The sequence below is a fragment of the Ochotona curzoniae genome, unplaced genomic scaffold (genome assembly GCF_017591425.1).
Source record: "Ochotona curzoniae isolate NIBS_2020 unplaced genomic scaffold, NIBS_Ocur_1.0 contig_4064, whole genome shotgun sequence".
NCBI lineage: Eukaryota > Metazoa > Chordata > Mammalia > Lagomorpha > Ochotonidae > Ochotona > Ochotona curzoniae.
In genome coordinates this window covers 3,021,986-3,093,526 of record NW_024466107.1, presented here as the reverse complement: position 1 = coordinate 3,093,526, position 71,541 = coordinate 3,021,986, and the positions used below count along the sequence as shown (strand labels likewise).

General features: G+C 49.7%; 1 protein-coding gene and 1 pseudogene across 1 annotated transcript; one reads left to right on the top strand and one right to left on the bottom strand.

The window, feature by feature from the left end:
• The first annotated feature begins 18,292 nt into the window (after nt 1-18,292).
• On the top strand, nt 18,293-28,274 carry FAM50B (family with sequence similarity 50 member B). Its single transcript, XM_040983974.1, has 2 exons — nt 18,293-18,359; nt 27,056-28,274. Exon 2 carries the CDS (start codon nt 27,123-27,125, stop codon nt 28,143-28,145), a length of 1,023 nt encoding a protein of 340 aa, XP_040839908.1. The 5' UTR covers nt 18,293-18,359; nt 27,056-27,122; the 3' UTR covers nt 28,146-28,274.
• A 38,795-nt stretch (nt 28,275-67,069) lies between these two features.
• LOC121158969 lies at nt 67,070-68,605 on the bottom strand (annotated as a pseudogene).
• Nucleotides 68,606-71,541: the final 2,936 nt, after the last annotated feature.

Below are 71,541 nucleotides of genomic sequence, written 5' to 3'. Positions count from 1 at the left end.
CCAGCTCCTTGCTTATGGCCTGGATAAGCAGAGGAAAAAGACTCAAGTTCTTGGGATGTGACACTCACATTTGAAATCTCAAGGAAGCTATTGGCTCCTAGCTTCAGAACAGCTCAGCTCCGGCCATTGAAGACATTTTGGGGCGTGAACCAGGTGATGGAAGATCTCTGTCTGTGTCTCTCTCCTCCCTGTAAAATTTGCCTTTCAAATAAAAATAACTGAAACTTAGAAAAAAAAGAAGAAGAAGAACTGATCACGGTGTTTAGGACAGAATGAGCATGAATGACTTGTTCAGGGACATGAAGGATCATGAAACCTGAGTAGAGTTTCAGGAAGTGCTATCCCAGAAACCCACAGAACTTCAGAAATGGTACACAGTATTTCAAGGGGCAGTAACTGGTTTCCAGGGGAACTGACAGTACCCAAGAAGAGAGTGGGCTTGGTGACAATGTCTGGGTGTTTGGACAGTCCTCGGTCTTCCAACCTGTGACAGGAGCTTAAATCGTGCCTGGTTCATGGAGTCTGAGGAAGATCAGGAGGCACTGCTGTCCCTCTGGGCTGATGAGGGGATTTCAAAGCAAAGCCCCTCGTGTTCCTTGGAAGGTTGGAGGGACCTTGATGCCAACCCAGTGTCCACGGCCTTCCAGATCCTCCATCTGTGTGCAGGTGCCGCAGTGGCAGACTTTGGGGGTATCACTTTCCTTTAAGACTATGGGTGCTATGGGCCCGGCACGGTGGCGCAAGTGGTTAAAGGTCCTCGCCTAGCACGCCCGGGATCCCATATGGGCGCCGGTTCTAATCCAGGTAGCCCCGCTTCCCATCCAGCTCCCTGCCTGTGGCCCGGGAAGGCAGTCGTGGACGGCCCAAAGCTTTGGGAACCTGCACCCGCGTGGGAGACCCGGAAGAGGCTCCTGGCTTCGGATCAGCATAGCATCGACCGTTGCACTCACTTGGGGAGTGAATCATCGGACGGAAGATCTTCCTCTCTGTCTCTCCTCTCTGTATATCCGCCTTTCCAATCAAAAAATAATAAAAATAAATCTTAAAAAAAATAAAATAAAAGATTATGGGTCTAATGTAGCAGAATAAGACTGACAATCAGGGGGGAAAAAAAACTAATAAATTCCCCGTAAAGAACGACTGGCTTAACAACTACTGCTGGCACGTCTACATGGTGGAATACCCCTAAGTCATTCAAACTTAATTTTTAGATATCCAAACATAAGCAGTGTAATTCCAAAGGAATTCCAAAAGTGTAATTCCAAAAGGACATGACTCAACATCATTCCAGTATTCTTGGGGAAACTTGTATTTTCATTTTTTGTTTCATTTTTTTTTCCTTTACAGTGAATATACATTCTTTTAAAATTTTAATTTTAGGATATTTTTAAAGTTTATATAATAAGAAAAATGATGAGGTTGTGCTCAGTGTTCCAACATACCCCTTACCCAGCTTCTGTTCTTATTAGCACCTCAAGTGCGTATAATATGATATCATAGCGTCAACAGAAATTAAACAGGCTTTGGTTAAAAAAAGATCAAGGGCAGAAAATGAGTGACGTGACCTGAGAGATCCGAGCCCAGCCACCTCTCACAAATCTGGGCAAGCGTTCCAAAGTGGTTGGCGTCTAATTGGAGCCTCCGTATTCCACGGCCATTACGTTTTCCTTTTTTGTTGCACTGGGATCCGACCATGGCTTGGCCTGAGAAGGCAGGCTTCATGGAAGTTCTGTTTTGAGGGTGAAATTGGCTGCATCTTTTGAGACAGGATGTGCTGACAACCGACTTGGTTTTCAGAAGGACATTTCTGGGAATGGGTAAGAAGTGTGTAGAAAAACAACAAACGTTTGCTCAAGGTTGCTCCTGCGAGCTTGGATGGAGTAGACCCCGTGTGCATGGCACCCAAGTCAGGCTCACCCCGTGGCTGAGTTTCACAGCTCTGCTCAGGCACTCCTCAGCCTCGCCTCAGCAGGTGCTCTTCCTGAAGACTTGGAGCCCTCACAGGGGCAGACTGTTCTCAGCAGGTGGCCCCAAAATGTTCCTGAAGAGGTGGGTTCTGTGAAGACATAAGCTCCTCTAGGACTGCTGACGCAGCCGAGCATCACGTTCTTGGGTTCTCCTCGCTGAAGGGAGAGTTCTCGGAAGGCGCAGTTGTCCCTGCGGAATTAGCGAGTCAGGCATGACATGTCATGCAAGTTCTGCAGCCAGACACCATGCGTCTGCCCCCGGGGTTTCTGAAGGCCGTTTCTGAAAGGGAGGCCTCCAAGGTCCTCTGAGCACACCACAGACCAAACGCACAACTCCGCAAGGCGCTGAGGTCCCTGGGACCCAGGACTGAAGAGTGGTGCTCGTGTTGCTAGAGCAGCGCCACCTGTTTGCTCCTACACAGGAGGAAAATGATTTCACACCACCTTGCAAAAGATTCCCCACAGAGAAAGGCAAATTATTAATCAGAAATGAGGCAACGTATCAAACATCAATTGTTTACAAGAGGTTCAATCAACCCATGGAGCACTTTCACAAATATCTTGCGTGTTCGCTTGCACAGAAGGGACAATGCCAGCTGGATTTTAAAAAACAAAAAATAAAAAAAAAAACATGTGATTAGTATTTTATTAAAAATAAATTCTAATCAGATAAAAAAAAAACACAAACTTTTTAGCTTGTAGACCTCCACTTGTTCATTCCCCGAATGCTGTGACAGCCAGAGCTGGACCAGAATGACGCCAGGATTTAGGGGCTCCACATGGGCTCCCCACTGGCCCAAACACCTGGACCACTTTCTGCTGCTTTCCAGGCCATCAGCAGGGAGCTGGGTCAGAAGTATTGCAGCCAGGACTCGAACTGCCACCAGTGTGGGATGCTTCGGTGGCTGCTATTCTACAATGCTGGCCCCTCCTCTTTCTCGGTGAGGAGAAGGAGACACACTGACTGGAGGCTTCCGTTCTGCGTGTGCGTTTCACTTACAAATAGGGCAGCCTCCACTCTGTCAGAGCTCCTCCAATCTCGACGGTTGCTCGAACTAACCCTGTGCACAGAGCCAAATGGGGGCGGGGGAGGGGATACTCAGGGGAGCTTTTACTTTATGCATTTATTTATTTCTTTAATCTCACGCAGTCGTATTTTGGGACGACACGTTCCGGTCTGCCCTAACTCCTTTACTCAAGCACCTGTAGGTTTTCTGTGTACTTGTCTGGACCAGGGTTACTTGCTTACTTGTATAACTGCTTCAACCCTTGTCCTCAGTGTGGTGGGGAAGGAGACACAGAGCCGCCATGTCATCGTGACTCAGTCCCCCTGCAGGATCTGCTCATCCCAGCTTGCGCCGTCACTGCCAAGGGTGAGTCACCCAGGAGCACTGAAACCCCAGGTGTCAGCTGTATGAGTGTGTGTTGCTGTTGTTTAAGATTTATTTCATTGAAAAGCAGTTACAGAGAAGGACAGATCTTGTGTCCATTGGTTCATTTCCAAACTGGCCACAACAGCCAGGTTGAAGCCAGGAGCCAGGAGCTCCAGCCTGATCTCCTATGGGAAGGAAAAGCCCCCGTGCCTAGATCATCCAGTACTTCCTTCCCAGGCACACTGGCAGGGAGCTGAATGGGAAGAGGAGCAGCCTGGACTTAAACTGGTGCTCCAATACGGGATGTCCATATTGCAAGCTGGGCTAACTTCCCAGGTGTGAGAATACTTCGTGCAGGTGCCATAGCAAATTCCTACAAACTGGAGTGCTTTTAAACAACACGAATACACTCTCTCTTCCAGATGTCAGCTGGGGCCAGGCTCCCTCCAGGAGGGGGTCTGTGCCATGCCTGTCCCCTGGCTTGGAAGGGGCTGCTTTAGTCTCCTACACTCCCCGCTGCTGTGCTGGAACCTGCCCAGGCACAACTCTGCCCCTCAGACACCTGCTGTTTGGAGGGAGCCCCATGTCCTGAGGGCATCTGATGTTCCTTTATACGCAGCATAGCTGTGGGACAGAGGGAAACAGCACGCTATGGCACTGCTACAGAGAGCTGTAATCACAATGATGGATTTTGTCTACTTCCATCTGTGTCATCCTTCCGATCACCACCTCTCTTCTACAGATGGGGAGGCCGAAGCAGACACCAACCGGCTAGAGCCTTCCTGGACACAGGTGGGGGCAGTGAGTCAGGAGTGCCCAGCCTGGAGTCCTCTAGTGAGGACCAGGACGGATCTGAGAGTGTGTTTGGATACAGGTGTGCCTGTGCAGGTGGGCACACATACGCGCCCACAGTCTCTCCCTGCGGTGCTGGTTTTGCTCAGATCCTTGGCTGAGCCATAATGACCTGCAGGTGATTTTCCGTGTGCCACGGTGGGGGCTGGTGAGCAAGCCAGATGCGGCTTCAGGAGAGTTGTGGAGATACACACATGGGCTCTGCAGAGATCACTAACTCACCTGGTAGGCACAGTGAGTGAGGCCTGCCCTGCTGGCGTCTGCACTGTTTACAGTGCATGCTTCCTATCAACCATTTACATAGCGTTTGCTTAGCATCTAGCATTTGCTAAAGTAACACAGAGACGGTTCAAATTCAGGGGAGACTGTGCACAAGCCACATGCAAATACGGCACCGTTCAATAGAAAGGACTTGAGCAGGGGCTGACATTGTGCTGTAACAGGCTCAACTGCCACCTGCACCCCTTATGGGCACTAGTTCATGTCCCAGCTCTGCCGTTTCCAATCCAGTCCTTTGCTAACAGCACCTGGGAAAGCAGCAGAAGATGGCCGAAGTGCATGGGTCTCTGAGAGACCTAAATGAAATGCCTGACTCCTGGTTTCCCAACACTGGCCATTGAACCATCAGCGGAGTGAACCAGCAGTGGAAAATCTCTCTATTACACTCTGTGTCACTCTGAGTGTCAAATAAACAAATCTTTAAAAACAACTATTTGAGGCGAAGAAGTGAGCCTGGCATAATAACTGACTTGACTAATCCTCCCCCTTGAAGCACCAGGTCCCATATGGACACCAGTTCATGTCCTGGTTGCTCCACTTACCATCCAGCTCCCTGCATGTGGCCTGGGAAGACAATGCAGGATGGCCCAAGTCCTTGTGACCCTGTACCTGCATGAAAGACTCAGATGCTCCTGACTCCTGGCTTCGGATTGGCTCAGCTCTAGCCATTGCTGCTATCTGGAGTGTGAACCAGTGGTGGAAAATCTTTCTGTCTCTACTTTCTTTCTGTAGGTCTGCCTTTCCAATAATAATAAATCAGTCTTTAGAAAAAATAGAAAAAGAAGGGACTTGACCATCCTTGGCCTTGGGTATGGAAACAGTCCTTGAACCAATGCTCCAAAGATACTGAGTAATAACTGTACATTTTTAAGCAAATGAGGAAGGAGACAGGGTTACTGAACACGGGATGCTACATCTGAGTACACACTGGGGGCAGGGAGCAGGCCATATCTTGTATTTGCTCATGCTTTGGGTGGAAGGGTAGACCAGCAGCTCACAGCAGCCACTTCCCGCAAGGAACCAGAGGTGGCGGGGAGAAGTGCTTGGGAGAAAACACTTCTCAAATTTAACTAAGATTTTTGGGTTTTGAATCATGTGACCATCTGGCTATCTGAAAATGCTAAATGGCAGTAGGATTTACTCAGTCCCAACATCCACCAGGTAGGGGAAAGAGGCCCAAAGGTGCCGGCAGCATTTTATAGGTGGTCAAAGTGGCTAGAGCATCCTACAGCTTAGCCAAGTCCCACGACTGGGCAGGACTCCAAGCCAGGGGCATGGATCCCTAACCCTACCGCATGGGGTCATCTCCCCATCACACCCTTCCTGTGGGTTAAGAGGTGAGTTAAGGGGATCAACATCCCCTCACATGAGGCAAAGCTCAAGCAGTCCCTTGTTCTTCTCACGTGATCTGGCTGCTGTCCAGAAACCATGCAGGTGCGAATATGAACAGGGGAAAAATGTAAATTCCTTCCTGTCTAGTAGATTCAACCACAAGGTTGCCAGAATGGTCACTGCACCTTTGGGTAGGGATGCCATGGAGAGCAGGGCTTCACACACTTGCTGCAGAGCCACCTGCCTCCTGGGCTCCATCAGGTCCATGGGAAACAGGTGTTTCCTCCCACCCAGCTTCCTCTGCTGATTCAGCGGAGACACAGCTCCAGAGACAGAAGCCCAGAAGTGAAGAGGCACCCTGCAACCCCGGCCACTGAGGGAGAGGCGTCTTGTCACTAACCCCAAGCTAGTGTCCTGCTTCCAGCCGGTCAGGGACCTTGACTCCCGGCGTTTACACAGGGAGTTGCCCTGGGAGCAAGCCCAAGGGGCCCTCATGACCAGCGTGCACAGGACCTGGGTCTCTGTATTTTGGTCACTCCACCCACATCCCTCCTGTGTAACTCACTTTGTGAGTCCTGTTCAACTTTTGGATGCAAGAAAGGAGGTCTGAAGAAACAGAGGCTCCAGCAAGGGCCTCACACCCCCAGCGCTCCCCGCTGTGTCAACAGAACATTTTGCCCCTGTGCCAGTGAGTCTGAAACTTGTGTAACACAGAGATGCCTCCGAAAGGCAAATCGTCCTGCTTGTTCGTCCCCAAGAAGGTGGCCTTGCTCCCAGGGTTTGTGGACTGTAACTCGTGGCCTGCTCAGAAATGCGCTCCACCAGCTGACTAACCACTCCAAGGGGACACCATCTCTTTAAAAACATGACAAGTACTTTTATTGTCATCAGAACAAAAGCCTAACATGTAAAATCCTTGTAGGAGAATGCTGTATACCCTCGGCATACACAGAAACTTTTCCAAAATGCCTTTTTACCGGACAAAGTAAATATAGAAAAATATACGGTTCTATTTACCTTTTTAAAAATTCATACACTTCACTATAAAGGAGCACGAACCAGAGATCAAGGGGAGACTTCGATCATGGTGGACAGAATTGCCAGGTGCTGATCCTTGCCGTCAGCCCTTGTGCCTCTTCTCCTGGCTGTCACCCTGGCCCTGTTTACCCACATTGCGTTGGGTCATAAAGGCAGGGAATTTGACCCTTGAGGTCACGAGCTCCGGATCAGAAGCCACCCCTTTGCAGGAGTCTCACCCAGACACGGTCCTACTGCCCTCTGGCTGCTTCGGCCTCTGTCGCCGAGCACACCAGGCAACCTACAGTGACATCATAAGTCCCCTCCCCCACAGACATCTCACGTGGCATTGGGTGCCAAGGGTAAAACACAGTTGTAACAAGTCTCCTTTCCAGGGCCTTCTGAGCCCTCTACAGGCATGATCTGATCAGGACAAAGACAACTAGAATTGCTCATGGATTTGCTAAGGATCCTAAGCGATTCTCTTGATTCCAAGAATCAGGGAAGAAGGGGTCTGACAGAGCAGCTGGGCTGAGATGTTGCACTTCTAAGAGGCACTCAGGTGATGCTGTTGCTATGGCCCCAACAAGGACTAAAGCAAGAACTGGCAGGTTCAGCCACAGCTACATGAAAGAATCCCCTGCAAAGCTTCGCTGCATGCTGCCTCGTTGGCCGGGGCTTATAGTCTGACGCCACCTTTTTTTTTTTTTAACATTTATTTATTTTTATTGAAAAAGCAGATTTACAGAAAGGGCAGACAGACGAAGAAAGTTCTTCCACCTGCTGGTTCACTCTTCAAATGGCTGCAATGGCTGGAGCTGGCCAATCCTGAGCCAGAGCCAGGAGGAGCTCATCAGAAAACACACACAGGCCCTGGCGTTGTGGCACAGTAGTTGAAGCTGCCATCTGTGCCACCTGTGATAATGCCACCTGCACTACCTGTGATAACGATATCCATTATCCGAGCACAGGTTCGAGTCCTGGCTGCTCCACTTCCAATCCTGAGTAAAGCAACAGCAGATGGCCCAAGTGCTTGAAGCTCCGCCACTCACAAAGACCAAGACAGACTTCCTGGATGCTCAGCGAGATCTGGCCCAGCCCTACCCTTGCAGCAACTGGAGAAGTAAGCCAGCATAAGGAAGATCTCTCCCGCCCCACTCTCTATCCCTCTGCTTTCAGATAAACACATGAATGAATTCATCTTTAACAAGCAGATAAGATCTCAAGCCCTCGCGATTCAATGGAGAGCATAACAAGTCCACATCATAACATCTGGGAGGCACGACGACGGTGTATTTATTTGCTCATGTTAGCAGGACAGCTTGGCAAACATGTCTGGCAAACTCTGGCTTTACTCCACCACTTATGAAACATACAATGTCTGTCTCCCAGACAAGGCAAGCAACCCCAGTGCCCTGGGCTTCCCATCATTACTCTGAGGATTCTGGGGCAGAGCAGGCGTGGAAGGGAGGGGCAATGTGGTGGCTTCATGGTGGTGGCAAGAAGAAGCCAAACCAATGGGACAAGGAAACAGGATTTAAACACAAGCTGGAACTCATTGTTTTCACTACACTCTGTCTTTTTAACAACTTATTTACTGATGTACTTGAAAGCTAAGAGAAGGAGAGAGAGGTGTTCCCCCTGCTGATTCACTTCCCGGTTGGCTGCAGTGGCAGCTAGCGGGGAGCTGGATCATGAACCCATGCCCACATGGGATGCCAGCCTCATAGGCAAAGAATTTACTGCTGTGCCACCATGTTGTTCTCCTACACCGCCTCTGTTTTCTGCTCTTCTTTGATTCCTGTTTTTTTTTTTTTTCTCTCTCTCTCCCTAAATTATGCAAGTACCAAATATTGCACATGTCCTGAAGGGAGCAATCTTCTTTCTCTCCTAATCCTTAAATGGCGGTTCTCACATGCAAGAACCATGTGGAGAACCTGCTAATGACCAGACAAAATGGTGTGATTGGCAGGCCTAGGGGAGGGGCACTGAGTGCCCACCCCAGAGACCCTGTGCCAGGGGTCTTTGTTAGCAGGCCTGGGGGAGGGGCGCTGAGTGCCCACCCCAGAGACCCTGTGCCAGGGGTCTTTGTTAGCAGGCCTGGGGGAGGGGCGCTGAGTGCCCACCCCAGGGACCCTGTGCCAAGGCACACCTTGCTGAACTGGATGGTATTGATGGTCTCCTAGAGGTTCATGTGGTCCTTCTGCCCTATGCCATGTCTGCACGTTACATGACGTGGAACACACACACGGGACTGCATTACAATAGTTTATTATTTTCCTAGTCTGCCTACAGACCCAGCTGTAGGCCAGGGCCCACAGCTGTCATAAAACCAACACTTCACAGACAAATCAAGAGGATATGAACACGCCAGCATATGGCCTGGTGCCTATGTACTCGCTCACTCTCTTTCTCCCTCTCTCTTCAACCCCACTCTCTCAGAGTAAGACAGAGCCAGCCCTTATTGCTGGGAACATGTTGGAAGTTCCAGCTGGTTCTTATCTGACATAGCAATCGATTAGCCTTCCTGTTGCTTTATAAATAACCTTAACCTCTTCCTCTTGGTAATCGATGTTGTGGTGAGTGGACATTGTGGTGAGCGGACATTGTGGTGAGCACTGCCTGTGCCTTGCTGGTCAGATCACGTGACTAGTTCCCTAGTAGGACCATGAAGAGTTGGACAAAGAGAGAAGGTCTTGGGATCAGAGAGACTTGAACTCAATCCAGGGCTCTCTCTTATCAGCTATGGAAGAAAGTTCATGAAAAAATACAAATATAAGGTGCATTAGGAGCTGATGTTTTGGCGTAGCAAGTGAGGCTGCTGTCTGAAATGCCAGAATCCCATCTGTGTGCTGGGTTGAGTCCCACCTGCTCAGCTTTCCAAACAGCTCCCAGTTCATGTGCCTGGAAAAGCAGAGGCTAGCCCAATTGCTTGGGCCCCTGCCATTCTTGTTGGGAGACCTAGATGGAATTCATGGCTCCTCCTGGGCTGTGGCAGACATCTGGGAAGTGAACCAGCAGGCAGAAGATCTCTCCCTCTCTCTCTCTCTCTTTCCTTCCCTTTCCCCATCTTTCTGTAATTCTGATTTTTTTTAACTAAATAAATGAAGTCCTTTTTTAGAAAAAAAATAAATACTGCTGCAACAATTTTTTTTTGAAATCCATTCAGTTTTCCCATAATACATAATTTCATGACCCTCTTGAGTGCCCCCTTCACAGGTATGAATATTTGAGCAAATCCACTAACCTGAGAATTTTCATTTTCTCACTTGTTAATAGGACAAGGCTTCAACCCATTGTCATGTCACTGAGGGGATGGAACGACATGGAAGGAAGCATATCCACGGTGTACCCAGCAGGTGCTCACCGGCAGAGCGGAGATGGGCACTTTCCCTGCGTCCCCTACTTCCTGGACCACCACATGTGCCACTTGTCACTGGCTACCCACCATGCCATCAGAGGTTAGACCCACAGGGCCACCCACGTGCCCTTGCTTCCTCCAAACAGTGAGGCAGAACAAAGTTCCTTTAAGGAACTTCTTCTTGAGTGATAGTGAAAATGGAGCCAGTGGTCTTCAAAGTTTATGGAAAATGTGTATTTTGAAAAAAAAAAATATTTGTAGAGTTCAAACCTTTTGGGGAAGGGAAGGGAGATTTATTTATTTATTTATTTGAAAGTCAGAGTTAAAGAGAGAGAGATTCCATCTACTGATTCACAGCCCAGATGAGCACAATAGCCTGGTCCGGGCAATGGTAAAGCAAGAAGCCGAGAGCTCCCTCCCACGCGTGTGCCAAGGGGCTCAAGGACTCAGGTCACCCTCTGTTGCCTTCCCAGACCATAACAGGGAGCGGGGTTCAAGTAGGGCCACCAGGACATGCATGTCATCACAGGCTATGATTTTACCAGCTACATTGTTTAAACCAAAATAAGCTTATCTTTTAATTCCATTTCCATGAACTTTTTGAAACATCCTTGTATGTCTCTGAGAAGTCTCTGTTCAGAGAAGTGTGAAAAACAAACAAAAAAACTCACAAAGATTCTAGAAAACAAAATGTATTGAACGTAGAGAAAATCGAAAAACATATTGATTTTAAAAACACATTTTGGATAGGATTTCATTTATTTCAGTTATCCCTCTGTGTGTGCATGTGTATGAATTATAATTGCAACACAGTCGTAAGAGATGAAAAAGTTGTGAAATGAAAACCCAACCCCAAATACTGTACATTCAGATATTGTGTGATATTCAATGCACCTGATAAAGCCCTTGATGGGAAAAAAAGATTCCTACAGGGTTTTCCAAAAGAAAATTGTCTTCCCACTGCACAGTCACGGAACAAATACAGAAAGCGCATCGGCTTGAAATGCACTAAGTGCTCAGAAGCCCTCGCTGGTGGGTCCGGCCCTGGGTTTAAGTTCCAGGTGATGTGCCATGGGGTGAGTGAGGTCATGGTACATGACGCTGCGACCCTCCACCCTCGGCTCCTTAACCATTCTGAAAATGCGGTGCAGCGGTGGTCTCTTGCTGACTGCTTCAACTCACACTGCCTGAGTGCCTCTTCTGTGGTATGTGTTAGGGATGCAAAAGCAAGTTGCCCTCACCCTGCACCCACAGGAGCCTGTGCACAGAGGACCCATTAAAGCCCAGCCCGGCAGGGGGACCCAGTCAGGACAGCAGGGAGAAGGAGAAAGGTGGCTGCTGTGCAAGCCCCACTTTCTGCCAAGGTGAGGAGTCAGCTAGGCGGGGCCACACGCCGTGGCTGGTGGTTGAGCAAGATGCAGAATCTGAGACCCCTCTCCTGCACGTTTTGTTCCTGAGCGGTGGACCATCAGCATCTTCCATGAAGAGTCATGGTGTATATGTGTGGGCTATGGTGTGCCGAGGTCCTGGAAGGTCATGGCTGTGTTCCAGCAGGGACAGAGTTGGCAGCGGCCAGCCTAGCCCTCAGGCAAAGTGGAGCCAAGTTCACCTCAAAGCTTTCCCATCCCCTGCTTCAGGCCTTTTTCACCTGTCGACATGAACTTGGTCGGGGTGCACCAGCATTCTTCCACCTGTTCCCAGTGACATGCTTGGCACGTGGCTTCCAATCGGACTAGGTCCTTTGCTAGGCTGCAGGGCTTCGGGCAAGACAGGAATGCCTCGAAGCCTTGTTTGTCATCTGGACAGTGGAATTTAAAAAAAAAAAAAAACCATTTCCTCTTGGAAAAAGTCAGCACTGCCCTTGCCCTCCTCCACACTACGAGAAGCTGTCTGGGCAATGGTCGTTCTGGGCTTGGAGATCAAAGCCCCAGGTGCTCTTGACTCAGGCGACACTTTAGAAGATTATTTTCCCAGACCCGTGATTTCTTTTTAAGCCCAGGCTTATATAAGAAAAGCTCCATGTGCAGCTGGGAGTTTGTTTGAAAGAAGCATTTCGGCCCCGAGGGGTTTCGCTTCTGCTTTCATTTCTCCCCACACATTCTTGGCACTGGACTCTATAGACAGAAACCTCAGCCTTTCCTTGCGCCTCACCGGTGTGGCTAGGAGTTCCACGCTCAAGTTCGCTGTGTGTGGGAGTTGGCCCAGCACCCACATGGCTTCTGTCTCCTGCAGATCCTCCAGCCACAGCCAGCTGCATTTTTTTTTCCAGGACAGGACAGCATGCCTCAGCGCTGATGTCACGGCCAGCACTTCCTGTTTCTCTCCTTTAGCAGACAAGGAATTGGACGGGCTCCATCGTTGGACTTGGAGCACACTTCCCTGTTCCACAAGCGTCAGGGACCCTGGAGCCGGTGTAAACAGAACACCAAGTCCCGAGGCGCTTTTTCCTTGGGGGGAGGGGAAACCAAAAAAAAAAAGGACATGCGTTTCTCCTGTCTTGCAGGAAAGCATAGCATCTGGCTTCGTTTCCAGTTCTTTGTCCAGGGGAGCCTTTGGTTCCCTGGGTCGGATGGCGGTGACATCACTTGAAATGCTAGACACTTCCTGTGCTCAGGGTGGGACCAGACCAGCAGGTCCCAGTCACACACACACACACACACACACACACACACACACACACACACACGCAGAGGGAGAGGACAGAGAGCTCCAGTGAGGCAAGCAGTTTTTAAAGACTTTGCAGCAATGCAGTCAGCTGTCTGGGGTCTCACATCTGTCTCTTTAGTTCTCATCATCCAAGTTCCCAGGAGAGACATGTCGCTAGAGGGCTAATCTTGCGCCTGTGGCACTGGTATCCCATTGGGCACTAGTTCATGTCCTGGCTGTTCCTCTTCTGATCCAGCTCCCTATTAATGACCCTGGGAAAGCAGTGGAGAATGACCCAAGTGCCTGAGATGTTGTACTCATGTGGAAGACCTGGAAGAAGCACCTGGTCCCTGGTGTCAGATCAGCTCAGCTCCAGCCACTGGGGCCACTTGGGGTGTGGACCAGCAGTTGGTAGATCTCTCCCTCCTTTAATCTGGCTTTCAAGTAAAATAAAATAAAAGTAAAGTAAAAGAAAATAATTTTAAGGCAATTCTAACCAAGATTCTGGGCACAGGCCAGAGGCTAAGCTCCAATGACTTGTAAATGTGAGGAAGGCAGTGGGCAGGTCCTAGGCAGCAGTGCCCGGATGTTCAGGTACTGGAAGGCACCCTCGGGTGTTCCCTAACACAGGTATCCATCGCATAACTGAGTGAACGCTTCCGATGTGACACGCCCAACCCCAGCAGTTTTCACTTGTTGCATTTTGCGACAGGGCCAACACAATCAGACTTGAGGAAGTGGAGGCATCAGAAGGCACCTTGCCTGAGATCACTCAGCTGGCAGTGTCAGAGCCTGCGCACATGATGATGAGTCCCTGGGTGGCCGGACTCTGTGACATGTGAGTAATATAGAAGGGATAGTGGTTACTAGCATGCATGCCCGTATTTCAGAAACACCCCCCATGTTAGCAGAGCAAAATGAGGGCTCACACCGAAGTGATATGAAAATGTATCGTCCATGGTACATACAGCCTGCATATGCACGCACCCAAACGGCATTACTACCCAACACGGCAGGTACCTCCTGGGTTGGGGGATGCATCCCTGAGCACTTCTGTATCAATCCAGAGGTTATCATTCCACACAACAAGTCCAGATGTGATGGCTCCACACTGGATCTGCCGTGATACACTGGCCACGCAATGCTAACTGTTCTCTTAAAACGTTGGTGAGCCCAGGCTTGCCTGCATTTAACCGCCTCCTCTGCCTCTTGTGAAGGGGACAGTTATTTCAGAACAGGCTGTGATCATTGAATTCTGATTCTGTCAGCACTTGTCTGACACAGGCCTATAGAGGTCAGGAGTGGCTTACTTTCATCAAAGGATAATGGGTTCCCGCTCAATTGGCCAATTAGCCTCGTGACCCCAAATTGTTCCCCCTCCCCACCCCATTCCATCTGCCTCTCTCACAGCTGTTCTCCAGCCCTCGGGGAAGCAAACTGGGTTTGCTTTGGACTGTTCATAGGAAGCTGTGGATCATGAAGGTAGCTGTTGTATTCACTTTTCAATTGTAAAATACGAGTAACAAGAAATGGACCATTTTAAGTCCATTCAAATTGTTGGACAGCCAGTGTCATCACCCATCTCCAGAACTTTGTCTCCTTCCCAAAATGACATTCTTCACCCATTAAATGCTCGCCCCCACTCCCCTTCCCTACCCCATGCCTGGCGACCTCGTTCCTGCCTCTGTATGGATCTGAGTCCTGTAGGCTCTCACCTAAGTGCAAACATTGTCCTCTGTGGCTGGTCCGTCTCTGTCACTTAGCACGGTGCCCTAAAGGTTCGTGCAGGTTGTAGCATGGGTCAGAGTTGCCCTTCTTTTGAAGGTTGTTTAGCATCTCATTGCATGGACCCACTGCCTCTTGTTCACCCCAGTCACCTGTCCATAGACAACAAGGTTATTTTCAGTCTTTGGCTATTGTGAAAAACACAGCCAAGAATTGCTTATACACGTCGTAACTATTTGAGACCCTGCATTCAATTCTTTAGAGGCATAAACTCAGAAGTGGGATTGTTGGGTTATACAGTGGTGATTCTATTCTTTCTTAGTTTTATTTTTTTTTGAGGAATCACCATATGATTGCATCTTTTAAAAGAACTATAAGGACAGGTGGGTGCATTTCGAATTCCTAAAGATGATAATAAACTTGGGTTTCGTGAAGAATCTGAGGGTTGTGGTTTTGACTCTTCTCATTTATCCAATGATTTAAGACATTTGGGGGCTGACGGAGAGCAGTGGCCCAAGCCGCCATTTGCAATGCCAGCATCACATACTGGAGGGTCTGTTTGTACCTCTGCTGCTCTGCTTGAGTTCTGGTTAAGGAGAGAGAAATCCACTGGTTCTCTCCCCAAACATCATAGTGGCTAAGGCTGATGTTCGGATGTGAGAATTCAATCCTGGTGTCTTGTGCAGGTGTCAGAAACCCCATTGCCTGAGCTGTCACCACTCAAGACCCTCACAGCGTCTGTATTAGCTGGAAGCTGGCGACAGGAGCTGGAGCCGGGTTCTGAGCTGAGGACTCTGATGTGAAATGTAGGTTTCTCAGCTGTAAGCACTACGCAAGATAACTGTCCCAGAGCTCTGGTTTTTTATGTGAACCACCTTGTTGTTGTTTTTAATGTATTTCTTTTTAAAACAAACATTTATTTGCTTCTTAATTAATAAATTATTTGAAAGGCAAGGTTTCAGAGAAAGGGAGAATTTTCCATCTACTAGTTAGTTCACTGTCGAAATGCAATAGCCAGGTGGGCCAGACCAAATCCAGGAGCCTGGACCTCCATCCGGATCTCCCATTTGGGTGGGAGATGCCCGGACACTTAGGCCGTCCTCTACTGTTTTCCCAGGCGCATGAGCAGGGGGCTAGATCAGAAGTGGAGCAGCCAGGACTCAGGTTGGCATCCACATGGAATGCTGGCCTTGCAAGTGGTTGTTAATCTACTGCACCTCAACGCCAGTCCCCAACAGTTAGAAAATTTAGAAAGCAACTTTAGGGCATTGCACAGGCCAAGAGAAAGAACATTTGGCAGTTCATGCAGCCCAAGGGCTGTGCCCCCTCCCTGGGGGAACCCAAGGGCGCAATTGATGAGCATCCTGCTTGCCCTGTCAATCAGGAGGGAATGAATGAATGGAAACATGGACCTAAGGATGAGCATGAGGAAGCTACTGCAGCTGCTGCTCCTTGTCCCTTGCCTGCCTACCCTCCCCTTCCCTGGGAACATTCAATCTATAATATTTTCCAAAGTGAAAAACTTGAATCACAGTTGTTGAGGACTGCTGATTCTTTCCATTCTGATTTGTCCACATCTTGGGAACAGGGAGTGGCAAAGAACTAGCAATGACCATTCCTGGGAAACTGTAGAGACTGAGTTGAAGAAACACGGAGTCAGGAGGGGTTAGTACACTTTGTATCTTGAACCAGCTACTCCTGCCCTGTTCTCACCATTGCCTGTTATTCCATGTTAGGTTCTTGGGGCCAAGTAATTTGACCCATCCAGCGCATAAGTCCCGGGTACTACACCATACCTGGGATCCTTGAATGTCCTAACTTGCACCATGGTCTTGCCATGGCCTCCTTCTCAGGTCTACCCTCCTGAAAAGAACAAATGGTTCCAACAGATGGCCAAGAGGTGACTGTTTACAGCAAATCTGCATGTGACCTTGGCATGCATATATGTGGGGTGCAGGGGCAAGGTACAGGATGGCTTTGGGGTGGGTGAAAGAGGTGAGGCCAACCTCCTTTGGGGATTGTAAATTCAGGTATTTTGAAGGCATAATTTTCATGGAAGAGTGAGAAACCATATTTGTTTAACAGTCCATTGGCGCAATTATAGTATTTAGCTGACAAAGCTTTCACCTATTGAGGCATGTTTGTGAATCATTTGTCCCCAAGTGCAGGCCTTACGAATACAAGAGTGCACCTGGGTCACCCTTATTTTTGCCTGTAGTTGTTTTGGCAGCGACTACTGCTGTGTAACTATTGCAGGCAAAGGCAGTGACATGGAACGACCGTTTTCTCACCCGTCTTGCTCAGCAAAGGTTGGGACCACAGCTGGATCGACGCGGTGGTGGGGGTGAGACAACGCCTGTCGCCAGCTGGAGGCACCCCCACTCACACATCTGAGCATGGGTGCTGGCATCTAAGCTGGGGCGGCAGGTGTAGCGATGGAACACAGCCTAGGCTTCCTTAGAGAACGGCAGGTGAAGATGTAGACACTTCATGGAGAAAGGGATGGGGTTAGGACTCCCAGGAGCAGGCAGCTGACACTGAGGCATTGTGTGAGTGACAGTCCAGTCACAGACCTGCCCAGATGCAAGCTGAGCACACCGTAAAGCCAACGGGAAGAGCTCCAGAGAGAATCTGGGAGCTGTGCTTTTAAAAGCATCCTGGCTCAGTAACAGCTTCTAGGAATACAGCTCATAGCAATGCAGAAAGCTCATCAGGGAAATAGTGTAAGGGTCATGCTTGGAGGAGGCTATGTAGAGGGCTTTCCCATGTTTGACAAATTCTGAGAAATAAAATGGGGGTCCACTGGCCACTGAGGGTGTGAGCTCTTGCATAAATTCTTCTCTCATTCACTTGGCTATAAATAAAGTTCTAGAATGCGTGTCATTATCAGTGATAAATTTGGGGAACTGAAAAGTCTTTTCTCAAATAACAACCATAAAATATGATTTGGATGATTCATGCCAAAATGAAAGTGAATATTTTTTTAAATTCTCTAGAAAGGAAATATCATGGAAGTGTTGCTGTGTGGAGAGAGGAGAAAGGCATTTGCAGGGGCGGGCTTTGAGTCCAGCAATGAAGGTGACAATTCCTGAGCCCTGCTTCCTGCTAACATGCCCTGAGAGGTGACAGTCATGATTTGAGTAACTGGAGCCCTATCACCCGCATGGGAGACCCCTTCGGAGCTGCTGACCCCCTCCCTTCACCGGGTCCTAGGACCCGCAGAGGACTACAGGAGATGAGCGTTGGTAACGCTTGTTTGGGTGACCTTTCCCCTTGCCTGCGGCATCCCAGGTGCCACTCCAGCCTAGAGCCTTGGGGAGCATTTAGGACGTGAATCAGGGGAGGGCAAAGTTCTCTTCACTGTTTCTGTATCTCTGTATCATATCTCTATTTCCCTATCTGCTATCTTAATCTTTATTCTCGAACTCTCTGCCACTCAAATCAATAAAATATTACCCCGAATGTACAGGTATCCTAAGTGTTACTCATCACATGAATTCTAGTAATGATATTGTAACACAGAATCATAATTAGTCTCGGAGAAGGAAAGACCGTTGCGAGTCCCAACAAAACTTTATGAAGCATAAGGAAAAGACAGAACAAAGGAAGGCTGGGGGCAGGGTGGAGGCAACTGGTCTACCCAGATTGGCAGTTACACTTGCCTCCAGTGGAACGGCTCAGGCTTGGTGTTGATTGGTTGGTGGCCGGCCATAGCAGTTGGTGCTTTGTGTATCAACTCCTGTCAGAGCGAACACTGTTAGGGAAGACTCTTCGAAGAAGAAATAATCTTGACCCATTTATCTAACGGTAAGAAAAACATGACTGGCTGCCGTCTAGCTGGGGCAGTTAACGAAGGTCAAGCAGTATGATTAAAAGTAAAATTCGTTGGGGAGGACGCTGAAGGTCGAGCCAAGGATTGGGGCACACGGTCGGGCAGGCAGTGTGGGAGAATGGCCCTGTCTTTAGGTTGTGGCGAAAGCCTCACTGCACCACGGGGCTCTGGACGTGCTCGGATGAGGAGATGCTGGGAGGACGGGTTTGAGGGTTGTGGTTGCGACCCTGCACATGTGAGCCATCGGGTGTGAACCAGGCAAACTGGCATTTGGACTTGCAGTGTGTCAGTAGTTTAATAGAGTTTTTACATAATTATCTCAACATGGATTGTGTATTGCCTAAATCTCCCCTTAACATCTTCTGATCCCAGGCCAGACATTCACCCCTGGCAGTTGGTCTACCTGAATTCCGTGTTAAGGACTTGGCTCTGAGTCTTAGCTCCACTTCTCCATCAAGCTTCCTCCTAAGGAGTGCCCTGGGAGGCAGCAGTGATGGCCTGAGGACTCGGGGCCTGGCTGCTCACTGGCAATGCCAGTGAGGTTGGGTGCTGGACCCCTACCTTATGTCTGGCTCAACTCCAGCTGCTGGGCTTTTGTGGGTGTCTGGGGAGAGCCCCCTGTCTTTAGAGGCTCTCCAGCTCTCTGTCTCTAGTTGCATCCTCTGGTCCTATCTCTCTCCTGCCAGGATCATGGTGGACAGTTCTATCTAACCACCTTCACCCTGGAGTCCCCTCCCTGAATCTCCTCACTTGCTGTCTCTGCTACCCTGATACGGTGGCTGATCCGGTTGTCTGAGGCAACCCACTGAACTCTCACTGGTGTGGCTGATTAAATTAGCATCCTGTGGGGCGACCATCAACCCCTGGGTGGTTAGCTCTTAGATAACCCACATTCCAGAATAAACTGTCCAGTCACAAGCCTTGGTCCTGCACTCTGACTGCAGTGGCCAGGCTGTGCAGAGACAGACCTTCACTTTCACTTTCCGAAGCCCCTCTGGGGTACTCCATCATTAAGTTCTGCCCCTGCAGGAGCCTGACACACACACACACACACCGGCAAAAACCTGGCATCTCCTGACTACCTAGGTCCTAAACGTGAGCTAGTTAAGATGTTCTCTGTCCTGTACTCTGCCAGTGACAGGTGTCCTAGTTAAGATGTCCTAGTTAGGACGCACCAAGCCGGACCAGACCCCAACACCGTCTGGTTCATTTAGATGAGTTCAGAAGGTGTTCTCCTATTGGTCAGACATCAACCCTGCCAAGCGCCAAGGGGGATTTGCAAATTTTCAGATAAAAAAAAAATACAACCTTGCAGTTTAGAAACTAGTTATGTGACTCTGTCTAAAGTCATGACATGTTTGTGCCAATAACTAACACAGAAACCCAGTCCTCCTGGAACTAGCACCATCGCCCACAACAGAGGGTGGACCAGGTCCTTGGGACCCTGCACTCACATGGGAGACCTGCAAGAAGCTCCCGTCTCCAGGCTTCGGATCTGGTGAAGGTGCTCTGGCCGTTGCGGCCACTTGGGCAGTGAGCCAGAGGACAGAAGATCTTTCTGTCTCTCTGTAAGTCTAGCTTTCAAATGAAAATAAATCTTTAAAAATACAAACACACAGCAGTAGCAATGGGCCATGACAACCCAGTGGTCATCTTAAACAGCATTTCCTTATCCAGACTGCCTCTCCTGACCACAAGTTTGAGTCCCACCAGTATGAGTCCCAGCTGCTCCACTTTGAGTCTAGCGCCCTGCTAACGGCCTGGGAAAAATCAGAGGATGATGGCCAGGAGTGTCCGGACCCCCGCTGCCTTTGTGAGAGACCCTGATGTCACCCATGGCTCCTTCTGCCTGGGTTTGGCCGAGCCCTTGCTGTTGTGACCATGTGGGGGAGTGAACCAGAAGATGGAAAATCTATTTCTCTGTATGTCCTCTGTCATTCTGCTTTTCAAATAAAGAAATCAAGCATGCCTGGAAATTGACTCTCAATCCAGCACATCTTCTAGCCTGTGCTAGAATGGCCACCTGGGAGTGCCTTGAGAATTCTTAGGGGAAGCCCCTGGTGGGCTGGCCTTGGTCTCATGACTGTTGTCACTGAGGGTGACCAGTGACATCACCTGTGTCCCAGCACAGGCCAGGGAGACTGCACCTTGAAGGGAACGTCAAGCAGACATCGGAGCTACGTCTCCCATCTCTTTCTTCTTCCGTCCTTGAGTCACCTTCACCTGCCAGAGGACAAAAGCCCTGTCTCCGCCGAAGACTTGCACTGTATTAAGAATTGGGAATGCAGGTGACAGACCAGACAAACACCGAGAACACTGCCCAAAGAGCAACATGTCCACGGAAGGGAAACAACGTCACACCTCACCCATAGAGCAAAACGAAAAGTGGAAGGCTCTGTAAACCTTTCAGGAAAAGCAGTGACAAAACACTGCTGTGGTCTCTCGGGTTAGGTGAAGAACAGCTTTATGAGGCACCATGTGATTCATAACCAAACGACTAACAAGGAGAAGTTTCATCAAGAAATTTCAGTGTTATTTTTTTTCCTCTGCTTGAAGAGAATGAAGTCAAGCGGTAATAGCGATGACAAACCACATAGCTGATGCGAGGTATACTCACAGCTTGATGACAGCTAAGCAATCCAGTTAAAAAGGGGCCAAAGACTGGAATAGCTGCTTTGCTAAGGAAGCAGGTCAGCCCAGGAAAACACGCCCTGCATCATTTGCACCTTGGTGAAGTGCAAGTTAAGACCACAGCGTGCTAGCACTGTGCACGAAGCAGAGTAGCAGGATGCTAAGCAGAAAACCTGCGATTTCAAAAAGGAAAGAAAAAAGTTGCAAGTGCCAGTGAGAGTGCCAGGCATGACTCATGCCTGACACCATGGGTGCCAAGCGAGGCGGTCTCTGCAGAGCTCACGTTGCGGATTGATTTCCTTAAGTGAAACAAAGATGGCAGTCCTATTTGTAAAGGAAGAAATGACCTCATGTCCACCTGAGGACCTGTGTGTGAACGTGAACAGCCGCTCCACTGACAAAGCTGGGCAACAACCCAAGAGTCCTTACAGGGGAAAGAACCCAATGTGGAGGGACAGAGCTCAATGGAGAGAAGATGCACCCCCGTTAAGTGGCACCACGGAGCCTACCCTGAGTGACGTTAACTCCGATGGAAGCAGGCGTGGTAGAGCCCCCACTTGCGAAGCCCCAGCCCATACCCTGGAGTGCATGGTTGAGTTCCAGCTCCTCTGACTTTGATCCATCTGCTGCTAGTGGGCTTGGCAAGGCCGTGTGAGATACCTTATGGACTTGGGCCCACTTGGGAGACCTGGGCAGAACTTCTGGCGTCTAGCTTGGGCTTGGTCCAGCCAACAGCGATGAGAGTAAGCTAGAAGGTGGCAGATATTTCTCTGTCACTGTGCCTTTCAAATCTATAAATGAAAGAGAAGAAGAAAAGGGAGGAGGAGGAGAGCTAGGAAGGAAGGAACCATCGATCAAGACACTGGGCAGGTGTTGGCCAGGCAGAAACTGGCCGAGTCTGTCACGAATACATGGTGACACAATGGCAAAGGATGGCATTGGGGCTGGAGTTACTGGTCACAGCACGTGAAGGCCACAGAGTCCTCCGGGACATCACCTGTTCCTAAGGAGCACCTGCTTCCACCCCCAGTGCTAAGCCCCACGAGTGCTGCAGCTTGTTCTACTGCCCCAGACCAGGTAATCAGGAAACTGGTCACACCGCCCAGGGAGAGCTCAGTCACCTGGACTTCCCACTCCACGTGACCCCCTTCCTGTGCCTCTGAAAACCCACAACAGAGACTTTGCCCAAAAACGACCACATGTAAGGCATTTGTCCACACTTACGTAAGCGTACACCTCAAGAGAGAACTTAACAACGTGGAGGCCAAAGGTCATCTCTTTATCTGTCTGGCCTCAGATGATGGGGCAGGGAGGGGCTAGGAGCACACCCACACACACCCGGACACTATCTCTTGCCTTGTGACTCATTGTGATGCTGCATTCTGCAGAGAGATGGAGTGCAGCGGGGGCAGGGTGGTCAGCATGCCCCCATGGGGAGCCTTGGCATCCACTGTCCAGCTGATAACATTACGCAGCTCTCTGGCCATCGCAATGCACAGTATCCCTTGTGTATACAAGCTGTTTAAAGAATAAACCCTCCTGGGGCCAGTCACGCCAACCACAGATACCAGTAGCCACAGGGGATGCCAACCACACTTTCCTAGGGCTGGCAGACACCCCCCATGGAGTCACACAGTTCTGGGATAAGCATTAACTCATTTGGTTTTCTAGGAACCTTGGTGGATAAGTGGTTTTTGTAGCCAAAGCTCTGGAGTTCCCCAGAGAAGGTAGCCACAAGGTAGATATCTGGGAGTGGGGAGGAAGGCTGGTCCAAGGGGGTTTCCCTCTGAAATGGCTAAAGGTCAGGGGCACAAGTGGGGATGGAGTCCAAGAGCTCACTGCGTCCTTGCTGTGCTGATCATCAAAGACGCCATAACCAGGTTGAAGAGCATTCACAGCCCCCCGAGACTTCTTGAGGGGAACTGGGTGAGCAGACTGGCCTCCACTCTACGGGGTCCCTTAGAGTGGTGAGTCCTTCACCGGCTCACCTAAAGTTGACCCATTCCATTGTTATCTCAGAATTTATGAGGTTGGTGTCTCGGGGTGTTTGCCTCCTCTCCCTCTGTCTGTCTTTGAATCCTCCAGTGAGCAGCCTAGAGAATAGCTTTCTAGGCTGGGTGGCTGGCTGTCCACCCTGTTGTTTATAGGCACGGCAGTGGACAGAGGACAGCCATCCTACCTGACACTAGAGTGGAATTGGTGGTGGGTTCCCAGGCCCCCAGCAGGCAGCAGCCTCACCAGACCTTGCTCTGACATGGAGCAGTCCTGTGATGACGCATCCTCTGCACTTTGCAATACAAAGAGAATATCTGGGAGCTTGCTACAGGGTCTTGTCGCAATGCCTTCTGGGTGTTCCTACATCCCCTCCTCTCTGCTTTGGGTAAGAGTGTGAGGACACACAGTCCTAAATGGGTCAGAACCTTTTTCTCTGTAGGTAGCAGCCCCACAGTGTCTTCCACTGCCTCTTGTAGGAGGACATTGTGACCCTAGAAGGTCAGCGAGCACAGGATTACAGTTGATTGGATAATATTTGCATGAGAACAACCGAATGGCCACCTTTTGTATACCTGATTGGATACCATTTGTATAAGAACAGCTGAGTGGACAGTGTGTGTGTGTGTGTGAGAACACTTGGTGGAATATACAAGACAAAAGGAGTTCCAAACAAAAGTATAATAACAGTTGATGGGTTTTGTTGATACTTCCTCCCTTATCCCATATGACCCTCAGTGTATAAAGTCTGATGCCACTAATAAACTTTGGTTTGACCATCAGTCAGGGTCCACGCGTGTTTTTATCGGCTTCGTGCACCAAGTCCATCGCTGTGGGACGGAGCAAGAAGAGACCCGTAGAAAGAGACCCCCACAGAAAGTGGTGAGTGGGACAATTTGCCAGAACCAGTGTAGGGCATAGTCTTTTATCTCTCTTACGCAGAATTTTTTAGTGAAAAGTTGAGCAAAGGCAACTAGGCAGCCATTGCGTTCTTATTTAGAGCTTATTGGTGAATATAATCCTTGGTCTCCAGATGAATGGACACTAGAAACTGAATTTAAGAATTTTACTCAGAAAAATGCTGAAAAGGCCAGAAGGATAGAAGATATTCAAGTTAGTTTTTGGATTATATCAGCTTTAATTAGAGCTGTTATCATAATTTTAGAAGGGGAATCTGCAAGAAACTCCTCTAAGAGGAGACACCCCCAAAATGTAGCTAAAAAAGAAGTGTTTCATAATATGGACAAGGAAGAAAGAGAAAGAGGACTCTTAAAAGGTCCACCTAACAGGAAAGGCCGCTGTAATATGGCGAAACAGAAACGCCTCATAGTACAGATGAGGAGGATGGCAAAGAGGGACCCGTGAGAGGCTTCCCTAACGGGAGATGCCACTGTAATGTGGCTAGGAAAGAAATGGCTTATATTACGGATGAAGAAGATGAAAAAGAATGTGTGAGAGACCCTCCTAGATGCCACTGTAATGCAGCTAAAAGAGAAAAGTCTTACACTACAGATGTGGAAATTAGGAAAAGAAAACTCAGGAGAGATTCTCCTCATGGAAGATGTCACCATAATGTGACTGAAAATGAAATGAGAACTAAGAAAAAGAAGAAAATTTGTAGTGTTAAACCACAGGATTTCTCTGGTGAGGTAAATGAGGATGAGATAAAGGAACAGTTAAATACCAGCCCATGCCATCTCACTCTTAAACCTGATCAAAGACGTTTCCAAATGTCCGATGTTCCCCAGAGACCGCATGAATTCCGATTGCTTTTTCCAATCATACTTAGTCAAGAAAACCATCAACCTACGTATGCAAGCTTAGATGTTAATGCCATCACAGCTTTTAAAAAGGCTTGCGTGTCCTACGGACCTACTTCTTCGTATGTGTGGGAATATTTAAACGGCTGGAGCCAGGGAGCAAACTGGATTCCTTATGATTTTCAAGTAATAGTATTCCAACCCTCCTGTGCACGAAGTGATGGGAAGTGCAGGAGAACAAGGCAGACCCGTGAGACAGAACATGTATGAGCTTATAGACCACGATTCCGCAGAGGTCCTCCTTGCCAGAGACAGCCTAGAGAGGATGGCAATGAAGAGTAGAAGGAAAACCAAGGAGAGGAGACCCAGGGTCAGCAGCCCCCTCAACATCGGTACGGCCGCAACTTCAATCACCGACGCAGACGCCCAGATAACCCTAAACCACGGGAGGGCAGAGACAAAAGCAGCCCATCCACCAGCTGAGAACTCGTCCGCTGCGAGGCTGAGCAGGGCGGGGCGGAATACAAAACGCCAGCTTATCATCTCGACCATCACCCGGTTTAGTCATCCAACAAGAAGAAATGAATATGGAATTCCAGCAATAAGAAACGAACAAAAGATCGGAGCTGAAGTCCTTAAGCGCTTGCTTTTCGCCCATTGACCAGCTAACTAGAACTATCTGCATTATCTATGCAGCATTTTATTATTTTTACCTAAAGATGTCTCTTTTTGGTAATGACAAACATGTTTTTTTTAAAAAGCCTGGTTTTTTTCTCAATACACCTTTAAAGGTTTTTAAATTATTTCATATCTAGTCAAGTTGAGATTTTTAAGAACTTCATTTTTAATTTGTACTAAAAGTTTACAACTTGATTTTTTTCCCAAAAAGTCAACAAACTGCAAGTACCTGTTGATAAAGGTCTTAAATAATATAAAAAATAAAATGTGTGATTGGATCAGTAGCTTCGGTTTCATTGGAAAGCGACAAGGCTCCCTGCCCTTCTTCACCCCTGTTATTGCTGATGACATTAATGAGAGTCTGTAGCCATTCCTGTCTGCTTGGCGGAGTATTTCTCATCGAGATTGAGCCTGCAAGAGGAGATGACTACGTGGAGACTTGGGGTGGTTGTTGTGACTCCAGATGAAGTGTTCAAGGAAAACCTCGTCAATCTGGGCTGGCTGGGAGTTACACGTACAGCACGTGCAGCGTAATGGGAGGCGGGGCTGGGGAGGCACGGAGACCACATCGATTTTCAAGTTCTGATCAGCTTGGAGATGGCACGATTGTGTCAGATGCATCCAGATTCCAGTTGGTTGGATGAAGGTGGGGTTGGCTGGATTATCTAATTGAACACAGAAGGGCATCGGGCATTCTGATCTCTGTTACGGTGGCGGCATGGGGCACAGGGCGTTTGACCTGAGACCCCGAGGACTAGGCACGGCGGAGGCCAGCACTTCTGGGGAGATTTCACGCAACGCCCGTTCTGCATTCCAGATGAATGAGAAGTTCCCAGTGGCTGCTGCCTGGTGCGGGACACCAGGCAGTGTGTGTGGACACAGGCCATGGCCGGGAGTGGTCAGGGCTCATGAGAGACCTTGCAGGACAAAGGATCCTCACTGATCCCCCAGGAAAGAGAATTAAGAGTTCTCACGTGAGACAGCGATGTTATCAGTGTGGTGTCTGAGGACTACGGATGGCGGGCAGCGGAGGAAAGAGAAACTGGGTGAGAACAGATGAGGATGTGCGGAGAGCAAGAAGGACTCGGCAGAGGGAAAGGGCGGCTGGTTTCCTGCTTCAGAGCACGTGCTGGGCTAGGGAAGGACTTTACTGTAACTGATGGCTCTTACAAGGCATTTCCGGCATGAACCACTTGGTGCGCCCATCCCGATAGCTTCGTCCACAGCACGTATGAACCATGTGGTTTGATGACCTGACCAAGGGGCTTCTTGTCCAGACATCGCCACATCACAACGCACCAGGCTGGAAGGCCCGCAATGCCTCATAGCCGATTTCCTGGTCAGGTCCCAGGAAGCAGCTCTTTCAACCAGGGTTCACATTTGATGACCACCCCCTTTCCCCAAACACACACAAATGTTCTGCAGCAGCATAAAATGCTGCAACAGAAACAAGACCAGAAAAGGTTCACAGGAAAGGGTATGCATTGCACATTATTTTCAAAGGAAACAAAAAAAGGTGCTTGTGTGACACCTGCTGTCTGCTTCCTATCAAGGCACAAAGTCCCGTGAGGAGGCACTGAGTCTCACAGCTTTTTCCTTCCTTGCCACAGGATCCATGGACTAACCCCGGAAGCCCAGGGTCGCGCACAGGGAGCAGGAGGCAGCCAAGGTACAGCCATGGCGCAGTACAAGGGCACCATGCGAGAGGCGGGTCGCGCCATGCACCTGATCAAGAAGCGCGAGAAGCAGAAGGCGCAGATGCAGGTGCTAAAGCAGCGCATCGCCGAGGAGACCATCCTCAAGTCGAAGGTGGACAAGAAGTTCTCGGCCCACTACGACGCGGTGGAGGCCGAGCTCAAGTCGAGTACGGTGGGCCTGGTGACGCTCAACGACATGAAGGCCAGGCAGGAGGCCCTGCTGAGAGAGCGCGAGGTGCAGCTGGCGCGCCGGGAGCAGCTGGAGGAGCGCAGGCAGCAGCTAGAGCTGCAGCGGGAGAAGGAGCGCAAGCGCGCACGCCAGCGCCAGATCCGCGGCCTGTCCTTCTCCTTCAACGACTTCGATGACGGCGATGGCAGCGCCGAGGGCTCCGAGAACCAAACGGGAGCGGGAGCCGGAGCAGGCGCGCTCGTCCCCGCCAAGAAGAACCTGGGCAAAAACCCGGACGTGGACACGAGCTTCCTGCCGGACCGCGAGCGTGAGGAGGCTGAGAACCGGCTGCGAGACGAACTGCGCAGAGAGTGGGAGGCGCAGCGCGAGAAGGTCAAGAGCGAGGAGATGGAGATCACCTTCAGCTACTGGGACGGCTCGGGCCACCGGCGCACGGCCCGCATGCGCAAGGGCAGCACGGTGCAGCAGTTCCTGAAGCAGGCGCTGCAGGGACTCCGCAAGGACTTCCGCGAGCTGCGCGCGGCCGGCGTGGAACAGCTCATGTATGTCAAGGAGGACCTCATCCTCCCGCACTACCACACCTTCTACGACTTCATCGTGAGCAAAGCGCGCGGCAAGAGCGGGCCCCTCTTCAACTTCGACGTGCACGATGATGTGCGGCTGCTGAGCGACGCCAGCATGGAGAAGGACGAGTCGCACGCGGGCAAGGTGGTGCTGCGCAGCTGGTACGAGAAGAACAAGCACATCTTCCCGGCCAGCCGCTGGGAGCCCTACGACCCCGAGCGCAAGTGGGACAAGTACACCATCCGGTGACTTCGTGGCCTGGCGGCCCCAACGCCTGCTACCTGCGCCACTCCCACCCCCGGCCTGTACTTCCTCCTGCCCACCCTCCTCATCCCTGCTCCCCAAAGTCAAATAAACACGGGGAGGGCTGGCAAGCCTTCCCCCTTAGTCCTTGTGTTTGAGGCGTGCTTCTCTGCTGATACTTCTTGACCGGGTTTTTGGTCCCTCTTCCCAGCAGCGTGCTGCTGGGGGCTTGCAGACAGCATCCAGGTTACTGACCTTCTTTTTGCTGAAGGCTCCAGCATGGCTCCAGCCCAGCCCTTGGTGCAGACAACTCGCTGTGTTGATGCTTTTGCCTTCTTGAAATACTGTGCTTAAGTACTATCAGATTCAGCGGGGCAGGAGGCGGATTTGCCAGGCTCCTCTCATGGCAGTTTGATGGCAATACAGTCCCCTTCGAAATCTAGCGGCCTCCTAGCTAGTTAGTCCTCTGGGCAAGTAAAAGCAGCCCCAGTTCCTTTCCAGACATGACGCTGCTGTCTGGAGCACTGGCCTTCACTGGTTTGGCATCCCAGTTCTGCCCATGCCACTCCCCAGACCCAGAGCCAGGTGGGCAGGTGGCTCCATGACTGTCCCCTGTGGCTTCCCGCAGCCCGCACCACCAGTCTCACCTCCTGCTGAGGCTGCAGCTTTTAAGCCAGTAATGGAAGCTTGTGCCAGACACTGTGAGGCACCTGGCTTTTCCCCTCCCCTTGCTCCTCCTTTAGAAGTGTGATTTTTGAGGCCAGCACAGTGGTGCCTCTGCCAGTGGCATCAGCATCCCGTACAGACACCAGTTCTTGTCCTGGCTGCTCCACTTCTGACCCAGCTCCCTACTTAAAGCCTGGAAAAGCAGCAGGGGATGGCTCAAGTCCTTGGGACCCCGCATCCATGTGGGAGGCCTGGGAAGAAGCTCCTGGCTCCTGGCTTCAGATCAGCTCAGCCCTGACCATCGCAGCCATTTGGGAAGTGAACAGCAGAGCCAGGAGCAGCTCAAGAAAGTTTGTGTTTTAGAATTCAGTCAAAGTCCACCATACCATCCCATCATCAAAGGTGGCGAGTCGACAAAAGGGAGACAATATTTTTCTGCAAACGCTGAAGCCGTTGACACCTTCATCTTGCAGCTGGCCTGACCTAGCATGGCTCGAAAAAGCACGTGTATGGGAATGGTTGCAGCGAACCCTGGAGACCCACTCAGCCGGTGCATGGAGGAGCGGCTCGGACAGGCCTGGCTTTGCTCTCGCCCCTCACCAATCCTGTCCGCCCCAGTGCCCCACCAAAAGAGCTGCCTGTCGATGCCTGGTGTTCCTTACTCCTGCACCCAGGTCTGTGTCCACACTCCCAATTCCCAAAGCATTTTGCATCTCTCCTATAGTCTGTATTATGCTAGGCTTCTCTTCTTGTTCCTCTGTGAGCTTTTCTGAAGCCCAAGGAACAAGCCTATGAGAACCCCCGGCCCCCTTCTCCCCAGGGTGTCTGCGACTACCTGGAAGTGCTGGCTTCACTGACTTGGATAAAGAGGAGTCCACTGCAGGCCCCAGCTGCCTTCCCAGACTGAAGTCCGCCCCACATCTCCCTAGATCCGAGACAGGAGCCATCAGGCCGTGTTTCAGAGGGAAACACGGAAATGAGTCCTGGAGAACGGCAGCTTTTCTGCTGGAGGTGCTCACAGCTCACCCGCTTTCCACCAAGCTCCTGCCCCTAAGCTGACTCCCCCAGGGTCATTAACACATCACCCCTGCTTACCCCCCACCCCGACCCTGCTGTGGTGCTTCTGAGAGAACTCCTTGCTCTGCCCGAGGCATTGCATCGCAGAAGCCTCTCCCACAGGTCTGGGCATTGTTGCCAAATGCACACGCATTCATGCTCAAGACCGTGCGATGGAAGGGTGACCCCCGAATGCCCTCGGGGACCGCTCTGACCACACGAGCCAGCTGAGCTCACTCCTGCCCCCAGAGGCGGCCCTTCCCGTTCTCCAGATGATGGACAAAGAGTCTCAAGCCTTTGTCCCCACAGTCACACAGGGTTGGCATGCAGGGAGCTGGGTTCACACCACCACCCCTGCTGCCTCTGCCTCTGTTTATGCCAGGTGCCAGGCTGCAGTGCTCCAGGGAGACTCTACAGAGGACCCGTCTCTGGCTCATCATGCCAACCCACTCTCTTACACAGAGTCCAGTCACTTAGCCAGGGCGCACCATCCCTCAGTTTCCTGAGGGCGTACTGTGAGCACAAAAGCTTTCCCTTTTACTGTTATTTGGCCTTGGATCATATTTGGGGGGAAAAACAACATCTGTTTCCCTAGCCCAGGGCTGAGAAGATTTCGTTGTACTTACCCTTAAGTTTTCTAATTTATCCTCTGACGTGTAATGGTTTTGATCCATTTTGAATAAGTTTTGCCGTGCTGGGAGGTAAAGTTCTGTGTGTAAAGTTTGACTGTCACAGCACTTTGCAGAACCGACTCAGCTCTCTCCATCAAACCCCACGGGGTCAGAGGCACACGGGCTTGTAGCTAGGCCCTGAGTTCTATTCAATGGCCCTTCAAAAAGTTTGTGGGAATTGGCATTAAAAGGATAAGTTTATTTTGGAGCCCCAAAAAACCCTGTAAAATGTAGAACTCCCATGAACTTTTGATGACCCCCTTGGACTACATCAATTAAAAAAATAATAACCTTGCGTTCTACATTAACTCATCTTTGGATTCCGTATTTCCGGCATCTCTGACGTGCTACTGTATACGCCCAGACTTTGGCCAGTGCTGTCCTGTATTACCACTAGCGCTTCCTAAAAGTGTGCCTTTCACAACTTGGCTATTTCTTTTGAAAATCAATAAAGCTTTTAGTTTATCCGAGGGCACTTTTATTCACATTTATTATTATTATTTTTTTAAAGACAATTTTGTTCACAAGTTTGGGTTGCTTTCATCCTTTTTGTGGGGCCACCCAGTTCTCCCTACTTCCTCTCCTGGCCCAGAAACAAGCCATGTCTTGGCTGCTTCCTGACCAGGCTCTCCTGGTACACTTGACCCCAGGTAGAGGCCGTGAGCCATCTTGGGCACTAGTAGAGATGTTTAGATTGTGGTCCTAGACCCGAGAAGAAACCAATCCTTGCTCTAAGCCAAATTCCTTAAACCCTCGTGTGTGCCCCAACCCTGCCCTGTCCCTAAACCCTCGCGTGTGCCCCTAACCCTGCCCTGTGCCGTCACTAAGAACGTTCCCACCCAGAACACAGGAGTACTGTGCAGCTCCCGGGAAGCGACTCTCCTTGGACCCATCACCCTGGGATCTGCTGCTGCTTTGCTTGGAATCCCATCCAGCCCACTCTCAGGACAGTTTGGGGGCAGTCCCTTGTAATAACTCTCCTACCGCATGTTTCCAGGGGCACCCCGGCCTTGGGCCTGATCCGCTGAAAGGGCTTTGAGTATGAGCTGTGTGCCTCCATTGTTTCCCATGAGAAATGAGTTTACAGGGGACTAAAAATCAATTAGTCTTCTCAGAGTCCCTTTGTGCATAATGAGTCACTTTTCTCCGAGGGATTTCCAAATTATATCACTACTTCCAGTTTTCTGACTGTGATGTGCAGGTTGGGCTGGGGCTCTGCTTTCATAGTACTTAAGGCTCCATGGAAGCCTATGATGGGTAGACTTTTTTCCCAGTGGATTTGCAGTTTTTTCCATTATGTCTTTAAAGGCCTTGACCATTCTTTGCTCTCTTCTTTCTGGTACAACCGGGAAGTGTATGTTCGTGTGTTCCATGATATTACACATTTCTCTGAGGCTCAGCTTTTTTTATGAAATCATTTATTTTATCCTCTCGGCTGCATCATATCCCATCTTGTAGGTCTGCTTACTCTCCTGCGAGCTCAGATGCATGGTTGGGTTGCTCTGGTGAATTTTCCATTTCGACTCTGTGTTATTCCAACGTCTACACACCTTGAAGACAGTTTCAATTGCTACCCTTTGCTCCTGCGTTTGGGTCACACTTAGCTATTTCCTGCTTCATGTCTCATGATTTTTGCTGAAGACAGGACATGTTACCTAATGAATTATTGCAACTCTGGGTACTTATTTCCCCCTCCATGTCCAGGCATTCTTGCTGGGCCTCTGTAGACTCGCTGAACCTGCACTGCTCTGTGTGTCGTAAGCACTTTGACCAAATCCAGCTATTTCAACTGATTAGGCTTCTGACTAGTGTAACAAATGTCTTTCCAGGAGAGACCTCCCCGAGCTCATCTTGCTCCAACATTTATTGTTCAGCAGAGAAGCAAACACCCTTAATAATGATGATGAAAATATGCATTATAGGTCACCATCTATGTCAAAGAATGGTACGAATATTCGCTCACACATACATTATAGTTAGAGTGTTCTCTACAGAGACACACCGAAGTCTAGAAACCACGGTGTAGCTCTGGGCAGAGGCATGGGCCAGGCCAAGAGACAGGCATGGGAAAGAGAACTTACAGCATTCAGAAGTTAGATTCAAAAGTGGTAACCCCCCACCCCAACACACACACACACATCAGCTATCAAAATGCAACACTGTAATGAGAACCTAAACTGCCTGAATGCTACAGGACAAACACACACATGTCACCTATCAAAATGCAACACTGTAACGAGAACCTAAACTGCCTGAATGCTACAGGACAAAAGCCGGAAGAGCAGGGACCGGCAATCCCAGGACATGTCAGTAGATTATTTCAAAACAGGCAAACAGAAGAGCCATTCATTGCTTAGACTTAAATGAGATCTTCCCAACTGTGGCAGCTCTTTAGAAGGTTCCTAGGAAATGTATTCTGTGGAGGCGGTGGGAAAGAAAATAAACGTTTTAAATCTACTTTTCCGTGACCATTCTGATGTCCCTTTGCAGGTCTTCACCCTCCTTGAAGAAGACCTCCAGTCAGTACAGCTCTTACATTTTTCCCTAATCTTCAGCCAATTTCCATGACTCACACTGATACCTCGCGGAATTTTAAAAGATCCACTTGTAAAATGATCATTTTGTGGCAGTCACACCGTTACAGTAGGAGGAAGTCATTGCTGGTTCTCCCACACCCAGTGAGAATTTCCACATGGAGAATGAGCAGAATAGAGGTTTCATTGAGAACAGGGAGGCTAATTCTCTGCCTGAAGTGTTGGCATCTCATATGGCCACTGGTTCAAATCCTGGCTGCTCTACTTTTCAATCCAGGCTCTACTTATGACCTGGAAAAGAAGCAGAGGACAACCCACATGGAAGACCTGGAAGAAGCTTCTAGCTCCTGCCACAGTGGCTTGGAAGTGAAGGCCCTTTTATCACACACAAAAAAGTGTCAAAAACATGATGCTATTCTTTAGCTAGTTTAGAGGACTAAAGCAATACGGTGGAACTGTGGAAACACACACTTCTGATTGAAGAAGCGCGGGGTTTAACAAACACTCAGGCAGACAGGAATTACTGCCGATCAGCAGGCAGAGATAAGAAGCAACCACAGAGCCAGCCTAGAAATGATTGTCCAATCAGCAACCAGTGCGTCTCCTTGCTTCTCTGGGCTCAGGGAGGCACCTATGGGGTATCCAGCAAACATAAAGCATTCTTCTGCCAACAGCCCGCACCCAGGCAGGAGGAAGCATTTCCTTTTTTCCTTTGAGGGGGAACTTGTCCCTTTTCCAGGCCAACAGGGACCTTCCCTAACTGCCTACTAGCCCAGCTAACTCCTCACAACACATCAGAACCTCTGACCCCATTCCTTTCAGAACCCACTGACCTGAGGCAGATGTGCCCACAGATGCCCTTCAAAGTTAGCACACTAAGAAACACGACTAGAGAACCCTGTGCCAAGTCCAAGTCCCTAATGTGCTGGTTCTCTGGGATCATTCATGCTCATATGCCTTACTCCACATGTTATTTTTATAATACTACTTTGAGACAACAAAGTAGGATGGATTGTCATAAGTCAATTTCCTATTAGGGTACACAAGAATACCTTCCAGCTTGAAGCAATTAAAAGCAAATTTGAAAGGCCCACCCCGAGAGTCAAGTCCTTTGAAAAATCTACCACCATGTATTTAACAAAAAATTTCAAGGGCTTATGCTATGACATGACATGTAATTCTGTCACCTGCAATGCCAGAATCCCACATGCATGCCAGTCTGAGTCCCAGCTACTCCCTTCCCAACCAGCTGCCTGCTGATGTGCCTGGATAAACAGTGGAGTGTGGCTCAAATCCCTTGGGTGCCTGTACCCATGTGAGAGGCCCAGGAAAAATTCCTGGCTTCTGCATTTGGCATGTCTCAAGCCTGGCCATTGTGGCCATTGGAGATTGTACCAGCAGATGAAAAATAAGCTCGTCTCTGTGTGTGTGTGTGTGTGTGTGTGTGTGTGTGTGTGTGTGTTTCTTTCCCTCTCTCTCTTCCATGCCCCCATAGCTGAATCAGTCTTCCAGCACCTGCTTGTCTTTACCGACCCAGGAATCCTCCCAGATTCCTTTTCCAGGTTTTTTTTTTCCCCCAGAGCTTTTACAGCCCATTGATGGTTATTCCAACCTTCTCATCCTGTGGTGTCTCCCTCTGATGCCCAGGGCCCATGCTGCAGCTGGACAAGAACCCATGGAGAAGCACCTCAACTACGGTCAAAGGTGCCCATTCTGAAGAGTGAGATACCTGCAGTCCTCAAGATCTTCCAAGTGTCTGGGTGCTCTGTTCTGGAAGCTAGGAACAAAGACTAGGCATACACACACACACACACAGAGTCCTGGTTTACAGTGGCTCAGCTTACAACTTTCCTGTGGATGTCCCTTTAGTAGAATGAGGGTGTAGTGGCAAAGTTGGTCTTTCCTGGGCTTGCTTTGTGTGGTGGCTGATCTTATCTAGACAGGCTGAGCAGCAGCAGGGGCCAGATCTCCCAGTCAACCCCTTGGTCAGCAGGGCAGACCCCACCACTACCAGCACCACACCATGCTGTTTGGTGTGCTAGGTGACTGTTGCTGAGCCAGGATGCGTGGCAGATGGAGTGCATTCAGTGCATCTCCCACCAAGGACATTTCCAGCTTACAATGATGGGCTGATTGGGATGTGGCCACCATCGTAAGCCACAGGGACTTCAGAGGCTTACAGAGAATAGAACCTTTAGGGGCAACCCTATGACATAGCTTTTGTCTGTGGCGCCAGCATCCCATATGGATGCTGGTTTGTGTCTCAGCTGCTCCACTTCTGATTCAACTCCTTGTCTATGGCCTGGAAAGGCAACAGAGGATGGAGCAAGTCCTTCAGACCCTGCATCTTCGTGGGAAATCCAGAGGATGCTTCTGGCTCTCAGCTTCCGATTGGCTCAGCTCAGGCCATTGTGGCCAACTGAGGAGTGAGCCAGTGGATGGAAGAGCTCTCCCTTTCTCTTTTTTTTCCCCTCTGTAACACTGCCTTTCAAATTAAAATAAATAAAATCTTTTTTAAAAAGATAACTTATTTTGGCATAAAAAGATAACTTGTCTATGCACTATTTTTCCATGAACTTTTTGCAAGCTTTTCTTATACCTTTATTCCTTTTAATATTACAGCCCTACAGAAACATCTACCCAAACCAATGGCTTTCAGATTTGCTTAGCCATGACCTTTAAATTCATCTCACATCCCTAAGACAGACATCACCTACACACACACACACACATACACCTGTTTATACACATATAAAACTGAAGCCAAAGTCCTGTAGGAGTTCCAGAAAATTGCACCCAGTCTTACAACCTGCAAGAGGCTGATATTTTAGTTCAAGCCATTTGTCCCTACTCCACCCTGTGTCCACATCCACCTTTATATGTAAAGGCCCATACTGGTCCACAAAACAGATTTCCCAGCCCACTGGTGGGTTAAGAAGGATATGCAATTTTGTAGCCCGTTTTTAAACATATTCTTACATGAATACATCACAAAATGCCTCATTTGTTACATTCTTCCCTTCTCCCCGTCACTTTATTTTTATTTTCCTTGTTTCTAAAGCTTTATTTTACTTCCTTTAAAGGTAGGGTGACAGGAGGAGAGAGGCAAAAAGAGAGAGGTCCCCCCTTAGGTGACAGAGGCCCAAGCACTTGGACCATCTTTCGCCGCCTTTCCAGGTGTGTTGGCAGGGAGCTGGATTGGAAGTGAAGCCTCAGTGCTCCAAACTGACATTCATACATATTATAAACTTGGGCAAATCTGCTTAAGCAATTGTTCTTGTAGTACCCTCTGGCCATCCCCCAGTGGATGCTCTGGTCTGGCCCTCGGGTTCTGTGGGCGCAGGAACCAGCAGACCAAGTGGCTCCGTCCCCAGACCCATGCCCCTTGGTGATGGTGATCCAGCTTCCACTTCAGGGTTTCCTGGTCTTGCTTCTTCCCTCCTCCTTGCCATGCGTCTTAATCCTTAGTGTCTTAAACTTCATACCTGATCCTGTAGGGATAACATCCCTAACTCTTTAGGTCTTCCTGTGGAAGAATTACCTGAATACACTAAAGTGCATTTAAAAAGAAAGCCCGTGCCTTTGTCCCTTGTGAGAGGCTAATGGGCTTCCTGGGACAGGAGCTGGAATTCCCTGGGGCTCTTCCTTCGGTCCCCTCCCAGATTTATATTTACACAATCAAGATAAAAACGAGGTCATGTGCAAGTTGTCTCCCACACAATGTCTCCCTTCAGCCTCTTACCCCGGCCTCACTCCCACCTCCACTGCCACTCACACTCCACTGTGTGTGGGATTTGTGGGATGCCTGACTGGCACCATGCAGATACAAAGGATGGATTCAGTCTGGGTCTCCCATGAGAGACCTGCTGTCTCTCAAGGATACATTAGCCAGCACGGGGAGCGGAACCAAGACTCGAACCCAGGCACTCCAACAGACATCCTATAGTGAGTGTCTGAACTGTGGCCCCTAACGCCCAATCACTCCGTACTTTGAGTTTCTAGGTAGCCATCTGAGTTTATCCTTCTGAAGACTTGTGAAACTAAATCCCTGCGGGTGAGCCCACCTGCTCTCTTGCTGGGCAGAGCACAGAGGCTGGGAGATGCTTGGAGCAGAACGCGCTGCTACCGTCCGATGCCCAGCGCCTCCAGCTGGGTGTATGTTCCAATCAGAGCCTCCCACAGAGTCAGCACTGCGGGACCTGGTCTTGGAGTAAGGAAAGGAAGTGGGCCCAGCCTGAATGAGGAACTGCATGCTGCTTTTGCGTCTTGGTTTCCAAGCTAATGCAGTCTGCAGTCTGCATTCTGTAAAATTTCATGTTCCTCATTGCCAGAAGTAACGGACCAAAATAATCGGACTCGGTTCTTCCTTTTAAAATTACGTATTCATTCATTCATTCATTCATTTTTTTTTTTTTATTGTTGCTTACACTGTATTGTGTAGTACGGTTTTATAGGCGCTGGGGATTCCCCCCACCCCTCCCCATACCCCTCCCCCCATGGTGGATTCCTCCACCTTGCTGCATAACCATAGTTCAAGTTCAGTTGAGATTCATTGCTTGCAAACACATGCCTAGCATAAAGTTCAGCGTCTTATTGTCCAGATAAGTTCATTTTTATTGAAAAGTCAGATTCACAGAGGAGAGAGACAGAGAGAAAGACCTTCCATCCATTGGTTCACACCCCAAGTGGCCATAGCACCTGAAACTCTGCCAATCTGAAGCCAGAAGTCAGGAGCTTCTTCCAGGTCTCCCACGTGGGTGCAGGGTCCCAAGGCTTTGGGCCATTCTCTACTACTTTCCCAGGCCACAAGCAATGAGGTGGATGGTGAGTGGGATAGCCAGGACTAGAACCAGCACCCATATGGGATCCCAGCGTGTGCAAGGTGAAGACTAGCCACTAGGCCACCACGCTTAGCTCGGACTGGGTTTTTTGACCTATGCAAATGAAATTCTTCCACTGCACCAAGCAGGGTGACTCTGCTTCCCAGAACAATAACCAGCACTTGGATGTTCAGGTTGTTCATCCCAGCAGTAGGTCATGGCTACAAATCTTGTTCTGTTTACACCCTGGGAGAGTCTTAGAAACAGCTGTTTCCAAAACATCGAGGGATTGGGCCTGTCTGTGTGGGTTTGCACGGATGTTGGTTTGAGTGCATGGCACATTTCCACAGCTTCATTCGGGTAGCTTAATTATTTCCAGAGAGGACGCTGGGTCCAAGGCCTGCCTCATTCCCGCTGAGTTCTTGGCATTTTACCGGCAGCAGCCCCAGATCATTCTCCGTGCACATCCCGGCAACGTGGCACAGAGCAAGGCAACCTCAAGAAGCAGCAGTAATTCTAAACTTCAATAAAGTGTTTCCAGAATAAAATCACTTTGTTCAAATGCCAAAGCCACAGGGGCAGAAACTATCATTTTCTGTGTGGCTGGTCATGTTCTGCCAGGAACAGAGTAAGCGCTGCTTGTGCCCGGGGCTTCTGTGCTGTGATCCCACTGTGTACCAGGCCAGCCTCCCATGCTAGAGCAAGCAGAGGGGCATCCAACTCGAGCGCTGCTGGCGAGCATGGGTTATGTGCACGCCACCCTGAGTCTTGACAAACAAGAACCACAACATGTTTCCAACTCCCAGCTTCTGCAGCTCCTGAGAAGAGAAGTTCAGGGCTTTCCCAAGCTCTACGGGCACCATGGAGTCGTCAGGGCGACCACAGACGCGCTGACTCCCAAGCTCCATGGGCACCATGGAGTCTTCCGGGTGGCCACAGGCACACAGAGTCCCAAAGAGCTTGTATTCGCTCTGGAGTTTACAGAGCAAAGCAAATATAAATTCAAGAGACCTTTTTTTTTTCCTTTAAAAAGGAGGGTTGGGACTCCAGGCTGCCACACCAGTATTTGTGAGCTCCTCGAAGGTGAAAGAAATCGCATGAAAATCTGGCTCTGTGACTCCCAGGCTCCCTGCTTTTCCCTCCTGCCAAGAGGGAGAGGAATTCCGGTGTGGTGACGTCAGTACACCCCAGACCTCTTGATGCAGGTGCATCCATGTTCTCTGTGCCCTTTGTTTCCAGGTGTAGCTGAGGCAAGAAGGAGTGAGGGGTACATAACACGCAGTGAGCTGTGCCTGACCCCCTGCACACACATGTACATATGCGCACACAGAGAGACACATGCACAGGGACACACATGGACACATGGACACGGGGCACATGCACAAATGTACACATATGACACACATGCGTGCACGTGGAACAGGGCGTGTGCAAACATGCAAGTACACATGGATGCACACGTGCACGGAGACACACGGACACAAACACATGGACACACTCTCTCAGGTGGTCACTGCAGCTCTGCCTCTGTCTGCCTCCCTCTTGCCTAGTTCTGAGTGCAGCCTTTGTCCCTGCAACCCCCTCTGCCTCCGTGGACTCGCGCACCCCATGCTCCCACAAGCAGAAGTGCCCAGACACCATCTGCCCAGCTCTGTTGCCCTGCCATGGTTGCTCCGTGAGGCTCTCCAGCTCTGACCCTCCCCCTCTCCAAAGTGCCAGGCAGGCTGGCCTCCTGAAGTCCACCCTCGGCCACCCTCCTGCTCATCATCCTTGAGAATGCCCACAGCGCGTGGCATTCCTCACTTGACTTTGTGCTTGCTGGGTTTTTTATTTTGTTTTGTCTTTACTTGGTATTTTTTTTTTGAGATGACTTATTTCTAATTTGTAATCTAGTCAATGACTGAACGCTCTACTAAATAAAGAGTTCCAATAAATCTTTATCAAGGTGTATTTATTTTTATTCAAAAGAGAGCTTTGCTGAGAGAAGGATTGCCTTTTTAAGAAGGGAGTTCTGTTTTTATTTGAAAGGTACAGTCAAAGAGAGATGAGAGAGGGAGAGACAGAGAGTCTTCCTCAGACTCACTATCCAAATGGCCACGACGCTCGACCTGCAGCGTTCCAAAGCCAGGAACCAGGAGCTTATTCCAGGTTCCCCACACGGGTGCAGAGGCCCAAGGACCTGGGCCATCCTCTACTGCCTTCAAGGCCACAAGCAGGGAGCCAGAAGGGAAGTGGAGTAGCCGGAACAGGAATCAGAGCCCATATGGGATGCCAGTGCTGAAGGCAGGGAGATAGCTGGCTACATCGCTGTGCTGGCCCATAGAATTCAAATTTTTAAAGAAGTTTAAAAAAAAGACTTACAGGTCCAACAGAAAAATAGGCAAATGATAAAAGATGTTGAACTTTACTCACAGAAGATGATTTTTTTTTTAACTTACAAGATCATTAAAACTGTATTTGTACATAAATCCTAACAATCTGCTTATTTAAGACAAAGTCTGATACAACACTGTGTTTGAAGCAAAACAATACACACATTTTTGGAGTACTTTTGTTAAATTTAAGCTACCACAAATGAGGGAGAGTGTGGTATTTTGCTACCTCCAGCTTATCTCAACCAGCATGAAATCCTCCCATCCCAGTCATTTTGTTGCAAATAATAGAATCCCGTTCATTCTCAAAGTGGAACAATACTCTGTTCTCCATATGCCAAACTGTCTCTATCTAGCCATCTTAGGAAGGGGCACCCTGGCACCCAGTTCTTCACAACTGTGTTGGCCCCGTGCCCTCTGCCTCCACTCAGTGAGTTTGTAGGAAGCTGGAGGCTCCGCTAAGCTGTTTTGGAGCACTCCCGCCCCCGACCTCGCAGGCGCCTTCCTCTGCTGACACCAAATTTCTCTCTAGCCTTTCCAAGTTTACTCCCTTCTTTGTGAATATTGCGTTTGAAACACAGACCTTGCCACTGACCTGTCCTCAGAACAGATCAGAGAGGGAGGGAATCTGGTGCTGTGTCATTCCAATGATGGAGTTCATCTGCTGAGTGCAAACAGAATGTAAGGCAGAAGCCGCCCTGCTGAATCCAACCACACGGGTGGTCATCTGGTTAGCCGGCACACTTGAACAGCTCAGCCTGTAGTCTCTTCCCTGACATGGGAAGAGAATAATTGTGTCACGAGGCCAACTGCGAGGACAGGGTGAAACCACAGAGTTCAGGACAGCTCTCTCTGGGAGCCAGTGTTGCAGTGCAGCATGCTAAGCCCCTGCTTGTGAGCTGTCATCTCCCAGAGCACTGGTTCAAGTCCCGGCTGCTCTGCTTTCCATCAGCTTTCTGCTCACGTTCCAGGGAAGACAGTTGGTGATGCGTCAAGGACTTGGACTCCTGCCAGCCACATCAGAGACCCAGTCAGAGCTCCTGGCTCTTGGCTCTGGCCTAGCCTAGTCGTAGCCATCGTGACCATTTGGCAAGTGAAAAGTGGATGGGAAATAGATCAATCGATCTATCATCTATCTATTTGTCCATCTATCTCCCCCTCCCTCTCACTCTGCTGTTCAAATAAGCAAATAATTAAATACAAATCGTGGGGGGAAATGCAGATAGATAAGAATCATTGGGATTCCTCTTGATATCCCATAAAATGCTTGGGGCAGCGTCCTCTTGAGAGGCTTGGAAAGATGGCATGAAAAGGGAAGAGATTCAGTGAAGATACAATGAAAGCTTCAATGAAGATACAATGAAACAAGCAGATCTCTTGGGCCCAAGGGGGAAGTGCAGGGAGGTCCTCCGCCTCCTGTATCGAGTTGCTTACTCTGCAATTTAAAAAATTAAATTGCAGGGACAAGGATCTTTCTCTTGCAAATTGGTGCTGTCAGCAAGTTTGCAGGGACCAGGCCAGAGTGGACGGGTGACCACAAAGACAACGCGGATCATGACTGTGTTGGCCCTGTGCTTCCTGCCTCCACTCCACGGTGTCCAATAGTGACCTCCTCAGAGCAGCCACCTGGGGCACCCCTCCATGTACCTGAGCTGGAGCTGCCTTAGGAACCAAGACTCCCAGCGCTGAGGAAAAATGGTGTGCCCATAAGGGCTCACCAATCTTCAACGTTAAATATACCTACTCTTACCTCATCATGCCCCAAGAGCCTGGAGAAATCAAACAGTACAGGAAACAGAAGTCAACTGCTCTGCAAGGAAGTACTTTAAACATGAGTTTTTCTTGGCAGGATCCAAGAGCAAAGAGATGAGCGCCCCCTGCTGGGAAGGCCCCTCGGGAAAGGTGCTGGAGTGTCTACCTACAACACTGTCTCCCAGAGCAGCCTTCCACCAGGCTCACTCTGTCTGTGGAGCTCAAATGTCCCGTGATTATATCTTTCATAGCATTCGCCTAGCTTTTCCAACCTTATAACAGCTTCTTAATTATTTGAAAAGTGGAAGGCAGAAGAAAGGGAAAGAGAATGAGATCTTCCATCCACTGGTTTACTCCCCAAATGGCCACGGCAGATAGGGCTGGGCTAGGCTGAAGCCAAGAGTTCCAAGCTTGGTCCGGGTCTCCCGCAGGAGTAGCATGGCTTCTCTGGGGCTTCCCAGGTATATAAGCAGGGAGTCGAAAGTGGAAGTACAGCAGCTGGGATGCGAACAGGATGTCGATGCCACAGACCGTGGCTTAATCCTCAGCTCAGACCTTTAGCAACTTATTTTTTCAGAGAATATTTATTTTAGTGCCATTTTTTAAAAAATCTGAAACGCAGAGTTACAGAGCGAAGCAGAAACAGTAAAGTCTCTTCCGTACACTGGCTCACTCCACAAATGGCCACAACAGCCAGAACTGAGCCAAGCTTAAGCCTGGAGCCAGCAGCTCCTTCCAGTTCTCCCAGGTGGGTTCTGGGACCCAAAAATTTGAGTGATCTTGTGTTGCTTTCCCAGGCCATCAGCAAGGAGCACTGGGACTTCAATTGACGCCCATATAGAATGCCAGCACTGCGTGTGGAAGTTTAGCCTACTATGTCAGGGTGCTGGCCCCAGCCACTAACAATTTTAAAGCTCTTTTCCTAAGTACCCTGGCCTCCACCCTTAGGACCAAATCACTCCGCCCAGTCCCACCTCCTAAAACCATCATTCATTCACTGCCTTGGAGATTAGGATTTCAAGTTGTGACACCTTCTTGGAAATTCCTAGCAGTTCTAGGAAATTCGAAATCAGTGTGCCTGCTGCACTGATGCGTCACGCCTTATCTGTACCATGGCACACACCCCACACCTGAGACAGTCATGGAGCAGTCAGCACAGCACTTGGTATAGAGTGGGTTCTGAGTCACCAGTACCATGTCATTGCCACTGACACCCCTGGCAGCCACTCCTTCCATGCACATACCACGTTCTTTGTGTCTACAACCACCCGATGAGACCCAGGTCTCTTCCCTTTAAAGAGATGGGGTAGGAGGAAGGAGTGAAAAACTGCAGGCTTTTGTGGGAAGGGCACCTCTTTCTAGGTAGTAAAACTGAAGGTTGAAAAAAATCTTTAAAAAATTCAGTTGAAAGGGCATGAGAGACAAAGGGGGCGGGCAGATTTTTCATCTGGTAGTTCACTCCCCACCTGGCCATAATAGCCAGAACTTAGCCAAGCTGAAGCCAGCCAGGAGCTGGGAGCTCCATCCAGCTCTTCCACATGGGTGGCAGGGGGTCAAGCACTTGTACCATCTTCCACTGCCTTCCCAAGTACATGAGCAGGGAGCCGGCTAGGGAACTAACAGAAGGGACTCAAATTGGCACTCAGATATGGGACTGCAGGCTGTTGCAAGTGGCAGCTCAACCAGCAGCAATGCAACACAGGCTCCAATTTCTATTTCACACAAAAGCATATGTGGTTTTTGTTTGTTTGCTTTGCTTTTGTTTGTTTGTTTTTTATTGAAAAACAGGGACACGTAGAGATCTTCCATTTGCTGATTCACTTCCCCACATGTTCATAACAGTGACAGCTAAGCCAGGCCAAGGCCTAGAGCCTGGAACTCAAAGGGAGTCGCCCCGCCTTCCCAATGGCTTTAGGGACCACATATTTAAAGCACCACCTGCTGCCTCCCAGGCTCTGCATGGGCAGAACCTGGAATCCCAAGTGGAGCCAGGAGTGAATTTCCAGCACTCTGACACAGGCAACTTAACTGGAGCACCAAGTATCTACCACCAAATATTCAAATTCTAAGTGCCCAGCTCAACAAATCACCCAGAAGTAAACGCTGCTTGCACTCAGCATCTGGTCCAAAAGTTTGGTGTGACCCCCATGCAGAAGCCCCTGGAGTGCCAATTCCAACTGAGCCACCTCTTGAGTGTGATGGATCAAGTTGTATTTCTGCTTCCCCCAATGTGTATATGCAAGTCTTAACCCCAGTACAAATCTGACTGTGGTAGAAGACACGGTTGTTCAAGAGGGAATTAAATTAACAGATGGGGTCAGTAAGATGGGTCCCATTCTAGAGATGTCCTTGTAAGCAAAGGGCACTCGCACACGTTCACAGACGGTGACGGCATTCTAGAACATGGCTTGCAGGGGAGCTTGCCGCATCTGCCTGCCACCATGGGAGGGAAGAGTGACCAGCCTCTCTGAAGGCCATAGCCACAAGCTGCCTCTACAAAGCAGGCAGCTGCCCTCACCTCCACCCCCGCCCAGACCTTGAATCCAATGGGGCCTTGACCTTCACCATTCCAACCTTCACTACAGTGACAGAGAATTTCCCACTGTTTATGAATGACCAAGCCCTAGGTTGTTTTTGCTGGCGGCAGAACCCACAGCTGGGGGACAAGGTCTCTCCACCACATGGCTGCCTCATCATCGCAGGGAACTCCAGTTGGGCTCTGTCCAGGAAGGAATGTTCTAGAACAGTGGGAACCAGGTTTAAGACCTGCAGTTTGGTCAGGGCCTGACTGATGCTTCGATCAAACCAAGTTTGAGGGCTGTTGCTTCCGAGGGAAGGCACCCAGTTGACCACTTGTGAGTCCTAAACCCCGCAGGTGTCACCCTTGGTTCCATGGGTCCCAGGAGTTCAGAAGCAAATCACTGCTTCAGCCGTGTGCCCGTGGTGTTCGGTTTCAGTCATGCAACACCTGGCGACACAATGTCTCCTTGGGCGAGCTCAGCCTCTTGCACATGCCTCGGGATGCACTACACAGGTCGAGACAGTGTCAATCACTGTTTTTTCTAAGATGTATTCCTTTTTCTTGAAGTTGGAGTCACAGAGTGAGAGGCAGAGACACACAGAGAGATCTTCCACCTGCTGGGTTACTCCCCAAATGGCTGCAGTGGCTGGGCTGGGCCAGGCCTAAGAGTCAGGAGCCAGGAGCTTCCTCCAGGTCTTCCACAGGGGTGAGCCCTTCTCTGCCGCTTTTTCAAGTACATTAGCAGGGAGCTGGGTGGGAAGCAGAGCAGCTGGGTTTAGAACCAGTGCCCACAGGGAAGCCCACAGGGAAGCTGCCACTGCACCTGCATGTGGCCTCTTGATGAAGTCAAGAAATCAGTAAACCTGAGAAGAATTTCTTGTAGTTGGTATCACACCACAAACCTCACATGAAATATATATAACATAAAATAATATATATAACAGAAATAAAAGGAGAGCATTCCAGAATAATGCTAAAAACTATTTTTGCAGTAAAGAGAGAAGCTAGTAGCATAATTAATGGTCCTTGGCAAGTACTCCATATAGTATATAGTGTGTGCTACGCTGTTACACAATGTGCAGCACAGCAAACAGGTCGACACTGGCATCGCCAGGAGCGTGTGTGTAAGGAACGTGTGGCTGTGCAAAGTCACTGGATGACAGGTGTCCGCTTGCTCCTACATGACCTTAAGAACGCATCGTCACGCTCTTGCTCCGTCATCCACCAAAGCACCATGTCCCACATGACTGCACTGTGAAAAACAGTGCTCCCAACCACACTGCAGCTCGGCCCATGCCGTACACACTAACGGTGCAAACTCCTGCCAGGCCGAAACACCAGACCCCCAGCGCTGATGGGGAAGGCAGGAATATGCTGGCAGATAGAGGAGCAGCCCTCAACCTGCATGAGCCAGGACAGCCGGTTATCTACACTTCCCTAAAATAGGTCCATGTGGTGCTGGGTGATGAAAATGTCTCAGTTGGATGAAACTGTTGGAGCGACAGATTTTGCATTAGAACCGAGTCAGCGCCTGAGGCCTCCCAGGGACGTCTCTACTGCAAACACTTGTCTCAGCACATTTTCTGCTCTACGAGTTCTTCCCTTAGGTCTAGATCTAGTTTGTTGTTGTTGTTGTTGTTGTTGTTTTAAGATCTGTTTAATTTTTATTGCAAAGTCAGATATACAGAGAGGAGGAAAGACAGAGAGGAAGATCTTCCATCCAATGATTCACTCCCCAAGTGATTGCAATGGCTGGAGCTGTGCCAATCCCAAGGCAGGAGCCAGGAGCTCTTCTGGGTCTCCCACACAGGTACAAGCTCCCAAGGCTCTGGGCCATCCTCAACTGCTTTCCCAGGCCACAAGCAGGGAGTTGGATGGGAAGCAGGGCTGCTCAGATTAGAATCGGTGCCCATATGGGATCCTGGTGCATTAAAGGCGAGGACTTTAGCTGTTAGGCCACCATACCAGGCCCTAGATTTAGGTTTTTATATTACCCATTGCAAGATAATCTATAACTTCAACCTAACCTTTCACTGGGGAATGAAACTCTAAGGGCAAATGTCTTCTCAGGAAGGGCTTGGCTCCTTTCCCAGGAGGTTCTGCATGGCGACAGACAGTGCAGACAGGTAAAGCATCACACACGGCCAGCCCTGCGGACTTAATCCCTAGAAGTCACTCGCAATCCTCTGCCCTTCTTGCTGCCTCTGTGCTGGAGCCCAATAACTCAACTCTGCTTTTCCCGACCTGTCGTACAGCTAGGGCCTGGGAGGAGGGGACGAGAGGGAGTCTATGCCGCAGTTCTAGCTAACGGAGATCCTTGTGATGAGCTTGTCTAATCAAAAAGTGGCAAAGCAGTGTCCCTCGCTAAGAAAGCATGTCGCGGAGCAGGTGCTGTGGCTCGTAGGTTAAGCCTCTGCCTAGCGGTGCTGGCATCCCGCAGGGTGCCAGCTTGAGTCCCAATCCAGCTCCCTGCTACTGTGCCAGAAAGCAACAGAGGATGGCCCTAGTCCGTGGGTCCACACACCCTTGTGGGAGACCCAAAAGAAACTCCTGGCTTCCGGCATAGCTGCAGCAGTTATGGGCATTTGGGGAGTGGGCCAGCAGATAGAAAATCTCATATTCTCTCTCTGTCTCTAAATATACTTTTCAAATAAAAATAAGTAACTCTCTTTTAAGAAATAAGGGAGAGAAGAATCTCCTTTTCCACTGGGTCCTCTCCACTTCTTTCTAACAAGGCATGCCTCAGAAAGTGGCCTAAGTGGCCTCTGCACTCACATGGGGGACCCAGATGGAGCTCCACACTGCTGGCTTTGGCCTAGTCCGGTCCCAGTCGTTGTGGCCATTTGAGAAACGAACCCATAGATGGAAGGTTTCTCTTTTTCCTTCCCAATTCCTCTCTGTCACTCTGTAACTCTGCCTTTCAAATAAACAAAGATGTGTATTTATTTACTTTATAAGAAGACATGATACATTTAGAGACATTTCCATTTGCTGGCTTACTCCCCAAGTAGCTACAACTGTCAGGGCTGGGCCAAACCGAGGACAGCAGCCAGGAACTCTCTCTGGGTTTCCCGCATGAGTGGCGGGGCCAAGTGCTTGAGCCATCCTCTACCGCTTTCCCAGGCATGTTAGCAGGGAGCCAACGTCTAGCTAGGACTGGAACTGGGCCTCTGATGCGAGATGCTGGTGTCACAGAGCCCTAAGAAGCACCTTTTCAAGGCCCACTTATGTGCCTCTGGTTCCAGTGGAGATACCTGTTACAGTTCTTTCCCAAGTTAGAATCAAGGCAAGTTACAAAGCTAACAGGAGAATGCTAAAAATTCACTTTGGCTTTGCAGCTTGCAGTCCCCAGCTGCAGCTGGAAGAGCGGTCAAGTTATTTCAGCCAGCAGCAGTGCCCTCCTCCTGCAGAAGAGAGCTAACCACGCCAACGTGGTTCGAGCCATTGTTTCAATCACATCCATTTTCTCTGTGTGTTGTGGCTGCAGCGTGTGGCTCTCTCCTGCTGCCTGCTGAGCTGGAGATGCGCCCACATGCCAACCCCAGCCTTTGAATGTGATCTGGCATCTCCACTCTGCCCATGGAGCGAGTGACCGCTTCAGTATTAATCACTCCAATTTGTCCTTCACCACACAAACCGCTCGCTATGCCAAGCTGGGTCTCTCCCTGATTAGCTTCCGGTGTTGAGCCAGGCAGGTAGAGTGCCCCTTGAGGGCAGAGGCCACATCACCGCTGCCTCCAGTGGGTGCCCAGCAGTAGCTCTTGTACTCTCACCTGCTGTGTGGCTCACAGGTTACAGTCCTTCACCTCCAGTCCATTACGTATTCCCTCAAAACACAGCTACTCAATCAACACCCACTGGCTGCTGGGCCTGCCTGGCCAGGGTGCTGGGATAGTAGGCCAACAGAAGCTTAAAAGCTGGGGTGAGAAGCTCACCCTAGAGTTAGACCCCTGTGGCAGGATTCACTCAGCTGCACATAACTGAACCCTACATGAATGGATCTGGCAGCGGGGAGACCATCTCCTAAAATGAGAAATCCAGAGTGACAAGCTGGGCTCAGGACCATGGCACAGTGGGCTAAGCCTCCATGTGTGGTACCGGCATCCCATAGGGATGCTACTTCTAATCCCAACTACTCCACTTCTCATCCAACTCTCTCTCTGTTTGTGGCCCAGGAAAGCAGCAGAGGACGACCCAAGTCCTGGGACCCCTGTATGCACATGGGAGACGCAGAAGCAGCTCCTGGCTCCTGGCTCCTGACCTCAGATACTGAGGTCAATTGAGGATAGAAGATCTATCTCTCTGTCTCTCTTTCATTCTGTAACTCTGTCTTTTAAATAAAAATAAAAATAAAAGAATGCATGAAAGGCTCTCTGGGCTCACTAATATAAAAGTTCCTGAGGATCACCATCATCTTCGTCACCTCCAACCTACGAGATAGTCACAGATGCGACAAGAGAGGGGCCCCTTATTCCTTGTGCTTCATGCAAGCAAGCCGCCAGCCTATCCCTTTGCAATTACTGGTAACAATCTCATCCAAGGCTCATGCTTAATGGCATGCTTACATAGTGTGGGACACGGAGTCGCCGTAATTGACAAAGACCCATCAGGATCTTAGGACGGTGGAAGTGGCTAAGATGTCTAAATGTGGCTGCCTGGGGGAAGCAGAAATCGGGGTTCTAGCAGGAAGCAGAGGAGGGTGGGGTGGTCTGAGTGTTTGCAAACTCCAAAGACTCAGATCTTGAAATCCGCTCCCTGACGCAACTACAATGGGAGTCCAGGCCTCCACCAGATGAACAGGTCATAAAGCTTCCCTCACGAGTACACTACTGTCATTGCAAGGCAAGACCTGCAACTCCCCTTTCACCACATGAAGGGGCACCTATGTAGCAGAGAAGCCTTCTCAGGACCCCCAGTTTGCTGGTGTCTTGGTCTCAGATGGCCCAGCCTTTGGGGTGTCTGCCAAGCCCCCACCAATTGCTCACACTTTACCCTTATGTGTGATCCAAATGTCTTCTTCCCAAGTAAGAAAGGAGCTGATGTCATCACTCTGGAGAATCACTCACCCGTGCCCACGGAGATGACGGATCCCCAGCAGCATTATTTATAACAGCAAAGCCAGAGAGCCTACCTCACTGTTCACATGTTTGTAGAATGGAATCTAAGGCAACAATGACAACTAACACGCTACAGCTGATACGCTCGGAAAGCATGAGTTAATTTTTAGAAACTTGATGTTTCATGAAAAAGGGCATCCAGACAGTGATATGCAATCTACGCCTTTCTCCAGCCCTCGGAGGAGGAACACACCCATTCTGGTGTCTGGACATTGGCCATTCTCTACCAAAACTTCCATGTCTCAGATTTCTGCACTATTAACTCCCTCCCCTCCCTCAGATCTTAGCCAAAAGGACACGGCTGACAGTTTTGTGCAAGAGTGCAATCCTTCTTCTTTTCCTCCATGTTCTCTAGTTTGCACAGCTTACCATTGTACGATGATCTCAGAACCCCATTGCTTCACTTTGTGTATGTCTTATTGCCAGTTCCCCCAAGGAGACTGGCAAGACTCCGAGACAGTAGGGCTCTTTGTTTTAAACACCTAGTAGACCCTATGTGTCTAGAAACCCATCTGACACATAACAGGCTCTTACTACACATATTTGCCAACTTTCTGTCTGCCTCTATTCAAAACAAAACTCTAGAATTGTGGGTCAAAGAATCTGTTTTTCTTTTTAAAGTTTATCTGTTTTTACTTGAAAGGCATATATACAGAGAAATGGACAAACAGAGAGAAAGTTCTTCCATTTGCTGGTTCACCATGGCTGGATTTGGGATTGTGAGAGGCCAGGAGCCAGGAGCTTCTCCCAGGTCTCCTATGAGGTTATAGGGCACAAAGGTTTGTGCCATCCTCCACTGTTGTTGCAGGCACATTGGCAGGGAGTGGAATTGGAAGTGAAGCAGCCAGGATTCAAACCAGTGTTCATATGGGATGCCAGCACTACAAACGGAGGCTCAACCTATTACTCCATGGCCTGGCCCCATGTCTGACACCTTTAACTCCCTGCCTCAGTCTAAGTCTATGTACTGTCACTATAACAAAATACCTGAGGCGTGCTTCTTACACAGAAAAGAGGTTGTTTAGCTCATAGTCTTGGAGGGGATGGCAGATGAGAATGTCAGGAGTATGTGCAGGAATGAAATATTCCTTCGTGATATGAGAAATAAGGTAGAGACTGGTTGGGTCCAGGCTCAGAATCTCCTAAGAATGCTTTCAAGGGAAGAATTTGGGTTTGCATGCAAAAGACCTTACTCTCTAGTTAAAACAACAACAACAACAACAGAGTGGGAGAAAAACTGCACACTACACAGGAGATGGGGGCTAATATCCAGAATACACAAAGTACTCCAGAAAAACCATAACAACAAAACAAACAAATCAGTTAAGAAATGAAGGAAATGAGCAGACACTTTCCAAAGGAACAAATCCAAATGGCTAACAGACATATGAAAAAAATGCTCAAACTCCCTAGCAATAAGGGAAATTCAAACAAAAACAACACTGAAGTTCTACTTAACTCCAGTAAGGATGGCCCACATAGAGAAAACTAGCAACACCACCTGCTGGCGAGGCTGTGCGGAAAAGGAGCCCTCTTCCACTGCTGGTGGGATTGCAGGCTGGTGCAGCCACTGTGGAAGTCGACGTGGAGGATGCCAAGCAGCTGAACATTCACCTGCCATATGGCCCAGCAATGGCACTCCTGGGAATATATCCCAAGGACCTGATACATGAGAGACAACTGGCATCCCTGCATTCATTGCAGTCCAATCAACAATCACCAAACATGGAAACAACCTAGATGCCCATTGACAGAAGACTGGATAAAGAAACTGTGGTACTTCCACTCTATGGAATACTGCGTAGCTATTAAAAATGAATGAAATTCTATCATTTGCATCCAAATGGGTCCAACTGGAAACCATTATATTAAGTGAAATGAGCCAATCCCAAAAGGACAAATATCATATGTGTGTTCTAACATGAGACAACTTCCAATGGAAATACAAAACAGAGATAAATAAAGGACAATAAACACACGAGTAACCCCACAGACGCAGGACGTGAGGGAGGCCAGAGCACCAGGAACCCAGGAAGATCAACAGAATGCATCTCTACTAACGAATAAAAGTAGACTCCTAGTGAAACTTCTAAGTACACCTAGACAACAAAAATTATAACACCTACTGCTGCCTACGCCAGCAATGTCAGGACCCACATAAAGAGCAAAACGTTGGGAACATTTGTCTTTCGTCTCTGATTTTAAGTGGTTGTCCCCACGCGACACTGAAGGCTAAAACGGCTGAGAAGTTGCTTTTCTCATCTTCTTAGGAAATGGCTCTTTCTTGTTTCAATCTGCAGTTGTTTTGTTTTTTTTGTTTGTTTGTTCTGTGGGTTTTTTTGTGTGTGTGTGTCAAATCCAATTATTTTCACTGTGAGTTTTACTAGTCATTTGTATCTTTCTCAATAAGTCATTGCGATTCATTAATAGATTGCCCGTAAGAAACATTCTGATGGTCTGTAAGCACCTAATGTTGCAAATGTCCCTTCAACACTGCTTTTGCTACATCTCGTGGGTATTGCTGTTCTTGTTTTTGTTGTCATTTCTTCAGTGCCACCTGGGTCATGCAGTAGCACCAATTTTTACAAGGAAGTTTTTGATTTTCTTTTTCATCATGTTAGCGACACATTGGTCATTTTGTAGCACGTTTTTAATTTCATGTTGATGTAAATTTTCTGTCTTCCTATTGCGGATGGTGTTCTCTGGCTCTGTGTTTAAGAGCATGTATAATAGAAGTGTAATAGAGACTGACATGGTCAGTCAATTCTTGGATATATTCAATTCTTGAATATATCTTGACAGCAAGATGCTGGATTCTAACATTGTCCATGCCTACAATGCTGGGAAACACTTCACTAATGGAAGGATGGAGTTATGACTGTTCATGAAGGACCCACTCATTGAAATACTAGAGGGAACTCAATGAGGGGAGGGGATTTGGGGCATTGTATCATAAAATAATAATAATAACAAGATCAACATCATCTTGGTTGCATTAACAACAACAACCAGCCTGGAACATTTTGTTATAGTACCAGAAAAGTGGCAGCAGGTTTCAGAAGCAGACTTGGAGGTTGCCTGTCAGCCCACTAACGATCAGTCAGTTCAGGGAGGAATGCCCCGATGATGCAGGTGCATGCTGGGAAGATGGGTATGTCTAGATGACAGTTAAACAACTTAATGTCACTTGGCAGAGCTCAGCTAGACTTTAACTGCCTCTGTGCATCGTATCCAAGCCTTTCAGGGTATGGTTTTCGTGTGGTGGGGTGGGAAATAGCTCTTGGGACAAAAACCAAGAAGGATGGCAGTAAGAATAGAAGACCAAAATGGTTCTGCTTGCTACATTTTCTAGAGTGCCCAGTGGGAAAAGACAAGGAGACCCCAGACCAAAAAGAGGGAGGGGGAGAGGAGCATGGGGAAAAAGAAAAAAGAGACAAAGATGCAGCCAATATCCCACAGCAGTCCCCTTTGTCCATGGAGGAGACATTCCAGGAACCCCAGACGACACCTGAAGCCACATGACACCAAAGCCCTTGTGTATACTGTTTTTTTTTTCTTAGCATGCAAAACTATAATAGCGTTTCTAATTCTTATTAGACCTGTAAGAAATGGGCAACAAGAATGAATAATGAAATTGGCCCATTATTTCAATACATTGGAATTAAAGCTTTCTAAAACATCTGAATCATTTATTCTCAGAAAGTCCCATTTCATACTTTCAAGCCATGGTGGACTGCAGGTGACAGAAACCACACAGAATAAAGCTCCAGGTCACAGGCATCCAAGGTTCTTGAGAAAAAGCTGCTGAGGAGTTTTAGACGGCAGGATAAGCAACAAGACCTTGAGCCATGAGGTCTGGAGATATTGACAACACAGTATGCTCATATTGGGAGGTGTTAGGGTACAACAGTATGGCCCCTCTGTCACCACCAGGCATGGCCCATGTCCTCAAACTTTGCAACAATCCAACTGATGCAAGTACCAGAAACCAAAGCCAAGAACAATCAGGAGCCTTGGGAAAGACTCCAGATTAGAAGCTAGAAGTGACTAGAAAGGATGTTAAGATGTGCCTCTGAAGCTGGCGATGGGGCACGTTGCAGCCATGGGCATCCCAGATCAGAGACTCGGCTACTCTTTCGGTTTTTGTGTTTTTTTGATCTAACTCCTAGCCGGCGCGCCTGGGAAGGCAGCAAAGGCTGGCCCTGCCACCCACATGACCCAAATGGAGCTCCTGACTCCAGGCTTCAGCCTGGCCCAGCCTCAGCTGTTGCAAATGTTTGGGCTGTGAACCAGCAGATGGAAGATCTCTTTTTCTCTCCCTCTCTCTGTCATGCCACCTTTTAAATAAATAAAATTAATCTTAAAATAATAATAGTAATAATAGAGATGAACATGATGGCTCACGGGCTAACCTTCTGTCTACAGGGGTCAGTATTTCATATGGGCACTGGTTTGTGTCCTGCCTGCTCCACTTACCATCCAATTTTCTACTTATGGCCTGGGAAGACAGCAAAGGATGGCTAAAGTCCTTACGACCCTGCACCTGTGCGGGACACTCCAGTCCTGGGACTGGCAAGGCTCCAGCCATTGCGGCCATTTGGGGAGTGAACCAGCAGATGGAAGAGTTTTCTTTATCTCTCCTTATCTCTTTCCAATAAAAATAAATAAATCTAAAAACGATAATATATAATAAATGTCTTCCCCAAAAATCGGGGAAGAAAACTAGTTTTCTCGGTATTCGTAAAGTGAGAGCTGAAGGAACTTCTTGGCATTTCAAAGGTCTGAGTGACCCCAGCATTCAGAGGGCGGATCCAAGGACTGGACTTCTGCCTTCCTGACAGCCAATGACTCGATGCTACAGAATCAGCCTGGAATGAATGTGGGCAGCTGGGAAGATGCCAGCGTTAAGTGGGGAAAGGACACATCTGAAAAAAGACCCTGTGTCACAAAATCTCTCTGCTCTTTCCAAACCAGAGCCCCTCTGCAGCCCAGACCCCTCTGCAGCCAGAGCCCCTCTGCAGCCCAGACCCCTCTGCAGCCAGAGCCCCTATGCACCCAGAGCCCCTCTGCAGTCCAGAGCCCCTTTCCAGCCCAGACCCCTCTGCAGCCAGAGCCCCTTTATAGCCAGAGCCCCTCTGCAGCCAGAGCCCCTATGCACCCAGAGCCCCTCTGCAGCCAGAGCCCCTCTGCGGCCAGAGCCCCTTTATAGCCAGATCCCCTCTGCAGCCCAGAGCCCGTATGCAGCCAGAGCTCCTCTGCGGCCAGAGCCCCTCTAAAGCCCAGAGCCCCTCTGCAGCCCAGAGTCTGGCTGATGAATAAGGTCTTTTTCACATAGTTGCCTAAATAGCACATTCAGAGATGCCACCACAGGGACGGACTGGTGTCAAAGGAGCCACACTGCCCTCGTTGTGCCGCACAAGCCCAAGCTCTCCCTCTTCCTGGTGGCTTTCATCAATCACACCTTGCAGCGGCTGCCCGTCGGCTAAGAGATTGCCACAAACACGCAGGCCTCGGGGGGGTTATGCATGATTTTCTATCTGGTTTTCTTTTTCAAAGGATCGCTTTAAAGAACTCTAACTCAGCGACTATACTTGTTTTCATTCTAGAAAACACACACACACAAACACAAAATCACCAAGCCAGGATCTCCCCGATGAGCAGAAACAACCCTGAGCATTTTTGGCTTCTTGGCAGTCTGTATGAAATCATTCAAATACACAATAAATGACTGACGCCAAGCAACTCACATCAACAAATGGGTCAGCACTTCAGTGCATAGTTACAGCTCGCTCTCCTGACAAAACATGACAGATGCAGCAAAAGCTGCACCCAAATCTTGCCCACTGCCAAGCACATAAGCCCAAGGGTGACCTCTCCTGCTGTGCTCCTCTCCTGTGCTGGCTCTATTGCATATTTATGCATGTGTGAAGATCTCGGTGTGGTTTCAGGTATTCTGGTCATGTCCAGGTAGATGAGCGCTCTAGCTTTCTGTGTCTTATTTTTGCTTCCACCTTACTTTAGCCTGAGGCAGGCAGATCCGCTTGGCGCAGTGGCATTGCTGCTGGGCTGAACACGCCAGCTCATTCATGCCCAGGAAGGAAGCTGGCTGCCTGTTGCTCTGTTGTCATGGCATGTCTCAGGCACGGGCCTTTCCCATGACGCCTGTATATTCACAGTCCAGATCCTGGACTGTGCCAGTCTTCAGCCCCCGTGGAAACCAACAGACTTGCCTCTGAAGTGCTTATGGAATGGGCGCTCCCCTTTTTTCCACTCCCCATGGAGGAGATGGATCGGCAATTTGGGGAATGACCACAGAACCAGAGGCAGAAAGCCAGGCGAAGAACTCTCAGTTCTTGTCTTGCCCATGAAGCCTTCCCTGGTATTTATGTCTTCGAATAAAATTGTTACTTAAGGGGCCAGTGCCTGGCATGGCATGCCAAGCTTCTGTCTGCAGTGCTGGCATCCCGTATGGTGTCAGTTCAAATCCTGGCCGGCTCCCTGTCTTCAGCTTTTCTCACGGGGGATTTTATGCTCATGACCTCATCAGTTCTGAAAGCCTGCCCCATCCTCACCCCAGTGTCTCCCACTCTGGGCTTACACCCCAAACCCTGAATTCTGGGCAAGAAGCCAACCTACATAACACAGCAGGCATTTCACGTGTGCCACCTAACACAAAAGCTGGCTGCATTGCTGACCCGGTAATTCCACTTGCAAATGTAAAATAAACTAACAGAATTAGTTCCACATGTATGAACGCAGGTGAGTGCGGGACAGCCCTCAGGCTGTCCGTAAACGAGTCATTCTGGGTTGATGCCTTCCGATCCTGCGCCCTTTGAGCCTCAGCTGAGCACTTTCAGTGGGACCACAGTCCCTAGAAGTGGTGCTTCAACAAGGCCTACCACGTGGTTCAGTCCGTAAGCCCCTGCAAGCAGGCAGTGGGATCTAACTGCAGTGCTCGTCAGCAGCTGGAATTTTCCATGGGAGGGCCAGACCACTAAGCCCTCCCATCCATGTGCAAGCGGGATTTAAAAGTTCTTTCCAGGGCCAGTGTGGCAGCATAGCAAGCAAAGCTTCTGTCTGCATCACTGGCATCCCAAATGGACACGGGTTCTAGTCCCAGCTGTTCCACTTACAGTCCACCACCCTGCTTCTAGCCTGGAATAGCAGCAGAGGATCACTCAAGTCCTTGGACCCCTGCACCCATGTTGGGGGACCAGCGGAGGCTCCTGGCTACTGGCTTTGGGTCAGCTTCAGCTACTGCAGCCACTTAAGGAGTGATCCAGCAGATGGAAGAACTCTGTCTCTCTCTCTTTCTGCAACTCTCCCAAATAATAATAATAACTTCTATCAAAACAAGCTTCCTCCACTTTATTTGCTCAAAGCAAACCACCAATGAGAAAACTTCAGTGGTCCCCACCTAACACCAACAGGTCTCCAAGGTGCCTGGGGCTCTGTGGGGTCATGAAAGTAAAAAAAAAGGTTCAAATTATGCAAAAGCCAAAAATAGAACCAGAACTCAGGAGACTGGGGTGCCCTTGTGGGAGGTGGCAGATGGAAGAGGTCAAGCACGAAGCTTCTGGGAGTGTTGCCAATGCCCCATCTCTGAGGGCAGGTGCTAGGCCGTGTAACCTGGCCGTATTCAGGACACTTCTCCATGCAGATGTGACATTCCAATCAAAGCTTTGTAAATGAATGCAAAGTCCTCTGAGAACTGAACAGAAGCTTAGGGAGATGACTCGCAAAGCGGAAAAGCCGCATCAAGGGGAGGAAGGGTGTGGGGGAAGTCCGAGCGACATGGGGTGGGCTGAACAGAGCGGAGGCTGTGGGAGCTGCTTGGCGGTCACATTCCCAGGACAACAGAAGAGGTTGTCCTGGAAACCCAGCCCAGGTCGGCCTTGCAGCAACATCCACGCTGCTGCCACCCGCAGCTCCACCGACTCTTCAAATACCTCTAAGATTCCACTCCAGCAAACACCCGAAGGGAATGTGGAATGCCAGGCCCTAGACCCACCATGTTCAAAGTCAGCTGCTGGCTCCTCTCTTCTTCCCTGGAGAGAAGACACAGAGAGGGCAGTCACCGGGCCATCAGTTCAGGAACCGCTTGGGCTTGGGGTTAGGGGTCAGCCCCCAAGGCAGCCTGAGCAGCCCCCATCTAATGGCAGGTGCAGCTGCAGTGTTGACCCGGCCTGGGAGTTCTCAAGGTCAGGCACTCAGCTGTGTGCAAGTCATCAGGAGATGCTCACACTACAAGGACACCCAGCAGAAGGTGACAAAATGCAGCTATCGGCACAAGAACCTGCCTCCCGACAACAGCTTGCCATGCGGACAGGTTTGTGTGCTTACATACGCACTTGATTCAGCAGTCCCGTGGATTCTGTCCCCTCTTACAAAGTTGCCTGTGTGCAGACAAGGTGCAAACCTGAGGATCTGACCTTGACATTGGCACTAGCCCCCACCCCACCCCAACTGCTGCTGTGTTTCTGGGGCTTGGGGAAGCATGGATGCATGTTTGTTTTCTGGACAAGGAAGGGAAAGTGGCTTGCCCTAGTTGGGTTGCCTGAGGCTTAGGGAGAAAATCAAGTATCAAGGAAAGAAAAAGCAAAAGGACATCAATCAGGCCAATGATTCAAGGTCCAACACCCATATGCTCACCCCACGCACAGCCCCAGCTGCTGATCCAGGGCCACTGCCCGCCATGTGGATCCATAAGCCAGGCGCTAACGACAGCCCCCAGCGACACCCACGCCGTCACCTGCAATGCCATCAGCATTTTTCTTTGGGAATGAACAGGGCAGCTGCCTTGTGAGTAGGGGCAGTAAACTGGGCGGCCTCTGCTGTCTTCCCAGCTGCCTTGCAGATGCGGTTTCTTGCCTCTTAAAGGTGAAGCTGCTGGGAGCAAGCAGACCCCTCCTCCCTTCACAGCAGTACCTTCCCTGGGACACACAGGGCACTGACCAGAAGTCCTGGAAAGCTGAGCCCTGCCCCATGCCAAGGCCCACCCGCAGTGAATGGACCAAGTCCACTGGCTCCCTCCAACTCAGCCTCAGCAAGCCAACAGCCCTGTGTCAAGGTCCCAGCCCTCTGTGTGCACACAACATGGCAGTTTGGAAAGGCCATGCTTAACTGAAGGTGTGGAAGGGCACTCCATCGCCTGACCCCGGCTTTGCAAGGAGGAGCATCAGGGCTCAGCTCCCACTCCATCATGAACAAGCTGGTGGCCCTGAGCCGTTGTCTTCACCCTAGAAGGAACCTGCTTCTGACAGGACAAGACATGAAAGTATTTTTTTAAATTATTTTTTAAATTATTTTTCCATATAAAAAAGCATAAGAATGTTGGGCATTTGGTGGAGCAGTTAACATGCCACTTCAGATGCCCATATCCCATACCAGAGTAACCAGGTTCAATTCCAGGCTCCAGCTCCTGACCAGCTTCCTGTCCATGTGGACCTGCCCGGTGAGGCAGAAGATGCATCGAGTGCTGGGGTCACTGTGGTCTGGCCAGTCCCGGCTGCTGTAGGCATGGGAAGTGGACCAGCAGAAAGCCTTCACTCTCTCTGCTCTACCCCACAAAAGTGGGCAGGAGTACAAGAAAGCACGCTATCAACTCCCCCAGACAAAATGTGATCATTTCACTCAACCCACAACTCGGCCAGCAAGACATTCCCTGTTCTTACGATGAAGCTGCTTCTGATCACAGCGATTTTCATTAACCTGTCCATATGGTTTCTAGAAGTATAAGGAGAAGTACAGATAGGTTATAAAAGGACTTCAAAACTGTTCCCTGGCTCTGTGCTGCAGAAAGGAAGTGACAACATTTGTGCTTGTGTATGGAGAAATTGAAAAGGAGGGAAAATGGAGTGAGTGAGTGAGTGTGTGTGTGTGTAAGACAAACCTAGCAGTGTAGCTAAAGAATGAAGGTAACACAGTAAAGCAAATTGCCAGAAAATGAGCGACAGGTGCAATCTCCCTGAGCTGCCCACCTACTCACTAGACAAGACCAAGGGGCAGGAGGCTCCGTGCCCTCTGCCTCCACTCTCCCTCCCAGTGTCTCAAGTCTCCTGTCGTGCACTGCGACCATGAAGGCTTGAAGAACAAAGCTTTCTCTGCCCCTGAATCACAAGACCGACGCCACAGGCCACACTGCCCTCCCTGTGTGCAGGTTCCTAATCCCCCAAATCACTCTGGAGCCTCAGGCTCAGTTTACCCCTCAGAGAGACTTCATGTCCCAGAAGCCCCTCAACAAGGCCTACAGCATCAGCCCAGAGCTCACACCCACCTGTGTCTTTCACATCAAACGACAGCCACTCTGTGCACAAGAATGCTTGAAGTCCCTCCTCTCTCTGCTCTCACTCCTTTTCCTTGCTTCCTCCCTGTGCCCCAACATCTTTTCTCCCTACTCGGTTTCCCTCAGAGGGTCCTGGAGTGTCCACGGTGTCCACGGTGACTCCTGGAGGTGACATTCTGTCCTCACTCGTCCAGCCTCATGCCAGAGGGCAGGAGGGGATGTTGCCTTTGTGTTGAGGCTCCTCTCATCGGAACATCACGGTGTGAGGCCGGAGGGTCCTTCTCAACTCTTCACCACACACTCCTCTCCCCACCAGGCATAAAGACGGAGAAGACCAACCTCGATATATGACCCTTAAGCATTTCCTATGTCGGTGCCATTCTCATTTTCTGAGAGAGCGACATCATTATTTCAAAAGATGATGACATCATTATTTCATGGGATGGTGACTTCACTATTTCATGGGATGGTGACCTCATTATTTCATGGGATGATGACCTCATTATTTCATGGGATGGTGACCTCATTATTTCATGGGATGATGACATCATTATTTTGTGGGAATGGTGACCTCATTATGGGCTGGTGACATCATTATTTCATGGGATGGTAACCTCATTATTTCCTGGATGAAGATACCTTTGATTCCTGGGAAGGTGACATCTGCATTTCCTGTGATAATGGAGTCTTTGTTTCCTCTGGAGCACTGGTGACTCATTTTTTGAGACAAGGCCCCCTTTCTAATGTCTACAGAACCCCCAAACAGAGATTTGCCAGAATAAACACGTTGATGGCTTATGGCCAAGGAGAAAAAGGGCTTATCTTTCCTAAACGATCTTTTAAAATAGCAACGCGGGCAGATGGTGGAATAGACGACCCCTGGAAATCCGATCCAGACTCAGGAAGCACAGACACATCCAGAACTCTAGGTTTTCCTGGCCCTGGGGGTGAGAGGCGGAGGGCTTTACACAACGGGGCCCTTTTTGGTATTGCGGCCGCAGGCTGATGCTCTGAATTAGTCACTGTTCTTACAGTCGGCCTCGCCTTCCGAAACAGCTGTCAGCAAGGGCTGTAAATTGGTTCAGTTTATGTGGAAAGACGCCCTGTTACATAAACAGATGCCCACTCTGATAGGACTTGAAGCAGAACTCTGCTGAGTGACAACACGTGAGTGGAGACCCTGGCAGAGCCAGGTGTGACATTTACTCAATGTTTCTTTTAGCTCGTCTACCATTAAAATACACCCTGGCAGGAATGAATGCAAAGAGAGCGGGTGAGGGACCCTCAAAGTCACGGGCTCTCCCAGGACAGCTCTGGAACACACTGTCCTCCAGGGGGTGCCTTTCCATGGACAAAAAGCCAGGTCTGAGCATCAAAAGCCACGTGGGGTTGAAGCCAGCTTTGGAGAAAATGCTGAACCCTCAACTAGAGTTTAGCTTCAGACAATTCGAGACCCTGCAGGTCTCTGGCAGAACATGGAGCCCAGTGTCGTCTTTGAAAACAATAATGAAAGCAGTTTGCTTTGAGTTAATGGGAAAAGAAATTCTTTCTCTGCAAATAAGGACATGGCACGCGGTAACTTTCTAAGCATCCGCCTTGTGTTACGCTGCAGGGACCTATAACATTCCTTCAATGCTTGCCAGGTCCTGGCTTGGAAGCCAGAAGACACTACGTCACAGACAGTGCATCAACAGGCAGGGGTGGGAGGCCCAGCAGAGTGGAGGAGAGAGACCTGCAAGCCAAGTTCTGTTGCTGCCTGCCTTCCAGATCCTGAAAATCAGACTGAAACGCTGCAGTAGTTGGAACATCCCCAGCAAAAGTCCTGCTGAGATGGAATCTTGGGGTGAGGCGTAATGAGATGAGCTGTTCAGGGGCTATGACCTCATGTCAACTCTGCCCTTGGAAATGCATTAGCCGATTTCACCCATCTGTGGTTCCATGGGTGATCCCAAGAGCGGGCCTGGCTCGAACTGTGTGCACTCCTCTCACCCGCCACAGGGATCCCACCCACAAGGAGGACCCAGATGGTCCAGGAGCAGGCCCTGCAGTCATCACCTCCCCTGCATGGTGAGTGTATGTAACTATCGCTGCCTCACAGGAGTGCAGTGTTCCTGAGACACTGCAGGAAGAAAGGGGCCCGGGGATGTGCCTGGTACGTAGCCGAGGTCAGCATGAAGACCTTCATGAAGAAGAAGGTCTTCAAGAAGACCACTTCCCCCCATCTGCCAAGCTTACTATGAAGTTGTAGTAATGGAAACAGTGGAGCAAAACACTAGTGGAGGCCGTGGGTGCTGCAATGCAGCCGGCTGAGCTGCTGTCTGGGATGCCCACATATCAGAGTGCCGGGGTTCAGGCCCCACCTCCACTTCCTGTCCAGCCTGTGAAGCATCAGACGATGGCCAGTGGTTTGAGACCCTGCCACCTGCAGTGGGCCCTCAGGACATCCAGAGTTCGGGGCTGTACTGTATTCCAAGCCTGGCAGCTGTAAGTATTTGGGGAGGGAACCAGGAGATGGACAATCTCCTTTTGCCTCGTGTGTGTGTGTGTGTGTGTGTCTGTGCGTTATGCCTTTCAAATAAACAAATCCTGTTTTAAAAACACAAGTAAACGGGTCACGGTGCAGCAGCACAGCACACAGGTGCCCCGCCCTGTGGTGCTGCCATCCTACGTGCTGCTGGTGTCTGTCCTGGCTGCTCCAGTTGCCTTTCAACGCCCTGCTTGTAGCCTGGGAAAGCAACGGAGGATAGCCCAAGTCCCTGCACCTGTGTGGGAGACCTGGAAGAAGTTCCTGTGTCCTGGCTTCAGATTAGCTTGGATCTGGCCATTGCAGCCACGTGGAAGGCAAGATAGTGAATCCATGACCTCTCTCTGTCTCTCTGTTAGAGCTACCTTTCAAATAAAAATAAACCTTTTAATATGAGTAGAAATTCCAGAAACACTTTCAGATAAATCCAGTCAATCTTTAAAAGAAGAGCTGAGACAATTCAATGGAGTGAAGTCATTCACCTCACGCCTGGTATGTGGCCTATCCTTGACTGCTTTCCCAGGCCACAAGCAGGGAGCTGGATGCAAAGTAGATCAGCCAGGATATGGACCAAAGTCTATATGGGATCCTGGCGCATTCAGCGTGAGGATTTAACCACTGAGCTATTGTGCCAGGCCAAATCAATCCGTGAGGTAGCCCCAAAAGGGGTTCACCAGGGCCAGCGTGGTGGCATGGCCAACCAACCAGGGTATTGCTTTGAGTTCCTGCTGTCCCTTGGTAGCAGTCAAGGTCTTGAGGGAACTGGAATGGAAGGGGAGCAGCCGGGACATGAACTGGCATCCACATAGGGGGCTAAGGCTTAGCCTGCGATGCTGTGGCATTGGACCCCAACATTAGGCATTTTATATTCAGGCCTTGAGCACCTGCAGATTTTGGGTTCTGCAGGAGTCCCGAAGACTGCCTTGATGAGTCCCTACTTTAACGTAAGAAAAAAAAAGAAGAAGAAGAAACTGAACTACTTATTCATATTTAATACTTTGCATTAATCCTGGGGTCCTTTTCTTATTCCTCATGTCACCTGACGAAGCCAGGAGTGAGAATTCCCGCGTGTCTTGTGTGTGTCTCTGGCGGTGCTCGCGCTCTCTCTCTCTCTCTCTCTCTGACGCGCTAGCCTGAGCCCCTCCCCCGAGGCTGCGTGGAGCAGCAAGCACAGGAGCACAGAACACGGCATAGGGCTCCGTGTCCATACAAACTCATGTGTTTATTTTACTAGCCCAACATGGATTTTTTTTTAAGATTTACTTACTTTTATTGGAAAGTCAGGTATTTAGAGAAGAGGAGAGACAGAAAGGCAGATCTTCCTTCCATTGATTCAAAGGCCAGAGCTGCATGGACCTGAAACTAGGAGCCAGGAGCTGTTTCCAGATTGCTCACATGGGTTCAAGGTTCCAAGGCTTTGAGCCAACCTTGACTGCTTTCCCAGGCCACAAGCAGGGAACTGGATGGGAACTGGAGCTGCCGGGATTAGAACCGGCACCCATATGGGATCCCAGCACGTGCAAGGCAAAGATTTTGGCTACTAGGCTATCGCATCAGGCCCCCAAAATGGAATTTTATATTAAAGAAAAAAGACCGGAACACTATTTTTAAGCATGGTTGTTTTTCTGTACAGAGTATTAATTCTTCACACGTTGGGGACTGCTGCCCAGGGCTACAATTTCCTTTTTGTTCCCTCCAACAATCTCTCCCTTCATATACTGTACTTGAAGTCATTCTGCATCGAGTTCAGACCATTAACATAACAGAGACCGTTGCCTGTTCCACTTGCCAATCTTGCCTCATGTTTTTTTTAAAGCTTCACCTAGAAAAAGCCTTGAAGGGAGTGAATGCATGGCAGTGGGACTCGCCCCACAGTCTTCCCGTGGAGGCAGCTACATTACTGGGTGCCGGAGTCCAGCTCCAGCCGAGTTCGGAGCTCGGGAAGGGTGCGTGGAGTCGGCGATAAGGAAAGACACAGACACAGACGCTTGGTGCGTTCTCACCACAGCTCCAGAAAAAGCTGCCCTTTTTATTTACTCGGACACCTTACAAGCCTCTACACAAGCAACTAATTGTTCTGTTCTATTTTTACTTCAAGACTAAGGGGGCACGTACAGACATTCGGTCACTCCGTCTGCACTTCAGGGCTAAGCAGGTACCCCTAAAGATAATTCTGCAAAATACTGTATTCATATTCTTCGAAGCAAGCCATTATTCATTCTTCAACAGCAGCCATGGAGCAACGGCCAGGACTCCAAGGCCAAGGCACATGCAATTACCTGCTAATCAGTAGTACATTCCTACCACATTTCTATTTCTACAATTTACCCATCATTTAATGGGAAAATAGGTTATAAGGGAAAAAAAACCTAAAATCCAAAACAGAAATTTCAAATATAAAATCCCCCTACAACTACAGACTCTATAACCCCATAAACAATGAGACAAAAATCAAAAGCATTTTTCTTTAATAAAAGCATCCTTAATACCTCTAGCTAAAAATTATAAAAGCGCCTAAAACAGTTACATTTTCTAGGCTCCAAAAAACTGCAAAGACAGGCTAGCCTTTGAGATAACAATGACTATATTTATTGCCATAGTAGTTTCAGCTCTCACTCCCATCACTTCCATTACTTTGTAAAATTCTTACTAAGCCATTTCCCAGAAGGCATGCTATATGTCTTGGCCTGATTTCAGAGCAATGGGTAGGTACAGAATAAGGTGTCCAGAAATGGCATGGGCTTCATTGTACTCCTGTGCGCAGTTAAAGGCCCACTCACCAAGACATCAATAACATTAACTCTCAAGCTCACGTTGGTGATAAAAGCCATCCCACGGGGCAAACAATGCCGCAATAGATTACAGAATTCTTAGTGGGGTGCTTGAGTGTCCATGCAAAAAGGTGGGTGAAACTGTGTCAAGGTGGTCAGAGAGAAGTCCGCTGGGCCTTGCCTAACAGCTGGAAACTCCCCCGGGCCTTGCCACATAGGGGAGCTGTTCTCATCACACCCTCATGTCATCCACATCCACTGCACGGACCCCAGCAACTCTGTGCTTGCATTTTTTTTTCAAGGTTGGTGGAAGGAAAGGCTGTAACCATGGAAATATTCCTTCCAAATACACACACACATCTTAAAAACAAACCCCGCAGCCTGGAGACTGGGAGCCCTTCTCCCAGCACGGCACCATTACCATGACACAGGGGGCTGGAAAGAAAACCCTTTCAAGCAGGAAGCCCACTGCTCCCTGAGTCAGAGCCTCGGGATCCCCCACCCCAGGCAAGACCCCTCGCACTTCGTAAAAATAAAACACTGCTTACCAATTCCGGAAAGGAATTCCCTGAAGAAGGATGGGTACTCCGTCACTTTATATCCGTGTGGGTGTGGCCTTTGAATAGTACATAAGAAACTGGTTATTCCTGGGCTTCTGGCGGAATGGATTAGCTCTTGCAGAGGACCTGGATCCCATTCAGGACTAAGCTTTGGGAGACAAGGGATATTTGGATGGGTGCCTCTGGAGCCCGCAGGCTCTTTGGCCAAAGTGGCCGGAGCATGGACCCATAACACTGACTGAATTAGAAAAAATATTTGCCATCATTTTAAAACACTTTCAAATGCTAAGCCATCAGCTGCCAATGAAAATGGCCATGACCTCTGATCTGAGAGACCTTACATCTAACTTGGCAGCCTAGGGTCAACGGAAAAGGCAGAGCTGTGTACTGCAGGGTGTTCCGGGGTGACAAGGCAGGTGGCACGGGGGTCACGTGGGAGGCTGCCTGGTGGCTGCATGCAGCGCACCACACACAGCTATGTGGAACACAGAGCTACAGGCAAAGCCCCGAGACCGTCCCAGCCCACCGCGGTCTTAGGTGCAGGGCCAAGTCCGCGACCATTGTCCCAGGGCCACCACCTCACTGCTCCATGCTTGCATGTCCCGTTGCTGTATCAGCAAGCAGGGAGGCGTTTAAACCCTGAGAAGTCTGACACCTCAACGAGAAGTGCAACTTTCCATTTGTTGGCAGCCACCTTTTGTTCCTCACCAGGGAGCCAGAGAACCACATTTAAAAAAAAAAAGAAAAAATATTTATTTAGTATTTTTATTGGAAAGGCAGACAAGACACACAGAGAGAAGGAGATACAGAAAGATCTTCCTTTTGCTGGTTCACTCCTCCAGTGGCCGCAACAGTCAAAGCTGAGCTGATTTGAAGCCAGGAGCCAGGAGTTTCTGCTGGCTTTCCCACACGGGTACAGGGTCCTAAGGCTTTGGGCCGTCCTCAACTGCTCTCCCAGGCCACAAGCAGGGAGCTGGAAGGGAAGTGGAGCAGCTGGGATGTGAACCAGTGCTCACATGGGATGCAAAGTGAGGACTTGAACCACTAGGCCATCGTGCTGGGCCCAGGAACCACACTTTTGTTTTTTTTTTTAAGATTGTAATGACTTGATTTTATTTTACATTAAGTGGGCACGAAGCAATCCTTAATACAGTTGACAATTAGCTTCACTCAGACCATTTTTAGTAATGTGCATAAAAAAGTATGGATCTTAAAAATTGTTTTGAAATCCAAATACACAATAGTTTGGAAAACAACGCTGAGAAAACGAACGCCGATGTAGAAAGGCACGTTCAAGCAACCAGGACGTCGCTGGTCTCACGGCTCGGACTTTACCGTTTCCGTACTGCATCGTCAGTGTTGGAGCTCTGTGCCCTCAGCTCGCTCCACTGCTCCGGATTTAAAGAAACGCCTTTTCTTCCTGGTTTCCTTTCACCGTCTGAATCCAGTGGACACCTCTGGGCCTGCCGTCCACTGCGCAGGCAACAGCAACGGAGGCGGCCCAGGCCTGACCGCGCATTCCACTGACAGGCAACATGTATAACGGCTTTCCCGGTAGCCATTAGCGTCTTGCAGTCTAGTATTCTCAAATATCAATCAGAACTTTCCCCTTAAAGTCTCGAACACTGAGGTTCCTCCTTTCCCAGTCTGAGCACACTGTGCTCTCTGCTGCTGCTGCTCTGCTGAGACAGGACAGAACGCAGGGGGCCTCGCCGCCTTCTGCTTCTCCACAGGTTCTCCTGGGCCACTTGCTCGTTCCTCTTGAAGTTTCTGTCCACTTAACTGTCGGAATCGCTGCTGGACGAGCTTGAAGACACAAGCTCCTTTCCCCTGGGCGGCGCTGCGCTCCAGTTGCCGAGCAGCCTCCGTCTCGCTCACCCACACTTTTTTAAAATTTTCATTTTAATTTTAGTATTATTTACATATTTGAGAGGGATACACACACACATATACGTGCAGACCTCAGATTAGAGTGGGGGAGGATTAAGTTTTTTTTTTTTTCCTTTTTATTTTCTCTGTCCGCGGGAGGGGGTGGTGGTCCTTACTGTGAGAGTACATCAATACATGGGGCAGGGGAAGGGCTGGTCCTTACTGTCCACTACACCAATACCTGGGGGCGGCGTTGGTGCTTAGAGACTGCAATGTGGGGAAGGGTGTCACTTGAGTGGTTTTGATAGTTCTGAGACATCATCAGCTTCACTGTATCAGGGTGGAGAAAATTATCCCAGGCCTCCTGGCTGAGCAAGTCCATCTCAGCGTGCATACCCAGATCCGGACACCTGCTGCGAAGCTTGGCCAGGACAACTGTCCAAGCTGTTCTGTGTTCCATCCTCTGATGAGGCACCTGATGTCCCCTCTGGCCTTTTAAAGGATCTGGCTGTCATGTCCCCCAAGCGCATCTAGGCCTGCTGTCCACTGTACAGGAATCAGCAGCTGAGGAGCCCCAGACCTGACCAGGCATTCCACTGATAGATTACATGTATAGCGGCTTTCCCTGTGGCCATGGTCTGCGTCCAGCAGTCAAATAGGGAGTCCTCCAAGAAATCTCTCCTAGAATAACCAACATGCATACTGGGAATGCAACTGCCTGGTCATTTCTGCCCTCAGCCCCATCTCTCAGACAAACAGACAGGTGCCTCTGTTTGCCTCTGTTTTATGGAAGACAGGCCAGCCTAGTCTTCCATAGGCGTGGTCCACACACCAGCAGAAGCCGCAGCCTAATTGGGACAACACCCAATAACTCCCATCAGACTCACCCCAGCCCTGGTTTTCGCATGTGCCAGCATATGCTGTGGCCTCACCTAGTCGGTCCTGCATCTTATCTGGCTCTTGTGCATAGCAACGGGAGCTACAGCCTTGACCAGCCATCCCACCCCCAGACCTGGTTCTCATGCTCACCAGCGGGAGTTGCGGGGGAATGACCACAGTTCTCCTACCAGGCCCACTCCCAGCGTCAGATCTTGTACCTGCCAGATGGTGCTGTGGTCCAGCTTGACATGACTTGTACCCAGTCCTGGCACTTACAAGCTGGTGCTGTAGTCTAACCCAGTTGTCCTGCACCCATTCTGGCTCTCTCTCACATCAGCAGGTGCTGGAACCTAGCCCAGTTTTACCTGCCCCTGACCCAGCCCATACGATGCTGATGGGTGCTGCAGCCTTGCCCATCCCAGACTGCCTACAGTCCTAGCTCTCTCACTCACCAGGGAGAGCTGCAGCCTAGCGGGGAATCCCCAAAGTTCTCCTACCAGGCCCGCTCACAGCCCCATATCTTACATGTCCTGGTAGGTACTTCAACCCAGCCTGGCATAACCTGCCAACAGTCTCAGCTCTCACTGGAGGGTGTTTTAGCCTAGTTCAGTCAGACACTGCCCACACCCTGTCTTGTTCTTGTGAGTGACAGCAGAGCCCAGGCCAGCCTGTCCCCAGACTTGCTCACATAAATGCTAGTTAGAGTTACAGTCTTGCCTGGCTTGGCCAACCCCCAGCCCAGGGTCTTATGCTCCCCAGGAGGAGATGCAGCCTTGTAGGGGAGTTTCCCAGGTACTCCTACCAGACCTGCTCCCAGCCCTGGATCTAGCATGCCATCAGGAACTGTGGCCCTGTTTGGTATAGTCTGCCCTCAATCCTAACCTCTGTATGTGCCAACAGGTACAGCAGAGTGGCACAGCTTGGCCTCCTCCCAGCCCCAGCTCCTGCAAATGTCAAGTAAGTTCCCGTCAGGTGACTTCTGTGGTCCAGCCGAGTTCAGCCCATCACCACCCCCAGCTCTCGAGCAAAGCAGCAGGAGGTGCAGTCCCACAGAGGAGACCCCAAAGTTCCCCTACAGAACGTGCCCCCAGATCTGGTTCTCTCGTGTTCCAGCCCAGCCTAAGGTGGCCTACGTGCTCTGACATTTGCAGGTGGGTACTGAGGTCTAACCCGACAAGGCATGTCCTCCAACCCAAGCTTTTCCATGCACTTAGGTGTGGCAGATTAGGCCACTTAGCCCAGCCCGGGTTTCCCACATGGGCAGATACTTTGGCCTGCCTGGCCCAGACATGCCCTCTGAAACCTCACTGTCAAATGGGCAACACAGGAATTGCCCCATCATTTCCAATTGGTTGGGAGACCAGCAGTAGAAAATGGCTTCCTTGCACGGGGTCCTTTGAAAACCCAGAACACTTGCTGGAACCCCGGCTGCTCTCCCTCTCTGCTTTCAAGAGGCAGCCTGTCTCCCACATCCCTCCCAGCAGGTGCTTCCCCCTTCCTTCTTTCCACATTCACCTAGTCTCTGTCTGCAAGCAATTCCTGGCTTTTTATTCTTACACTGAGCTGAGGAAAGAACTCACCGAGCTTTGCCTGTAATAAGCACTGTGATCTTGAACTTGACCACAGTAGCCTAGTGATTAAATCCTTGCCTTATAAGTGCTGGGATCTCGCAAGGGCACCAGTTCTTGTCCCAGCTGCTCCCCTTCCCATCCAGCTCCCTGCTTGAGGCCTGGGAAAGCAGTGGAGGACGGCCCGAAGCATTGGGACCCTGCACCCACATGGGAGACCCAGAGGAAGCTCCTGGCTCCTGGTTTCACATCAGCCCAGCTCTGACCTTTGAGGCTACTTGGGGAGTGAACCAGCAGATGGAAGATCTTTCTCTCTGTATCTCCTTCTCTCCGTAAATCTGTCTTTCCAATATAAGTAAACAATTTTTAAATAATAAGTAAGTATTTTGACCCTGACACACGAGTAAGTTGTGAGACTTTTGATCAAAGTGAAGGCAGTGTCCCTACAACCTGACAGGTGATCGGGTAATGTTAGCTCAACACACAACAAGGAAACACTACAAGCAGTTTTGGTTTCTTCTTCTCTGATTGGTGCATTGAAATACCATAGGGTTGCTTGAAGGAAAGACGGACAAGTAGCAAAACCAGCTGAGACCCTGGGTGGCTTAGGCTGGGGTGGCAGAGGCAGGCACGCTGGGGTGGCAGAGGTGGGCACACTGGGGTGACAGAGGCAGGCACGCTGGGGTGGCAGAGGCGGGCACACTGGGGTGGCAGAGGTAGGCATGCTAGGTGGCAGAGGTGGGCACGCTGGGGTGGCAGAGGTGGGCATGCTGGGTGGCAGAGGTAGGCATGCTAGGTGGCAGAGGTGGGCACGCTGGGGTGGCAGAGGTGGGCATGCTGGGTGGCAGAGGTAGGCACGCTGGGGTGGCAGAGGCGGGCACACTGGGGTAGCAGAGGTGGGCATGCTGGGGTGGCAGAGGTAGGCACACTGGGGTGGCAGAGGTGGGCATGCTGGGTGGCAGAGGCGGACACGCTGGGGTGGCAGAGGTGGGCATGCTAGGTGGCAGAGGTGGGCATGCTGGGGTGGCAGAGGTGGGCATGCTGGGGTGGCAGAGGTGGGCATGCTGGGGTGGCAGAGGTGGGCATGCTGGGGTGGCAGAGGTGGGCATGCTGGGGTGGCAGAGGTGGGCATGCTGATGAGAGCACCTATGCATTTTGCACAGGTGAGTCCGCAGGCAGGTTCCTGCCTCTGACCCCCAATGAATCAGTCGAGCGGGGAGGATCACAATGGCAGGAGCAGGGCTGGGCTCTGCCGTATGGTGATTTTAAAATGGGGTAGCTTTGGGAATCACCACCTCAGGTAAACAGAACGTCTGAGGGCCAGGAGAGAGCGCTGGTACGTTTACACTGAGAAGAGTGAAGGATGGCACTGAGGAGTGAAGCTGTCCTTTGTGCCATGGCCATCCTGCAGCCCTGGTTGCTCAGCTTCTGCTCAGC

Bases quoted from the DNA above. Each gene is read 5' to 3' on its own strand.
- FAM50B (XM_040983974.1), top strand. From the start codon at position 27,123: ATGGCGCAGTACAAGGGCACCATGCGAGAGGCGGGTCGCGCCATGCAC.